Source organism: Mus caroli, unplaced genomic scaffold (assembly GCF_978045245.1).
Source record: "Mus caroli unplaced genomic scaffold, Mus_caroli_1 scaffold_5, whole genome shotgun sequence".
Classification (NCBI taxonomy): Eukaryota; Metazoa; Chordata; class Mammalia; order Rodentia; family Muridae; genus Mus; species Mus caroli.
In genome coordinates, this window is record NW_028227260.1 from 16,718,033 (window position 1) to 16,790,121 (window position 72,089).

At 38.6% G+C, this 72,089-nt stretch overlaps 1 pseudogene; it reads left to right on the forward strand.

The window, feature by feature from the left end:
• Positions 1-11,184: 11,184 nt before the first annotated feature.
• Positions 11,185-48,736, forward strand: LOC110287357 (heterogeneous nuclear ribonucleoprotein A3 pseudogene; annotated as a pseudogene).
• The last annotated feature ends 23,353 nt before the right edge of the window (positions 48,737-72,089 follow it).

Here is a 72,089-nt window from a genome sequence, read left to right on the forward strand (position 1 = left end):
ATGGTGGGGCTTGACCAATCTCCTTACTCAGGGCTGGAAACATTTAGGGAATGGCTTAGAAGTCTAAAGTGTCAGGACCTGGACATTGGAGCTCCTCAGGCAGGGTCTGGACAACTTGTTTACAAAGGAGGACTATTGCTTTCACTTGAGATAGCATGAAGAACCAACAGGTCTAACTCTAACCTACTTCCTGCTCTCTTAAAAAGTATCAGTTAAAATTCTGGAGCAGCAGGGGTATGGAAAGGGAAGGACTCAGGACTGAGTTCTATTTAATGGGCAGGCCACTGAGAGATTGGCTATGCTCTAGGGAGTATATAGATAACACAAACTGAACTTTTTTTTTTTTTCTGGAAGGTGTGTGTGTCACAGGTGGACAGGGAAGGACCGGGACGCTAATTTGATAGGAGTGTATAATGTGAAATCCTCAAATTAATAAAAGTATTATGTTGGAAAAAAACTGTAGGATCCCATGGTGTGTATAAGGGGAGAGGGCATCTGGAGCAAGTGAATGCCTCCAAAGTAGTAATCAGCTAGCGAAGGATTTAGAAGTTAGATGAAAACCCATGACTTTTTTTTTAACCTTTAGATAGGATATCCTAGTTAGCTTCAGATGTGAATTTGACACAATCTAGAATCATCTGAGAGAATATCAACTGACATATTGTTCAGGTTAAATTGGCCTATTTCATGGTCTCTAAAGAATTTCTTGATTTATGATCAATGTGGAAGGGCCCAGTGTGCTATGGGAAACACCATCCCTAAGTAGTTTGGTCCAGACTGTATAAGAAAGCCTGCGAGTGAATCAGATAGCAAACTAGCAAGAAGCATTCCTCCATGATTTGTGATTTAGGTTCCAAATTGTGTTCCTGCCTTGACCTCCATTAATTATGGACTGTAATCTGAAAGTGTAAACCAAACCAATCTTTTTCTCTACACGTTGCTTTTGGTCACTATAAGAGAAACATAACTAGAACAAGAAGAAAAGAAGAAACTATAACAGGCAGAAGGAATGAAAATGTAGGCACTGACCAGAACCTCAAGTCAAACTTCATCAGAAACATTTGGAGAGATTTGTATTAAAACAGATCATTCCCATTCAAGTGTAAAAAAGGTGACCTTTTGCCATCAAGGTTGAACAATAAAGAAGATGGGGGTGGAGGTAGGAGAGGATGAGACAGATCTGAGTTCCTCTTAATATGAAACTTACATCAAGCCAGCCACACCTCCATAGTAGAGCCAACAGTTAGAAAGGGAATGGCATGTAGTAGTAAAGCTCTTCTCCAAGGTTTTGACTACTCAGCATCTTGAGAATTAGCTCTGCCAGGTGACGACAGATGACTACTCCACCACAGCAATCTAGATGGGGTTGAGGGGGAGCACATGGGTGAGAGAGGGCATATCATATGGAAGTTTCCAAATTCTAAGAGAAGACACTAAATGAAGACGATGTGTAAGCCTCCTTAATTTGCTCCCTGTCCTCCTTACTCCTTGGAACCAGAACCCTGTGTTTGTGGCTACCAGGATTTGTATATTCCAGAGAATAGCTGCTGTATGATTCTATTCTCCCTCTGAAAAACTGCACAAGCATTTCAGGGACTTCTAAAGTTATATGTGTGTCCCCTCCTTGCCTAATTCTCAGTGACACCTGATCATTTTCACTTGAGACATAGTGGAAATAACCCTGGATTTAGCATTATTCTGAGATCAAAGCCTGCCGCAGCTCTGCTTTTCCATCATGTCTGTGCCACTTCACGCAGAGTTAGTTATTTCCCTAACTGATAAAATACAGTCATCACAGAGCTCAGTGATAAACACTAATTTGAACCACCAAATATCAGGCAGAATTTTCTGAATTCACCACAACCCTGCTAGATAGGTAGGTACTAATGCAATTACACTAAAAATTAAAAAAAAAAAAAATAAGTAAGTAAGAAAAAAACCAAAGCACTGAAAGGATACTCTGTACCTCTAGGATCTAGATAATAAGTAGCCAATGTGAAATGTGAACCCACCCAGTCTGGTTGCTCGACCTGACCTATTAACCACCATGCACTGACACCTCTCAGTAGGTAAAAGTAAAGAGCTAATTGAGGTGGGACTTAATGTTCTACTTAGGTTCTTTTAAAGGGTAACTATGGTTAACTGAAGAAAACTTAGTCTCCCATATCAAACGGCATCTAAACCCTTTTAAATGATGTCTGGCTCTGGGAAAACTTCATTATGTTTTTATGCCTCAGTTTCTTAAACCTGAAATGAAAATTGGAACCCTTGTGTCAAAAAGCTACTGGATATGTGAACTTAGCACTTGATGTTTAGTGAGGCATCTATCCATGTAATAACTGACGGTAAATAAGACAAGCTGGGCATCCAGAGCAATAGGCATCATGAAAATGTAATCACTTGGTAATCTGCCAAATTCTCTGGCTAAACCTATAGGAAAGTTTACTTAACCTCTGAGAATTTGGGAAATGCTGCACTATGGTATAGCATTTTAAAATGTTTCATTCAAATCTCAAATGCTTTCAACAAATCCACTTCTTTCTTTTATCTTAGGGTAATATAGTCATTGTTTAAGCCTCAGAAAGGCATGAATTTTATTTCTTCGTCCCCTGTCTCTACAAACACACTTTATTATTAAGGTTTACTGTAAATAGTGGATCTATTGTAGCACTACACATTTTTCAATGGTTTTCTTAAAAGTATAGTATCTTGTCCTAAAGAAAACAAATTTGAATGTATTTTCTTTTTTAAAAACGTAATTAAAATGTGCTGATGAAATACAGGCATAAGGGAACTTTTATGCACTGTTGATTAGAATATAAAAGTTTAGCCACTATGGAAATTAGTGTGGAGACTCTGTAGAAAAGTACCATATGACCCAGCTGTATTACTACTCCTGGAATCCAAAGGACATCAAGTCCAGTAATCACAGAGATGTTTGCAAATATTGCTAAAATTGCAGGGCTAGTCACAATAGCTAAGTTACAGAACTAACCCAGGTGTTTAATAACAGATGAATGAACAAAGAAAACCTTCTATATACAATAAAGAAAATAGATGCTTCCAGCAATAAAAAATGAAATTATATCATTTGCAGAAAAAGGGATATAATTGAAGATAATCATATTGAACAAATTAAGTCATGCTCACAAAGACAAATGTTGTATGTTTTTTCTCATATGAGGTTTCTAGATTTTACATAGATTCATTAAAGTATGTATATATGATAATAAACTGGAAACGAAAATATATAGGGACTCAAAAAGAATTAACATGAGGAGGAAAAAAGGGTGCGTGGTCTGGAGCATATTATTCTCAGTATATAAAAATATCCTCATCATTCGCAATGATTATATACAATAAAACTAAAATAATTTAAAAAATCATATTATCCAGATTATAAATGGTCACAAATTTTTACACTTTTATGATCATGCATTTAGCTTTTTGATACTGCACTTGGATTTTCACACCAAAAAAACCCCTTTATTAAAATGTAAATCACAAGAGCAAATATGTACTGACACAAATATCATGTAGGTTACATGGCTTACTCTAATCTAGGAACTGTCACAAACACTGATCAAATTTGTCATATTTGGCATAGGACTCTAAGATCTAAAATAAACAAATGGGAAAATTTTCAAACTCTCCCTGGAACTTACTAAGCTCTATCTGAATCAACTATAGCAATGTAGTTTATTTCATACCCAAAATCAAAGCACCTGGATAAATAAAAATAAGTAATTTAATAAATTTTAAAGTCATTTCAATTGTGCCTTTGAACAAACACAGAGATTAAACTCAAAAAACAGTTCAAAGAAAACAAAAAAAACAAAACAAAACAAAAAATCCCCCAAAACAAAAAACAAACAAAGAAAAACAAAAACAAAAGCAGTTCAGTTTCCCAACTATGAACTAAACTCTAATGAAAACAGTTGTGTAGCTATTTTCTCCTAAGTAGAATTTTCTTCTCTGAAGGGAGAATGGAGGTGGTTCACAGGGTTCCAGAAGCCACTGAAATGTAGATTTTAGAAACTCATAAATCCACAAGACTCTTGAGATCTAGGGAAGTAGCTTTTGTGAGTCATCACCCATACTGAGGTATGTTTTCCAATGAGGTAAGCTAGACTTGGGCTGCATCACTTTATTTTTTGATATGTTGCCTTTGCTTTATCTAGAATTTATAGGTATTTGATCATGTCTCCCCAAGAAAAGTCGCAAAACAGAGAGTAAAAGTGCTGACCTAAACATGTGGTATATTAACTATCACACACGCAGTCATAAACCTTTCCTTTGCATGTCCTGGATAACATACATTTACTAGACTGTCCTTGAAATGTTTCATCTATTAAAATGTTGAAGTTACTCCAGACATCTTCACTCAGTTACATTTCTAATAAATATTTTCAAGGAAAGAAGCTAGGGTTAAAAGGGCAGTCTGTGGCCAAGCACTGTAACAAAGGTAACTGTTCTATCAAATCAAACCTCTGACTCTCATAAACATCTGGAGCACTTATAGTGAAGCACACAGGAACCAGCCACACAAAACTAGTGCAAGTTAAGCATCTTTAATCTGAAAATACAAAATCTTACATGAGGCCACAGTAGAAAAATTCAACACTTATCTCCATGGTATATGCAACAGTTAAAGTGCTAGTACTTTATATATAATCTACATTATATATAATTACTCTCAGGCTATGTATAATGATGCATATTAAACAAAAATAAGTTTTATTTATATTTTGGCTGTATACCCAAGATACTTCATTCTATCTATCTATCTATCTATCTATCTATCTATCTATCTATCTATCTATGTGTGTGTGTGTGTTTGTGTGCATGTGTAAATATTCCAAAATCTGAAAGAGATAACAGTTTGGATGAAAGATACTAAAGCTAAATAAAGTGAGCTAAATAGAATTAATCCACTATAGATTAAAGGTGCTTTCATTGGGACAATGTACTGAACCATAGGATATTAAAATCAAAGGATAAAAGATGGTCTCTGAATTTACTGGTGGATTTAAATGTATGGATCAATAGAATACAAATAAAATATCTCCCTTAGGAAATAAAGTGCTTGTCTAGCCCAAGAAAGAAAAGGAAATCATATTTTATTCCAATCCAATTAGATCAAACTTCAATATAGCTCAATACAGTGTGTGTGTGTGTGTGTGTGTGTGTGTGTGTGTGTGTGTGCCTTTAGACTGCTGTAACAAATTATCACAATCTCACTACCTTAAATCCACCAAGGTTTACTATCACTATTCAGAGAAACAGAAGCCTTAAAATAAGAGGCTCTACATGAAGCCTGGAAGTCTACTTCCTTGCTTTTTCCTAATTTCTAGAAGCTTCTGATAAGCCTTCCTGGCCTCTTGCTAACTGCCAGATGCTTCAGATAATCCTTAAGAAGTTTAATATCACAGTAGTTGTTTCTCTTCAGTTTTGCTATCCATTGACTTATGCCTTGACCCTGTCTGTGGGTATTTTCACTCTCCTTATAATGAATCTGTCATGGAATGTAACGCGGAACCCACCCTAACTTAACTTAGTATAACTTCATCTTGATTATTTTTGCCAAGATCTTCATTGGTCATATTCTGAGATTTAGGTGTGTATGATTTTATTTTACTTTTTGATGAACACTAATCAACCCACTTTATTGACGATTCCTACTTTACCATTGTGCCTAGTGTCATGGTTTTAGCAGTCTGATACCCTATAAAGGGTTTCTTGGCATCCGAACCCCAGTGTAATTTAACAGTTCAGTTACAAAACAAAAACAAACACAAACAATGCCCAACTGGTGTGTTCTTCCTAGCTTTCCTTGGTTGTCTATAGTTCTTTATGTAGTGTTGAAGCCTGCAATTACAATTATTTTTTTAAAAGAGGCCATATATTTTTTTCAATTTTGTATTTTTTATTGATGATTTTCAAAATGTTTGAAAGTATCATATACACATAACACTTATTTATCTTTCTGAAATTATTATGACAAAACATTAAAATTTTAATTTGTCAATTCTCATAGCATTGTAGTAATTTTTTTACATTTCATTTTTATTAGATATTTTCTTCATTTACATTTCAAATGCTATCCTGAAAGTCCCCTATACCCTCCCTCACCCTGTTCCCCAACCCACCCACTCCTGCTTCCTGTCCCTGGCATTCCCCTGTACTGGGGCATATGATCTTCACAAGACCAAGGAGGCCATAAATTTTAAGGAAAGATGGGAACAGCATTCCAAAGGTTTAGAGGGAGGAAAAGTAGTTAAATTATAATTTCAAAAATGAAAGTAAAAGAAACAACAACAAAATCAATGCCCAGTTCAACAGAAAATTAAACATGCATATAGTCTTTACCATATTTTATATATCAGTGCACCTCCAGACAAAAGTTGAAATTTACATGGAAAAGAGCAAGTTTTTTCCCATGGTCAAATACTAATTCACATGAGCCAAAGAGGATGGTTATTTGAATGTTCAACCAAATTAAAAACTTCAGAGGAGTGGTTTCTGAGAATAATCCTCTAGCCAACAGCATCAGTGTCTGGGAGCTCTCTTGAAATGCTAAATCACATTAAATTGGACTCTTCATTTGCATATTATTCTCCAGGTGATTCATAAGCTCTGTTCTAGAAGTCTGATTCCAAAAGTATGAGAGAAGTCTAACTTTCCCATATAATTCCATACTTTCTGACAGAAATGGATATTTCTTTTGCTAAGTCTTGATGGGGAATATTAAACACATACACATTTGCATGTACTAGTACTCTACCCTTCCAAATGAACAGGCTGTTTCCATAAACCAACCCTTTCATTTGAAGCAGAATGATCAACCTCCTTGGAGAATGATAGCACAGTGCACTATTTGTTTTATTTGGGTTCTTGGTCTCAAATTTATCCTGCTTGAAAATAAAATCCATGTGGGAAAACTAATATATAAAGCAACAGTTTAATTGGTGAATGTGTTTCCCGTTTTCCTCCTATAAGTAGAACACTCTGAATGATTCTGGGTTACATCTTTTGTTGTGGTTAATCAACTGGGATACTAATATGAATGCCTAGTGAATTAATTGGACAACTGTGAATATATGAACTGGCCACCTAACAAATGTCTTTCATTGCTCACCATGGTATGAGGCCATTTTATTCTTAATACATTTTTAAAAAATCAATATATTCTTTGCCATGAGCATGTATTTTTTTCTTCACTGATTTTGTAGCAACCATGCTGAACAATTTATTGACATGAAAAGGACAAACTCATGAATGAGATTGCAGGAAATTTATTTGCTTTTGCAGCAGCCTAGAAAAACTTACTAGAGTCCTAGCTCTCTTCATGAAAGAAAAATATCTTAAAATGTTTACCTCAACTGCTTCTTTAAATCAATTACACAACCAACAGACTGAAAGGGAAACAACTGTGTGTTTAGTGCCAACTAGTTAAAAAATACCCAAATCTAGTCTGTAGGGACCAGAACAATTTCAGAAATTTAAGGAACCAAGTGTAATGAAGGAAATAAATAATCACACACTTAATGCACCAAACATCCTTAAGACTACAGGTTCAGATACAAATCCACTTCACTATGAGCATGTTGCTGGCAATTCTTCATGACATTTTTTAGCCCATGACACCTACCAGACTTTCTCCTACCTTCTCACACACAAAGCAAGATATGAGAAAAACACAGAGCTATATGAATGTATAATTCCCAAATGCTTAAGGCAACTAAAGGTCTGCATTTGAGGGATTCAAGACATTCCTTGTTATGCTCCTTGGTTTCAGCCATTCAATCCCAGGACTGCAGAGTATGAATCACTGCAGTAAATCACATTGGATTTCTAAATATATAAGAAGAATTTACCGGGGAAAAACAAGGTGACATTTTCTCCACAACCTTCAAGAGTTGGCTATATGACAAGAGCCAGCACCAGGGGAACCCAGCCATTAGAATTAAGAAGCAGTCCAGAAAATCCCTTTCAGACAGATGGAGGGAAGATAGGAAAGAAGATAAAGGAATAGAGTGGGAAGCAGGAACTGACCAAATAGGCTTAGAGTTCAATCCCTTGTGTCACTATCAATTAAATTTCTCATAGAGACCCATGGGCTACATTCTAGGAAAGGTGTTGCCACTCCCCTCCACCTCTCCATAAGAATATAGCTCGAGCATACTTGTTGATTGCACATTCACATGTTGTTGAGCACATTGATGGGCATGTTACAAGTATATGCTCAATGTGCCTTTGTTGTTAGACTGAATTTAAAAATCAATTAAGTAATGAATGAATTGAAGAAACAAAAAGCATCCTGGAAGAGTTCAGTGATAATTCTTAAGGAGAATTAGCATCACAGTTGTTGTTATAAAATGATATCTATGTTCCTCCACTGGGAAGTTTTTGTTTCCACAAACACTACAAAGCCACATTTGTAAACTGGAAGAAAAAATTAAATTTCCCTGCAGGAAAAGATTATGTTTTCTAATAAAATACTAAACATAGTATGTGTTGAAGGTATTCATGAAATTAAGTAATGGTCTTTAAATTTGTCTTGAAAATTCACCTTGTATTGATACCCTGGATGATCAGAAGAGATCTTGCCCATTATTCTGCCTCTGTGTTTCACAATAACGTTCAACTTTCTCTGATTCTTCAGACTCAGGCATACTCTGGAAGTTGGTAGGAATAATGATTGAATCTTCCTAGATGGATGAACCACAGAAATTTATGGATAAAAATGCAGCAGCAACTAACACAAGTACAAAACTACCCTGTAGAATATATTCAAGAGGTTGAGAAAGAAGCATGTTTCCAGCATACTGAAACACAGAAGAAATTTAATACATAGTCAATTTTGTCAATGTAAAAGGCTTGATTGTCCTACAGATACTTTACTATGTATAAATTCTTAATAGCTCTTGACTGTCCAAAATCCCAGTGCCAGACTCATTCAACATCTGGTAACAGAATAGATGGATCCAAACAACTCTCAACACACAAAAGATAAAAGCAGCAGGACTCTTGTATTTGTTCTCTTTTTGTTCACACATACACAGACACACACACGAAGCTTAGCAGCTTATACAGGAATTTTATTTACTTTGCTCACCTTAGGCAGCACTTAGAGCACTTTGAAGGGTCCCATTGATTCATCCTGTGGAGAGGGCTGCCCTGCCCACCATATCATGGTAGGAACTCTTGTAAATAGATGAGAATGCATGAGAATACAAGAATCCACAGAGTAATCAGGACTCAGGCTCACTTTTCTCTTAACCACTCTCTTGTGAGAGAACTAAAGAACCAAAGTTGCCTGGAAGCTAAATCAATTATTTCTGAGGTAAAGAATGACCTAATTTTCAAAATGACATAATGTCTTCATTTTTTAAATGGCTAAATTATTTTCCACCAGGCCTCACCTTCTAAAGCCCGACACCCCCACCCCCACCCCCACCCCTGCCTCTTAATATGACCACAATTAGAGGATCAAGTTTGCAACACATGACTCCTTGAGGTACACACTAAAACTACATGCAAACTACAACAAAACAAACAAAGAAAAAAATGAAAAGAAAAATATGTATGGATAGGGTTTATTTCTAATGATCCTTTCAGCCCCAACGTTCTATTAGAATTTTAATGGCCCAGGCTACAACAAATATTGTATAATAAAGTGGACCACATCAATGTGATATAGCTCTCTAATATCTTCCCAAAAGTTCACTTCTTCATGGAGTATTTTACTTTACAATAATCTTCTCTACTGTGATTCCGTAACTCTCTGTGGGTACTCAGTCATGAATGACATTAAAATTGAGGATTTACGTCCTTCTTTTCACTGGAAATCAAACAAAAAAGGACATTGTCCACTCACTAATTGCCCAGTGATAAATGTCATTACTCCTTCTATGCCTTGCTGTCCAGGTCACATCAAGCTTAACAAAGCCAGACCTGTGGCTCTCACAGTTTGTAGACATGCCTAAGTTTCTTACTGTCAACACTAGATTTTTTTTAATACAAAGGATGTCCTTCAGCCAATACAAGGATGAGGTAGGAAATATCAGGGAGTCAGTTACCTCAAGAGCATTTTTTCAGGCAGTAATGATAGACTTAGTAGATTAAAAACAAAATCCAGCTCCCTTGCCTCTTGAGTAAGATAACCTGAAGCATGGTGCATATTATCTCTCAAATTCTTTAACTGAATTAAATTTAGTTACCCACAGCAATCGTCTGCTTAAAAGGTATACTTTTTATGGACACCTGCTTAAAAATACAACTTTCTGCTTTATGACACATGTCTCATTTTCATGCAAGGAAACATCCCATTACTTCTGTGATTTTACAAAGTCTTCTTACAAGGGAAATCTAGCAAATATGTAGTAGAATCTTTCCATCATACATCAGACTAGTATCATGAATACCTAGCCCATTGGCAATAATCTGTAACTCCCCATGTTAAATGCTTTCTCTGGGTATCATAGACAACCTTGCAAAGAGTCACATCAAGAAATAGCTTTCAACAAAGGCTAAATAGCACAGCTTTGAAGCACATTCTGCACTGGAACGTTTTCCAGGTGGTCTCAGTAAAGCTGTGCCCCAGTTAGAAATGGCACTAACTTACTAACACATAAGTTAGGCCCCCAACTCATTTTCCTACTTCTCTTTACCAGTATGTCCTTGGATCTGCCTCATATATCTACCCATCCTTTTGTGTTCAGAGGCACTATTGACCTGTTTTAAGCTGCCACCTCTATCTTTTTTATTGTTTCTGCCCACAACCATACCTGTGCCTTGGAAAGAAATGAAAAATATGATCCATTTTTACTACTAGGTCTGATATATTACACCTATACATGTACTTATCTCAACCCCCCCCTAAACACACATACATGGGGGAGATAGTACACACACATGTACATGTAAACACAGGAAAATTTCACATGACATTTTAAATATAAATGTAATGACAACTCTCCATTTTGCCATGATCATCAGAGTTAACCATGAAAAATATCAAATAAATATATAATATGTATTGGGAAAATATGAGCTTTCTTTCTTGATATCATCTGTCTTTTCCACTTTGATAAAGCCACTTTGCATGAACTGATGTTTTAACCTAAGTAGACTAAATAAATTGTAACAACCTTTTTCTTTTTGCCCTTGTAAAAACTGCTAATGGACAGTGAACTGGTCAATCAGCAGGTGAGAGCAGAGAAAGAGGACAGGGCAAAGTTGATAGAGGTAATAACTAGCTTCAGATAATGAAGACTGATTGTGCATTCACCTTCCTGTGAATGTCTAAAGCTGTGAAGGGCAATTACCAAATGCATTAAGAGAAGAGAGCTCTGTGTTACTCCTTTTTTGTAAGCTCTGATCTGTTAAGCTGTCAAAGAACTCTTTCTGTACATACAAGAAAGAACATTCTCAGGAGATCTGCTCCTGAATTTGGTATAAGGTTGGAATATATGCCCCCTGAAATAACTAGATGGTAAGTAACATATAAATTGTAAGGGTTAGAATATAAAGGGTCCATGTCTTTCCAAAACACAACTCATCTAAAATATAACTTCTAAAGGCACTGGTTACTGACAAGAAAGGGGGTAATGATTCTCTTAATCTAATAAAATAAAATCTAAAGTATAACTACTGGGATGTTAATTACAGTTTTGGAAATTAACTTCTCTGAAAGGAAGAGTAGAGACAAATTAAAATATTGAAAATGAAAGACAGCTGTCATGAAAGCTAAACTAACTGGATACAATGCATGCAATGAAATGAGTGCTTCTAGTAGGAAAAGCTTTTTCTGGAAATACATTTTGCCTTCAAAAATTTAGCTTTTGCTACACTTTACAACCAAGTTAATAATATGTCTTGAGACCACTAAAACAACACACTTAATCTATATCCATATTGCATATTGAGACTGTTTAAGTTTAACTTGTCTTAAAGAAAACAATGTAAACAACATTATGATGCTGTTGATTTCCCATGAAATCAGCTTTTTACCAGGTAAACTAACTGTATAGCTTTAATAATTATGTACTCTTCTATGCTCCTTACCCTGAATAATGTGTGTATGTGTATAAGTATGCATGTGTGTGTGTGCATGAGTATACGAATGCATGTGTGAGTGTGTGTGTGTGTGTGTGTGTGTGTGTGTGTGTGTGTGTGTGCTTGTTGTAGTAATCATTTGCTGAATGTAACCAATAGGTTGAACACAGCCTCAAGGAAACCAAATCTGCTTTATATTTCGGTGGCAAAATACATATATAAGCAACCATAATGTCCCAGATGCCAGGAAAGCAAGAGCCTCCCAGAACCCCAGGGATGACATTAGCTGAAATACCCAACAAAGGGTAGGGAGAACCTGTCGATACCATATCCCAAGGTTAAGCATGGACCCAGGTTAAGCGATGGGGCCATCCACCTATCTCTAAAATTTTAATCCAGAATTGCTCGTGCCTACAGGAAATAAATACAGAGACAAAGAGTGGAACAGAAACTGGAGGAAAGACCATCTAGAGACTGCCCCATCTATGGAACCATCCTACATTCAGATACCAAACCCAGACACTACTGCTGATGCCAAGAAGAGCTTGTTGACAGGAGCCTTATACAGCTGTCTCCTGAGAGGATCTGTCAGATCCTGATCAATACAGATGCTGATGCTTGCAGCCAACCACTGGACTGAGCACAGGGACCCCAATGGAGAAGTTAGAGGAAGAACTGAAGGAACTGAGGGGGCCTATATCTTGCATCAAAGGGCAGGGAGGCCCGTGGTCCTGTGAAGGCTTGATGCTCAGTGTAGATGAATGCTAGGGCGATGAGACAGATCTGGGTGGGTAGGTGGGTGGGGGAGCACCTTCACAGAAGCAGTGTAAGGGGGGATGGGATAGGGTATTAGGAGAGGGGGAATCTGGAAAGGGGATAATACTTGAAAGGTAAACAAATAAAATATCCAATTTAAAGAAAGAAAAAGCTTATGTTTTTCCTTTTTATTTATTTGTTTATAATTTTCCATTTGTTTATTCATTTATTTGCTTTACATCTCAATCGTAGCCACCTTGTCCTGCCAATATCCCTCACTTGGCCTCTCCCCCCATACCTACCTTCTGCCTCTGAGAATGGTAAGGTTCCCCACCCCCTGTTACCAACCTATTCTGGGACCTCAAGTCACTGCAGAACTAGGCGCATCCTCTCCCACTGAAATCAGACAAGGCTGCCCATTTAGGGGTATAGGATCCACAGGCCAGCAACACAGTCAGTCAGGGTAAGCCCCCATTCCAGTTGTTGGTGGACCCAAATGAAAACCAAGCTGCACCTCTGCTACATATGTGCAAGGGGCCTAGTTCCAGCCTTTGTATGCTCTTTGGTTGGTGGTTCAGTCTCTGGGAGCCCCCAAAAGGTCTTAATTGACTCTGTTATTCTTCTTATGGAGTTTCTGTACTCTTAGAGTCCCTCAGTCCTTCATCTAACTCTTCAATAAGTCTTCCCAGCTCCATCTAATGTCTGGCTGTGGGTCTCTGTATCTGTTTTGGTCAGCTGCTGGGTGGAGCCTTTCAGAGAACAGTTATGCTAGGCTCAGGTCTGTGAATCTGGGCTGACAGATATAAACATAGCCTGAAGCTCCAAGGTAGGAGAAGGAGGAAGGCAGGCTAGCAATGAGTACTTATTGATCCTCTGATGACAGCTCAGCACATCCCCCCATCCCCAAAATTGACAGGGGTTGCTACTTCATTCATTTGTGTCCATCTGTGTATCAAGGGCAGCAATAACAAATATAGCTGGCAACAGTGTCTTTATGTGTTGTGCCATTGTGATAAGACTTTGACCAACAAATGAGACAACAAAGTCTCTCAGTGTGTCCCTGTTAATCCACCACCTGTGTAGTTACAGTAGTAGTTGTTTCCTCCATTCATGCATAATCCTCCATGGAGACATGGCTGACTGGCACATTCATCAATGTTGAGTTCACAGTAGTCTTCAAGGAATCCAGGTGTGTAGTCTCAGAGTAAGCCCCAAGAGCATCCTGAAATGTGGCATGATGTAGACTCGGCTGGGTTCTACATTCATCAATTTCCAACTCACAGTTCATAATAGAATACTCTTCAGGACAGACACATGTATATCGTCTTATCTCACTGAGATTTATACACCTTATTCATACAGAGATCAGAAATACATTCATCCATGTTTATGTTTTGATTGCTGTTCTAGGATTCAGTTAATCTTCTGTTGTAAACACTTGGGGAAAAATTGATTAAGACGAGATTCCTCACTCCTTTACCATATCATTTTTCCCCTGTGATGTTCAATAAATATGATTCAAAGTCCTTTGTGAGACTTTGTTTAGTGAAGACATAGGATTAATTACTTAGCCACTATTTGGTCTATGTCTACCCTGATTTTATCCCTTTTAACAAAGCCTATAAAATCCATTTCTATATAGTCATGGATAATGTGTTTTGATTAAGCCCATCTTCTACTATACCCAAACCCTGGTTCATCATCCTGTACTTCCAACTAATTTTCATCTCAACTTTCAGTAGTCTTTTATTTTTTCTTTTATTTTGAGAATTTAAAATATATATGTATATTATATATTAATGAAATATGATTATGTCTATTATATCTGCCATTACTCTTTGGAGATTTCCCTATATTCCTCCCAACCATGCCTTCTTACCAACTTCATGTTCTTGTTCTTGTTTTTTTTTTTTTTTTTTTTTTTTAAGATTTATTTATTTATTATATGTAAGTACGCTGTCCTCAGACACTCCAGAAGAGGGCGCCAGATCTCGTTACGGATGGTTGTGAGCCACCATGTGGTTGCTGGGATTTGAACTCTGGACCTTCGGAAGAGCTGTCGGGTGCTCTTACCCACTGAGCCACCTCACCAGCCCGTTCTTGTTTTTTGATGTTCATTTCTTTTTTAAATTCTTTTCCTTTTATTGAGAATATATTTTTCTTATATAATATATTTTGATTAAAGGTTCCCTCCTTCTACTCTTCTTAGTTCCTCCCCACCTCTCCTCCCCACCCCAGATCTGCTCCCTTTCTGGCTCACAATAGAGAAGAATAGGCTTTGAAAAGAAAACAACAAAATATAACATAATACAATATAATAAAATAAAACAAAAACCATCACGTTGAGGTTGGACAATGCAACTCAACAAAAGGAAAAAAAGGGACAAGAATCAGAGATCCACTCATTCCCACACTCAGTCCAATAAAAATATTAAACTGGAATCCGTAATATAAAAACAGAGACCTTGCTGCAGACCTGTGCAGGCCCTGTGCTCGCTACATCAGTCTCTATGAATTCCTATGAGCTTTGATTAGTTTATTAAGAGGGCCTTATTTTCTTGGTGTTCTCCATACCCTGTCTCTTACCCTCTTTTTGTCTATCTTTTTATGGGGTTTCCTGAGCTCTGAGGGGAGGAATTTGATGTAGATATCTCATTTAGGGCTGGGTGTTCCAAGTTTTCTCACTCTCTACATGCTGGCTGTAGGTCTCTGCATTTGTTCCGATCTGCTGCAGGAGGAAGCTTCTCTGATGATGGCTAAACAAGGCACTGACCTATGAGTATACCAAAATAGCATCAGGAATCAATTTATCACTGTTTTGTTGCTGATTCTGGAACAGTAATATTTGATTTTACCTTAGGTGCCTGGGTTATCTAGTCTCCTGTTCTTGGTCAAGAACCAGAAATATGGGTTCAATCATGAGAAATGGACCTTATGTCAAACCAGACATTGGTTGGTTTCTTCCATTAGCATTGTGCTGCCACCATTGCCCTAGCATAACTTTGTATTTAAGACAAATTGCAGATCAAAGGGTTTATGGCTCTGTTGCTGTTTGTGTTTCTCTGTTGGTAGCTTACAGCATACCTTCCTGTTCCATTCACATTAGAATATAGAGAAGAAGGTCCTATGTATGTACTATGCTGGTTTCTTCAGGTTCAATAAGTTGTACAGGTATTGTATTCAGCAATGGAATTTTGCTGTCAGTTTGTGGAGAGAAGCCTGTTTTTGGCAACTGCATGGGTTATTTGGGGATTTCCATGGGACCCCTTGGCAAATATCTCAATTACATGCAATATAACCCTAGTACTGGGAGCTTCATTTAACTTTGTTTGGTAATAAAATATGATTAGTTGGGACTCTGTCTCACTCATTATTTGGCCATTTCATTTAGACTATATTTTAGGAAGTTTATATTGTTTTAGGATTCCATATCAACCCTCTCTCCCGTCAACTTCCTCACCTGATTCTGTTTCACACTTCCCATCCATCTATAATTATCTACTCTACTTTCATTTTCTACATCTGTACCATCTAGTCTCTTATTTTATACATATCCTCTATGGTACTGCAGATTGTAGTTTTGGTTTTTATTGACTTAACAGCTAAGATCCGCATAAAAGCAAATATATACCGTATTTGTATTTCTGTGCCTATGATACTTTACTCAGTATAATTTTTTCTACTTCCATCCATATACCTACAAATTTCATGATGTCCTTTTTTCTAAATGGCTCCATTGTGTAAAAATACCGCATTTTCTTCATCCATTCTTCTGTTGAGAGACATCTAATGTTACTTCCAATTTCTGGCTATTATGAATAGAGCCACAATAAGCATGGTTGAGTAAGTGTCTCTGTGGTAAGATTGAAGAATTATTTGAGTATATTCCTAAGAGAGTAAAAGCTGAATCTTGAGGTAGATTGATTCTTATCTTCTGGAACAACAGCCACATTGATTTATATAGTGGCTGTACAAGTTCACACTCCTACCAACAGTGGGTGAGTGTTCCCCTTACTAATGACATCTTCACCAGCATGAACTGTCACTTGTTTTATTGATTTTATCCATGCTGACAGGTATAAGATGAAATTTCAAGGAAGTTTTGATGTGCATTCCCCTTATGGCTAAGGATGTTGAACATTTCTTCTAGTATTTCTTAGGAATTTGAGTTTCCTCTATTGAAAATTCTATTTATATAGGTATCCCCATTTTAATTGTGATATTTATGTATCTATTGGATATTAGTTTTTTGGGTATGTGTAGTTGGTAAAATTCTTTTTTCATTCTGTGTAAAGTGTTGTTTCCCTGAATTCTTTCTCAGTAAATTTGTCATTTCTATATGGGAGAGCTACTGACTTTTGTGAGTTAATTTTGTAGTCAGTTACTTTCCTGAAAGTGCTTATCAGTTATTGGTATCTTCTGGTGAAATTTTGGGTCATTTATGTATACTTTCATATTTTCTGCAAATGTACTTTGACTTCTTCCTTTTCAAATTATATCCACTAGATCCCATTCTTATTGCTCTAGCTAAGTCTTCAAGTACTATATTGAATTGGTATGCAAAGCATGGACAACTTTGTCTGGATCCTAATTTTAAAGGAATTGTTTTGATTTTCTCTCTATTTAAGATAATAAATGTTGGAAACTGCCTTTATTATGTTGAAGGATTTCTCTTGCATCCCTATTTTCACCAGGACTTTTAACATGAAGGAGTGCTGCATTTTGTGAAATGTCTTTTCTGCATCTAATGAGATGATGATGTGGTTTTTGTCTTTCAGCTTGCTTACATGGTAGATTACATGTATTGATCTACATACGTTGCACCATCTCTGGGGTGCAACATCTGTTGCATCTTCACTGGGATGAAGCCTAGATGATTGTAGTCAGAGATGTTCTTGAGGTATATATTTTTATTTTGATGTATTTGAAGTATTTTACTAACCTATATCTGTAACAGAAATTGGTCTGTAGTTCTCTTGGTTGGGTCCTTGTGTGGTTTGGGTATCAAGGTTCCTGTGGCCTTATAAAATGAATTTGTTGATGTTCCTTCTATTTCTGTTTTGTGGAATAATTTGAGGAGTATTAGTATTAGCTCTTCTGTGAAAGTCTGGGAGAATCTGGGGGTATAACTATCTGGTCCCAGGCACTTTTGTTTGGGAGAATTTTAAATTGATATTTAAATTGCTTATCTGCTATTGATTTAACCTTGGTAATCGTAGTTATTGAGAAACCTATCTATTTGTTTTAGATTTTCCAATTTGGTGGAGTACAGAATTTTTTAAATTTGTTTCATTCTTTTCTCATACTTTACAGTCCAACTGCAGTTCCCCTCCCCCAGTCTCTCCATACTCCCACCTCACCTAGCCTCTCCTCTAAATCTACTTCACTCCTCTCAGAGAAGAACAGCCTTCCCAGGGACATCAGGACAGGTTGTTTTCTTTTGCTCCTCTGGATTTTCTTAGTGTCTCCCTTTTAGTTAATTTGTATAAGAGTTTTTTAATACTAATGATATTCTCAAAGAACCAATGCTTTCATTCTTTGATTTGGTTTGCTTTTGTTATTTGTATTTTACTGATTTCAACCCTGACTTTATTTGTTGTCATCTACTTCTCTTGGATGTGATGTTTTCTTTTTGCTCTAGAATGTTGAAAGTTTTTTGGTGCTGCTTCTAGGAAATTGCCATTTGTCACTGGGCTCAGACAAAGAAGGAGGCTCAGATAAGAATATTAGAAACAGTAACCATGGGGCTTTGCTTACTACTTTTCTGAATTGCTACCTTATGTGATCTCTTAGCTTACTACTTTGCTTGATTACTATCATGTGTGATCTCTGTGATTACTACTTCACTTGATTACTTTGTCTTTGATCTAAGAATTGGCCATGGTTTTTGTTGTTGTTGTTGTTGTTTGTTTTGGGTTGTTTTTTTTTTGTATATACCTAGAATGATATAAAAGCAGGCTGGAGAGAAATAAAGCTGCTTCAGTCTCAGAATGGACTGGAGTCATGTTATAATTCTGTCTAATTGTTTTTCTTCTTTTTCAATCCTCACTCCCTCCCTTGAGACCCTGTTGACTGACTGAGCTGGCTTGGTTATAGAACTTTCAGGTAAGTACATTGTTAAGTTGCTAATATGTGATCTCTCCATTTTTTTTTTAATGAAATCACTTAGTGCTATGAACTTCCTTCTTAGAACTGATTACATTATATGGCATAATTCACTTTTCATCCGGGGGAGAGTTGTTCAGTTTCCATCAGTTTTTTTTTTAATTTATTTTTTATTAGGTATTTAAGTTCTCTGTTGTTACTGTTTTTTATATTGCTGCAGGGTATTATTTCAGTTTTCTTGTATCTATTGAAAGTTGCTTTGAGTATGTGGCAAATTTTGGAGAAAGTTCAATGAGGTGCAGAGAAGGAGGTATACTCTTTTATGTTTGGGTGAAATTTTCTGTCTATATCTTGTAGGTCTATTTGGTTTTTAATATCACTTTGCCCCAACACCTCTCTGTTTCGATTTTGTCTGGATAATAATTTACCTTCTTAGGTAGATTGTCAACGTGTGTGTGTGTGTGTGTGTGTGTGTGTGTGTGTGTGTGTGTGTGTGTGTGTACATATAGTTTAAATGACATTCTTTCATCTGGGCTGACAATACTTCCTCCATGAGCAAACAATGACTTAAGAAAAACACTAATACTAGTCATGACAACTCGTTTCCTCTTTTGAATTGTTGGACCAAGTTGTTCAAGAGTCTCCCAAAACATAACAGGCTATTACTATTCGCCTTAGTTGGTCTACATATGTAGAAGGTAAGCCTCAATTGCTGAGGATACCATGAACTTCAGACACAAAGCCCAGAGGCTTCTGGAGTGAAACTGACCTGAAAGCCTCTTTTGTTAGAATCAGCTTTCCTAGTAATAAAGGGTTCCATTCAAACTTCCAAAGCAAAGAAGCACCCTAACAAGCTAAAATGCCTACGAACCATAACTTGGACCAGTATGCATGAGAGCTCTAAGGGTGTGGTAGTGGTCAACATGTATAGAAGTAAATTTATTGGTGGCAGGAGTGAAGGTCTGGCACACTCTTTTCTGTTTAGCTCCCAAGTAAACAACACAAAAACATCAGAATTTATTAACAAGCTATAAACCGAAACTGAGCAAGAACGAGAAAATTATAACCTTGTTAGATTATTAATAACCAGATAATGTGTCCATTATTTGCTAACTGAATCTTGTTCTGTTTCATGTGTGTGTCCTTACTGTGAGCTTCTTTTGGCCATGTGCTCATCATGGTCCATCCTGCCTCATGGTAATTGCCTTCTTCTCCTACCTTTTTCCTCCTCCTCCTCCTCCTCCTCCTCCTCTTCTTCTTCCTCCTCTGCCTTCTTCTCCTTCCTTTTCCTCTCCTTCTCTTTCTCCCTACCTGAGATTCTCCTAATCAATCTCAAGTCCCACCTTCCTCTTTATCCTGCCCAGTTATAGGCTCTAGCCTTTTATTAATGAATCAGAGATAAAGTGGAGCATTCAGAGATAAAGTGGAGCATTCTTTACAGCACATTGGTCAGTCCAGACTGCAGCATGATCTTGGGTCACAGAACTTAGCATCTAAATACATAGTGCACAAGACCAAGCCCAATAAACATGCCCTGATGGTAACAAACAACTCTCTAATTGGACTTAAAACCTTGGTAATAAGGGAAAATGTTCCATTTGCTGGAAACCTAACCAGCCACTCAGGTCTAGTGAAGGCATGGATTTTGGAAGAGATCCTATAAATGCCACTTTACCAAGCCAGCATAACCCCTAACCAAATTCTAAATATTTGTCCTTATACCCACAGATAAGTGTAGTCCTCAACTCTCATCAAGGAAACCTTTCTTTGCAACAGAAAGAGACCATTACAGAGAACCACAATCACACAAAAAAATGTGGAGTTGTGGAGCATAGTTCCAATTGATACACCTACAAAACAACTCCTGTACTCAGGGCTAAGGAATCATTGCAAAAGGGAAACTGAAAGGATTGCACGAATAATAAAATCATGGAATTTTCTGTGAGATTGTGGGTCCTATTAATTTCAGAAGCTAAGATTAAAATCTCACCAGTCTGACTGCTTAAACACAAGCTGAACAAGGCAATAGAAATAGACATGCTATTGTGAAGGTGAGAAAGCTCTCACAGTCCTCAACCTTACACAAAAAAATACATATGTGTTTTATATACATATAAATATATACATCTAACACCAATTACCAAAAAAAAAAAAAGAAAAAGAAAAAAGACCTTGAATTTAAAAAAGAATAAGGAGAGGTATATGGGGTTGTTTGGAGGAAAGACAGCGTGAGGGGAAATGATGCAAAAATAATCCTCAAAATTAAAATATAGAATAATTATTTTAAAATAAAAGAAGCTACTATGGCAAAGGATGAGAACAGCCCATGTATGTGACTATAAACTTAAGTATTTGGAAGGTCATTTAATAGCATGGCCATTTACCAAAATAATAATAAATTCTATCTTGATGCCTATAAATTCCTAGCCACAGACTCTTGCTCGAGATTACAGTTTCAGGCACGGAATTCACTTGCCATCATGATGCCAGCCTCATAGCAAATCAGATATGCCTGCATTTCCTTTCCTTTAGACAGGGACAATTCAGGCTTAAATTTTTTTAGATGAGTGGGTCAGATGTGGTAAGTTAGCTTATAATAGTCATGTTATTATTGTACCAATGAGCGTATTTCCCTGACAGGTTGGTATTGTAGGATTCAGGGTCTAGCACTGTGTAAGATGGTTGAAGCAATGAGAATTTCTCCTCCAGCTAGCATGTATAACACCTTCCAACATGATGAAAGCTAGCAAGCAAGGAGGAAGTTTCCCAGTCTGTTTGACATTGATTTTTAAAGGTTTATTTATTTACTATGAGTACAATATTCTATCTGCATGGATTCCTGAAGACCAGAAGATGATACCAGATTGCATTATGGATTGTTATGAGTCATCATGTGTGCTCAGAATTGAACTCAAGACCCCTGGAAAAGCATCTAGTGCTCTTAACCTCTGAGCCATCTCTCCAGTCTACCATGGATTTCTCTATGTCTTATAGCAAAATTATGGTGTCTTCAGCAATACAGACATAACATATAGTTAGAGAAGACAACTAAGTGCACTCTTTTTAATTTGAACCCACTGAATTCAAATAAAAATAATTCCTCTAGACAGGGACCGTTTGGAGATGGACATGTAAGATTGAATAACCAATAAAATGATTTGGGAAATATGCTTTTCTAGCAGCAGTTTATTCATTAAAAAGTACACTGGCCAGGACGTGGTGGCACATGCCTTTAATCCCAGCACTTGGGAGGCAGAGGCAGGCAGATTACTGAGTTCAAGGCCAGCCTGGTCTACAAAGTGAGTTCCAGGACAGCCAGGGCTACACAGAGAAACTCTGTCTCGAAAAAAACAAAACAAAACAAAACAAAAACAAAAACAAAAACAAAAACAAAAACAAAAACAAAAAAAAAGGGAAACCACGGGTATCCTATTTTGGTGGAAAACAAGGCGTTTGAAAGATTGCTAGATTTATCAACAGGACAGAGTAACAATAAGGAATAATCTTCCCCTAACAGAAACTAGGGCAATTTAAGGATCAAAAGAATAAGGAGGGCAGGAAAGTTGGCTTTAGAACTTGGAGGACTAAGTTGAAACCCACATAAAGACAAGTATGATGATACATCTCACTAATCTCAATGTTCCTATTTTGAAATGAAAGGGAGGCAGAAATATAAGACATTGAGCCTGGTATACACAGGAAGTGAACAACAAAATGTCCCCAATCTCAAATGAGATAGAAGACAAGGAGTCCTCCAACCTTCACATGTCGTAAAAGTACCCACATTCGAACTTAGTCTGCACAGGTGAGAGTGTGCACCACAGAGGCAGACAGCTTCTGGGACAGGTGGGAGCCACAGACGGCTGAGACAGCACCCTTTTGGGGCCACAGACGTCCGGCACCCTCCCAGCCGGAGGACAGTGGTCCGCCCTGCACGGGAGCCCTCTGCCTCAGGAGCAGGGAGCGCCATCTTGGTTCCGGGACTCCTCAGAACTTAGGAACTTAGTCTGCACAGGTGAGAGTGTGCACCACAGAAGCTGACAGCTTCTGTGACCTGCCAAAGCAACACAGCATCTGGGAAAGGTCCTGTTTTGGGCATTCTTCTTCAGCCAGGAAGAGGTCCAAACACCAGATATCTGTGCACCTTCCCTGTAAGAGGAGAGCATGCCAGCAGAGAGTGCTCTAACCACTGAGACTCAGAGGACAGAGCCTGTCTCCCAGGTCTGCTGATAGACGTTAATCAGAATCACCAGAGGAACAATCTCTAAACAGAGACAACTATAACAACTGTCTCCAGAGATTACCAGATGGCAAAAGGTAAACATAAGAATCTTACTAACAGAAACCAAGACCACTCACCATCATCAGAACCCAGCACTTCAACTTCACCCAGTCCAGGGCACCCCAACACACCCGAAAAGCTAGACCCGGATTTAAAAGCATATCTCATGATGATGGTAGAGGACATCAAGAAGGACTTAAATAACTCAATTAAAGAAATACAGGAGAACACTGCTAAACAAGTAGAAGACATTAAAGAGGAAACACAAAAATCCCTTAAAGAATTGCAGGAAAACACAACCAAACAGGTGATGGAATTGAATAAAACCATCCAAGATCTAAAAAGGGAAGTAGACACAATAAAGAAAACCCAAAGTGAGGCAACGCTGGAGATAGAAACCCTAGGAAAGAAATCTGGAACCATAGATGTGAGCATCAGCAACAGAATACAAGAGATGGAAGAGAGAATCTCAGGTGCAGAAGATTCCATAGAGAACATCGGCACAACAATCAAAGAAAATAGAAAATGCAAAAAGATCCTAACTCAACATCCAGGAAATCAAGGACACAGTGAGAAGACCAAACCTACAGATAATAGGAGTAGATGAGAATGAAGATTTTCAACTCAAAGGACCAGCAAATATCTTCAACAAAATTATAGAAGAAACCTTCCCAAACCTAAAGAAAGAGATGCCCATGAACATACAAGAAATCTATAGAACTCCAAATAGACTGGACCAGAAAAGAAATTCCTCCTGACACATAATAATCAGAACAACAAATGCACTAAATAAAGAGAGAATATTAAAAGCAGTAAGGGAGAAAGGTCAAGTAACATATATAAAGGCAAGCCTATCAGAATTACACCAGATTTTTCACCAGAGACTATGAAAGCCAGAAGAGCCTGGACAGATGTTATATAGACAAGTTTCTAGACAGATACCAGGTACCAAAGCTAAATCAAGATCAGGTTAATGATCTAAACAGTCCTATATCCCCTAAAGAAATAGAAGCAGTCATTAATAGTCTCCCAAACAAAAAAAGCCCAGGACCAGATGAGTTTAGTGCAGAGTTCTATCAGACCTTCAAAGAAGACCTAATTCCAGTTCTTCACAAACTATTCCACAAAGTAGAAACGGAAGGTACTCTACACAACTCATTCTATGAAGCCACAATTACTCTGATACCTAAACCACAAAAAGACCCAAAAAAGATAGAGAACTTCAGCCCAATTTCCCTTATGAATATCAATGCAAAAATCCTCAATAAAGTTCTTGCTAACCGAATCCAAGAACACATCAAAACAATCATCCATCCGGACCACATAGGTTTCATCCCAGGGATGCAAGGATGGTTCAATATATGGAAATCCATCAACGGAATCCAGTATATAAACAAACTCAAAGACAAAAACCACATGATTATCTCGGTAGATGCTGAGAAAGCATTTGACAAAATCCAACACCCATTCATGATAAAAGTCTTGGAAAGATCAGGAATTCAAGGCCCATACCTAAACATGATAAAAGCAATCTACAGCAAACCAGTAGCCAACATCAAAGTAAATGGTGAGAAGCTTGAAGCAATCCCTCTAAAATCAGTGACTAGACAAGGCTGTCCACTTTCTCCATACCTATTCAACATTGTACTTGAAGTCCTAGCCAGAGCAATTGGACAACAAAAGGAGATCAAAGGGATACAAATTGGAAAAAATGAAGTCAAAATATCACTTTTTGCAGATGATATGATAGTATATATAAGTGACCCTAAAAATTCCACCAGAGAACTCCTAAACCTTATAAACAGCTTCGGTGAAGTAGCTGGATATAAAATTAACTCAAACAAATCAATGGCCTTTCTCTACACAAAGAATAAACAGGCTGAGAAAGAAATTAGGGAAACAACACCCTTCTCAATAGTCACAAATAATATAAAATATCTTGGCGTGACTCTAACTAAGGAAGTGAAAGATCTGTATAATAAAAACTTCAAGTCTCTGAAGAAAGAAATTCTAGAAGATCTCAGAAGATGGAAATGTCTCCCATGCTCATGGATTGGCAAGATCAACATTGTAAAAATGGCTATCTTGCCAAAAGCAATCTACAGATTCAATGCAATCCCCATCAAAATTCCAACTCAATTCTTCAACGAATTAGAGAGTGCAATCTGCAAATTCATCTGGAATAACAAAAAACCTAGGATAGCAAAAACTCTTCTCAAGGATAAAAAAAACCTCTGGTGGAATCACCATGCCGGACCTAAAGCTTTACTACAGAGCAATTGTGATAAAAACTGAGTGGTACTGGTATAGTGACAGACATGTAGAGCAATGGAATAGAATTGAAGACCCAGAAATGAACCCACACACCCATGGTCACTTGATCTTCGACAAGGGAGCTAAAACCATCCAGTGGAAGAAAGACAGCATTTTCAACAAATGGTGCTGGCACAACTGGTTGTTATCATGTAGAAGAATGCGAATGGATCCATTCCTATCTCCTTGTACTAAGGTCAAGTCTAAGTGGATCAAGGAACTTCACATAAAACCAGAGACATTGAAACTTATAGAGGAGAAAGTGGGGAAAAGCCTTGAAGATATGGGCACAGGGGAAAAATTCTTGAATAGAACAGCAATGGCTTGTGCTGTAAGATCGAGAATTGACAAGTGGGACCTCATGAAACTGCAAAGCTTCTGCAAGACAAAAGACACCATCAATAAGACAAAAAAAACCACCAACAGATTGGGAAAGTGTCTTTACCTATCCTAAATCAGATAAGGGACTAATATCCAATATATATAAAGAACTCAAGAAGGTGGACTCCAGAAAATCAAATAACCCCATTAAAAAATGGGGCTCAGAACTGAACAAAGAATTCTCACCTGAGGAATACCGAATGGCAGAGAAGCACCTGAAAAAAATGTTCAACATCCTTAATCATCAGGGAAATGCAAATCAAAACAACCCTGAGATTCCACCTCACACCAGTCAGAATGGCTAAGATCAAAAATTCAGGTGACAGCAGATGCTGGCGAGGATGTGGAGAAAGAGGAACACTCCTCCATTGTTGGTGGGATTGCAAGCTTGTACAACCACTCTGGAAATCAGTCTGGCGGTTCCTCAGAAAATTGGACATAGTACTACCGGAGGATCCAGCAATACCTCTCCTGGGAATATATCCAGAAGATGTCCCAACCGGTAAGAAGGGCACATGCTCCACTATGTTCATAGCAGCCTTATTTATAATAGCCAGAAGCTGGAAAGAACCCAGATGCCCCTCAACAGAGGAATGGATACAGAAATTATGGTACATTTACACAATGGATTACTACTCAGCTATTAAAAAGAATGAATTTATGAAATTCCTAGTCAAATGGATGGACCTGGAGGGCATCATCTTGAGTGAGGTAACACAATCACAAAGGAACTCACACAATATGTATTCACTGATAAGTGGATATTAGCCCAAAACTTAGGATACCCAAGATATAAGATACAATTTGCTAAAAGCATTAAACTCAAGAAGAATGAAGACCAAAGTGTGGACACTATGCCCCTTCTTAGAATTGGGAACAAAACACCCATGGAAGGAGTTACAGAGACAAAGTTTGGAGCTGTGATGAAAGGATGGACCATCTAGAGACTACCATATCCAGGGATCCATCCCATAATCAGCTTCCAAACGCTGACACCATTGCATACACTAGCAAGATTTTGCTGAAAGGACCCAGATATAAAGGTCTCTTGTGAGACTATGCTGGGGCCTAGCAAACACAGAAGTGGATGCTCACAGTCAGCTATTGGATGGATCACAGGGCTCCCAATGGAGAAGCTAGAGAAAGTACCCAAGGAGTTAAAGGGATATGCAACCCTATAGGGGGAACAACATGATGAACTAACCAGCACCCTGGAGCTCTTGTCTCTAGCTGCATATGTATGGAAAGATGGCCTAGTCGGCTATCACTGGAAAGAGAGAGGACCATTGGACTTGCAAACTTTATATGCCCCAATACAGGGGAATGCCAGGGCCAAAAGAATGGGAATGGGTGGGTAGGGAAGTGGGGGGGAGTGTATGGGGGACTTTTGGGATAGCATTGGAAATGTAATTGAGGAAAATATGTAATAAAAATATTAAAAATTTTAAAAAAACACAAAAAAGTACCAACATTCATACACACACAAGAAAAGAATAAGAACCATGTAATATGTTGAACACATAAAACAAAGTGATTTAAAAACAACATATTTTAAAAGAAAGTCTAACAAATTTATCAGTATTACAACAAATACGTGGTCTGAAAATAAATAACTAAATGTAAGAATTATCTAGTATATTATCAATGCTCTAGGTTCCATCCTTATGCATTTCGAGTAGAAATGATACTTCAGAGTTATCTAAAAAGTAGCTCCAGTAGGTTACCCATTTTTTTGTATGAATTTTGTCAAATAAATCACTTGAAAAATGTTAATGAAATAAGTGATTCAAGCAACTCTCTTCAGTACAAGCTAAAGAGATTAGGCCTATTAGTATTCCAACATAAAGGGGGGTAGAAAGTGCCAATAGACATTCACCTGAAATTACAGCCAACAACTCTTCCTGTCTCCTGCTGCACACAAATCTGCCCCACATGCACATAAAGTTCAAAATGTTAGAGTATAAAGAGAATGGGCTAGTGCTGGGACTTACCCCAGTGATGCCTCTTTCATGAGTCTTCCACACTGGGATGCTCTCCACAGTGTGGCTGACCAAGAATTACACATGCTCCTGTTAGAAACCAAAAAGATAAAAAAAAAAGAAAAGAAAGAAAAGAAAAAGAAAAAACCCTGACTGTTTCACCAAGATAGACTTGGACAGAATCATTTCTTTGGTCTGTCAGTGCCCTGTGTGGAGTGAATAGACATTACTTTGTGTCTCCCCAGGAAAAGTCATCCACAGATGCCCTTTACTGAAATTGAAAATACTAAGTGAAGATTGAATTTAGACATATAAATCAAAAGTTCTCTTTTGGACATATTAAGTTACAAAATCCCATTATATGACCAAGAGGCAATACTAATAGGCAGTTGAATATGTGTACCTGGATTTCTGAGGGTAAGCCATATCTATACATATATTTTGAAAACACCAAAGCAAAACTTATGCTTTTGAACTAAGTAGATATTGATAAGTACTTGAATGATTGAATGACTGTCCAAACAAGATTTTTGCATCTATTACCGTACACAGATTCTGGGTGAAGATAATGGTATTCATAGTGTTGATGAATTTATTATTAATTATGTAATTGAGCCTCAAATGAACAGAAACAATTGACCTACCTTCAGTGTACTCATGACACATCTAAGAAAACATGAAAAACACCTGTGCAAACTTTACTAACAAATTTCAAAAAGGCCCACAGGGGAGTGGTAAACTCAGCTATAAACTGAACTGTAATCTGTTTTAAATATTAAATGTCATAATTCCATAACTTCACTATCTTTTTAATGAATAATTTTGGATCACTGTTCAAGATTTGGAAGTCCCCTTAGTTCAATAATTTTACATCTTTGCTGCATATAAGAGAATCCTCTGGGGAACTTTGAAAATGTATTAAGCCAATACCCAGAGATGTTGATTTACTTTATCTTGAATGAGGAAAAGACCCCAGGCAGTCTAGATATGCAGCAAGGTAATAACACTGCTTTACTATAATATAGTACTCTGGCCAAACAATGCTACATATGATAACATGAGGTCAGTGACGTTCAGGTGAGGTAACAACACAAACATGCCTGGTATCCATTAAATACAAAAGAAAAAGATTAAAAAATTAAACTGCAAAGGGTTAAATTGATTAGTTTTACATACAGCAAGGGTTTTCTCCCTGTGTGTCTATAGTGTGTATATGTGTGTCTGTGTGTTTGTGTGTGTATGTGTTTGTGTTTGTGTGTGTAAGTCTCTTGACCCATGGACACAGAATCAACAGGAGTATGCTAGCTCTTTTAAATAAGACAGCTGCATAAGAAGTAAATACCCCAAATGTCCATAAATAACTTTCTTCAAGAAACTGTAAATATTTTGGAAAGAAATTATAATTTTGTTTTTGTTTGTTTGTTTGTTTGTTGAGACAGGGTTTCTCTGTGTAACCCTGGCAGTCCTGAAACTTGCTTCTTATACAAGGATATGCTCAGATTCACAGACTTCTCTGCCTTCCCAGTGCTAGAATTAATGACATGCAACACACCACCTGGCTAGAAACTTAGTGTTCTGTACCTTCAAAGAAATTTGTGGAGAGCAACAAGAGAGTAAGAGTTGTTTTTGCTTGGTTGTTTTTTGTTTGTTTGTTGTTGTTGTTTTTCTGACATTAGGATCAGAGCTGGTAAGTGACCTCAGTGAGGAAAACTGGCAGCTGTGAAAGCTTATGAACCTGAGCATGGTTCTGGGAGAATGTACTCCCAAGGATTGTCCTCTATCTTCACGTGTGTGTTATATGGTACATTCAAGACTCCCTCCCACACACAGGCGGGGGGGGAGAGAGAGAGAGAGAGAGAGAGAGAGAGAGAGAGAGAGAGAGAGAGAGAGAGAGAGAGAGAGAGAGAGAGAGAAGAGTCTACTAACTTTTTTTTAATTAATAAAACCTCTCAGAGGACAGCCTTGCTAGACACCTGTCTGCAAGCATAACAGAATATCATCAATAGTGTCAGGAATTGACACTTGCCCATGGGATGGATCTCATGTTGGACTGGTTTCAAAAGTCTCTGCTCTATCCCCAATCCCTGCATTTCTTGTAGACAGGATAAAATTGGGATCAAAAGTTTTCTGGATGGGTTGGTGTCCCTATCACTCTATTGAGGTTCCTGACTGGCTACAGGAGGTGGCCTCTTAAGGTTTTATAGGCCCAATGCTGTGAGTCACAGCTAAGGTCACCCCCACTGATTCTTTGGAGACTTCCTCATCCAAGATCTTTGCCATGTCCCAGAGATGCCCCCCACCTCCCCACCCCCATGAGTTGCAGATTTCCATTCATTCTCATGGCCATCTTGCCATCTCTCTTGTCCCTTCCCACATATGATTCTAAATCCCTCATCCCTCGCCCCAGCCCCTCTCCCTCCCACTTCAATCTGCCTCTTATAACTATTTTATTTCCCCTTTTGAGATTCAAGCATCCTCACTTGTGCCTTCTTTCTTGTTTACCTTCATTGTATCTGTGGTGTGTAGCATGTGTACCCTGTATTTTATGGCTAATAAAATATAAGTGATTATATGCCATGAGTGTCCTTTTGGGACTGGGTTGTAACCTCCCCCCCTCAGCCTGAAATCTGGCTGATCAGGTTTGACTGTTATCACTAAGAGAACATCGGGGGTGGAGCCTGCCACCCTATCGTTCTGCCACTCCCACTGCTACTACCTGCCACCTAGCTGTTCTGGAACCAACACGTGGCCACCTGAAACTGGACTCCAAGGATGATTTGGCGGGAATGGGCCCCTCCCCCTTCTTCATAACCCCGTGTCTCGGAATAGTATATTTGAACCTTGATCAGACTAATGTCCTGGTTCCATCCTTTCTTGTGACCCCCACCCCAAGTTCCCTCTTTTCTTCCAGATTCCAAGATGCCTCCCATGCTAGAACCCAGACATGTGAGCCGCTGGTTGGACTCAACAGCTTGGTGAACCAACGCGGGACTGGGAAATAGCAGAGGACATTTGGAAGAAGCACTGCTGGTTTGGAGCTCCATGGAAGAAGAAAATAATTAAGGAAAATTCGTTCCGGAGAAGGTTGGTACGCTAGATTCACTTAGGTTCAGCAGTGAAATTCTCAGGATCTAGGAACATAACAGGCAGTTAGCCACAGCTTCCAGAAGCTGCTTTTTTAGGCGTGAGAAAATAAAAGGTTTAATAAAAGGGATTTTAATAATCAGGCAGATGGCCGCAGTCAGAAACTGCATCAGGCGGGAAGAAAATGTCCCAGAAGCAGAGAGAAATTTTAGGGGTGCCCTGCTTTGTTCTCTCTGGGCCTTACAGCAGAAGTTCTCTGCCCTCTTTGTGTTTTTGTTTAATGTCTGGTGCACCAATCTGTTCATGTGTTCAATTCATGTATGTTCATGTCCAGTCTGAATGAATGAATGTTCTATGTTTCATGTTTGAAAATAAAGATGGCTAAAACTTTATCTGGTGGTTCATCAAAGCCAAGAGTGGCCACACGCTTTAACCAGGAAACAGGCACACAGCAGGAGGGCCCCTGCTGGAGAAACTGTTCTTTATAGGAAAAAGGAGAGTCTGCAGCCTCTTAGTTTTGGGATAAAAAAGCTGATAAATATTTTTTCCTGGAGTGTTCTCTGCAATCGTGATTATTGTGTTTAGCTAATGATAAAGTGCTTTTTGTTTTATAATTATAGCTAGAAAAATTAATATTCTCTGATTGGCTTAAGTGTAACTGCTTCATTTGGTTTTTTATTGGTAATGTGCTCTGTGTGTTTTCACAATCAGCTCATAAGTTATTGGTTAAGATTAAATAATTGTTACATTGGTAAGAGAGTTAGCCTTAAAATTGGCAACTCAGGAGTCTTTTCAAGCACGTGGCATAGCAGGCCAAATTTCGCAATGTAGTAGTGAAGTTTTAATGTTGATCCCTAAAGTGATAAATTGTTTTGAAATTGGGTTTTACTTTCCCAAAGTTAATGTTGCAAAAGAAACTTAGTAATTCTAATATCTGTCCTCATGGCAAGAGGAACTAAGCTCAGTGCAGCTTCTGCTTGGTTTGTGTGACTTTCCTTTGTCTTACAAACAGTGCCTAGAAAAGCTCTGGAGATTTGCCTCCAGGAGATATTTCTTTTAGCTAAAAGAGCACCTTTACAGATCTAGCCAGATGCTGTTTTAATAAAGTTCAAATTCATAGTTTATAAAGGGTCAATCAGACTGTAAAATTTATCAAGGCATTACAATCTGGCTTGCCTACCTTTTATATAGTTATTATACATCTGAAAGTTTGTTTCTTTTTTTCTCTCTCCTTTGCATCTTAATGATTGTAAATGTTTTGCTTCTAGTGAGTTTGTAATAACTGGAATATTTTGCCTCTAGTATGGCTAAATATTGATCGACATTACGTGAGAAATTTTTACCATTTCTGCTTCTATACAAGAAGCCAAGAGTTTGAATCTTCCAGTGTATAGTGTTTTCTAAGTAGAAATATTTTATTAACTAATGCCTCTCAAGGGAAGTTTACTTAAAATTCTTGCTCTCACACAAGGAGCTTTTAGTTCAGAGGCAATATCTTTTAAGACTTAGGTTTTTAGTTATACTAGAAAATCATGGTCCAGAAAATCTAAGAAGGAAAAACTGATTTGCTTCAAAATTTTATTTTCAAAAGCTTCCAGGAGATGTCAATTGGCTAAGACCTCACCTTAAACTCACCACAAGAAAACTTAAGCCTTTGTCAGGTGCTTTTAAGTGGGACACAAATTAATTGGCAAAGAACACAAATTAACTTGCAGAAATTAAAGAATGCTTTTATAATTGTTATCAATTATAATCAATGGTAATTAAATCTTAGCTGCCTATTTTAGTTATTGGTTATTAAATGTGCCCACAACAATTCTCTGGCAAGAGAAAATATTATTGTAAAGTCATTTTTCTCATCCTCCCAGCCGATCATTGGCCCATGTAGACCCAGGTAGCTGCTGGCTGCTGTGGGGACAGGGCTTTGGGGCACACAGGACCGCGGGGTTCAGCAGCAGGTTAAAATCCAGAGTCCTTTTCAGAGTGACTCCGCATGCCAGGGTGACAGGCGGCCAGGGCCGAGGAGGACTTAAGACATATGGGCCCCTCCGAAGTACCCTGTGGGTGACAGTCCCAAGACCTCAGAGCCACAACAAGGCTGAGGGTGGGCTAGGCGGAGGTGGTTTTCACCTCAAAACACAGTTTCAACATCCTATTAGAACCACTGTGGTACTAATAAAGAATTGTAAAGTATATTTGTGTATTTTTAGAAAACCTATAACAAAAACTATGTCTTAAAAACCTGATTAAATGTCTGTTCCGTGTTCAAAACAGGATTTAATTTGGCTATTACAGAATATTAATAATTGATCTATTACATACCATCATTTTAAATAGATTGACAATCAATATCCCAAAGATAAGTTAATTTTTTTATGTATGCTTTTGTATCTTCTATAAATTTATGAATGCATACATCCCAATTATTGTGTTTGAAAACAACCCTTCTATGGGAAGTAAGTACATGTGAATTAGATCACATGATTATTCTTTTGAGTTTCCCCCTGTTTCAGCACAGATAATCTAGTTGTGTGCTGTAGATGGTGTTTTAAAATGCTGAACAATCAAACCTTAATTTGTATATTAATAGTCAATGTTATATCTCACAGCTCACAATTGCTTAAGATTGTTCATCCCTCAAATGCTATTAATACTCAAGTTTGCAATTGTTTATGCATATACAACTCATAGAAAAAATGTTGTCCTTTTATGAAGACGGTTTTTAGACATTTAATAAATTGTTCTGGATTGCCTGGACATCTTAAAACAATGCCATGCTAGATTTATATCTCAGGCAGTCTATAGGTCGTACATATAAGATATATTGGATATATAACCTCGTTCTTTGTATATTCAAATCAGTTATGGTTTAAGATAATATTTTAGTATTCTTAAAAATTGTGCATGTATAATTCTTTCCTCTTAGTGTATTCAGTTAATACTTGTTTCCACATAATAGTGTTAATTCTTGAGGACTTTTACTTAATAAATTGCTGCAAATAAATAGTCTTATTGCTAGTTAATAAATAAAGAATGCACATGTGACTATTAATAACTTTTCAAGCTTTCTAGTTACAACTGCTCCTTAAGAGAAACAATTGAAAGTGCAATTAGTCACTGCCCTTAGTACATGAATACAGTAAAGTATTTGAAAAGTTTGTCAACAAGTTGTTAATTCTAAGGACAAGATATTGTAAAACTTTAAAGCTTTAACTTCTTAAAAGACAAAGAAGGGTGAAATTATATCCCTGTGCACATTATTTAGTGCATTCTCGTGCACACTATTTAAATCATACTTTCATTTTAGAATTTTGAAATTTGGATGTCAAAGAATTTAATAAATGCTTTATAGTATCTTAAAAGGATCTACTTATTGGCTTATGATTTGATTCTAAACAGCTACCTTATTAGGGAAGGGAAGAACATAGGTTCTCTCCACAGACCATGGCAGAAGCATGATGGTTAATTCCTGTGACGAGCTGGCAGGTGAGTTGACTCAGTGCCCTGACTGAAGTGACAAGGAAGCTAATTTGGGTACATGTTTTCAACCTATCCTTGCTTGCCATTTTTCCAGTTTGGACTAGTGAAGCTGCCTTGCTTCAAGACTTAATAAGATTAGTCATTTAATAGAGTCATAATGATTTTTCTCTTTTCTTCAATGTGACCAGTTATTCTAACTCAATCTTGGACTGGTCTAATATTTAGTCCAATATTAGAGATTCCTATTGTAGATAGCTAAAATTCTTAATTACCTAGCAAAGTTAATTTAGAGCACAGCCTCCACTTCCAGAGAGCCTCTGGCCTTTTAAAAACAGGGGCAGTTATATCCCCCAAAGTCACCAAAGGCACATCTTGCCTTTGCTTTATTTGTTCTAAATTTTTTGCAAACTGATTTTAAAGGTCAGTCTGCAGCAGATCGCCACTGGCATCCAGTTACTTCTAATTTTTATGCCATGGTATAGTGGAGGGACCCACTAACTAATGATTGGAAGGGTCCAGTTCAGGTTCTAATCTGGGGAAGGGGTTCGGTCTGTGTTTTTTTCACAAAGAAGAAAATGAAGCATGATGGCCCACTAGGAGGCTGCAGACTGAGCTTGAGCCTTGCTAATTTGCAACTGAATAAAGTACCTGAACTTCCTCAAAAGAAGCTTTGTAATGTTACTTTTCACTGTCTAAGATTTTAGTTTCACTGTCTAAGATTTTGTTTTTCAAGCAGGTCAATCAACACCCTTCAGCCTGACTGTGGCTGTGCATCCCTGCCCCCAAGATCGTGTAGATGGCAGCTACTAATTTTCATTCTAAAGGCACTCTAGCACATATTGTGGCTTTTTGGTCTGATTTGGGATTAAGGTTTGCTATTAGGGCTAGAAAGGTGGAAATTTCAGATATTAGAAGAATGTTGTTTTTATTCTGATAAGACTGGCTTAGTCTCATCCAGCCACCTTCCCTGCCAGAGGACAGGTATCCGCCTGGCCCGGCAGGCTTTTACCTCAGGATCCACGGGAGCCGCCTTGGTTCCGGGACTCCACAGAAAGTAGTCTGCACAGATGAGAGTGTTGTCTGCACAGATGAGAAGGGTGTTGATTGACCTGCTTGAAAAACAAAATCTTAGACAGTGAAACTAAAATCTTAGACAGTGAAAAGTAACATTACAAAGCTTCTTTTGAGGAAGTTCAGGTACTTTATTCAGTTGCAAATTAGCAAGGCTCAAGCTCAGTCTCCAGCCTCCTAGTGGGCCTCCTAACAGCTTCTGGGACACACTAGAGCCACAGAGCGTCTGAGGCAGCGCCCTTTTCCGGCTCCAGACATCAGGCCACCTTCCCGGACAGAGGACAGGTGTCCGCCTGGCCCGAGAGCCCTTTGCCTCAGGATCCGAGGTAGCCATCTTGGTTCAGGGACTCCGCAGAAAGTAGTCTGTACAGGTGAGAGTGTAGACTACTGAAGTTAACAGCTTCTGTGACAGGTCAAAGCAACACAGGTTCTGGGGAAGTTCCTGTTTTGGGCCTTCATCTTTGGCCAGGAGGAGGTCCAAATGCCAGGTAACTGTGCACCTTCCCTGTAAGAGGAGAGCTTGCCTGCAGAGACTGCTCTGACCACTGAAACTCAGAAGAGAGAGCTATTCCCCCAGGTCTGCTGATAGAGGCTAACAGAATCACCAGAGGAACAATCTCTAAACAAAGACAACTATAACAACTAACTCCAGAGATTACCAGATGGCAAAAGGTAAACATAAGAATCTTACTAACAGAAACCAAGACCACTCACTATCATCAGAACACAGCACTCCCACTTCGCCAAGTCCAGGTCACCCCAACACACCCGAAAAGCTAGACCCAGATTTAAAAGCATATCTCATGATGATGGTAAAGGACATCAAGAAGGACTTTAGTAATTCACTTAAAGAAATACAGGAGAACAATGCTAAACAGGTAGAAGACATTAAAGAGGAAGCACAAAAATCCCTTAAAGAATTACAGGAAAACACAAACAAACAGGTGATGGAATTGAATAAAACCATCTAAGACCTAAAAAGGGAAGTAGACACAATAAAGAGATGGAAGAGAGAATCTAAGGTGAAGAATATTCCATAGAGAACATCTGCACAACAATCAAAGAAAATGGAAAATGCAAAAAGAACCTAAATCAAAACATCCAGAAAATCCAGGACACAATGAGAAGACCAAACCTACAGATAATAGGAGTAGATGAGAATGAACATTTTCAACTCAAATGACCGGCAAATATCTTCAACAAAATTATAGAAGAAAACTTCCCAAATCTAAAGAAAGAGATGACCATGAACATACAAGAAGCCTACAGAACTCCAAATAGACTGGACCAGAAAAGAAATTCCTCCCGACACATAATAATCAGAACAAAAAATGCACTAAATAAAGACAGAATACTAAAAGCACTAAGGGAAAAGGGTCAAGTAACATATACAGGCAAGCCTATCAGAATTACACCAGATTTTTCACCAGAGACTATGAAAGCCAGAAGGGCCTCGACAGATGGTACACAGACACTAAGAGAACACAAAAACCAGCCCAGGCTACTATACCCAGCCAAACTCTCAATTACCATAGATGCAGAAACCAAAGTATTCCACAACAAAACCAAATTCACACATTATCTTTCTAGGAATCCAGCCCTTCAAAAACTAATAAAAGAAAAAAATACAAGGACAGAAACCATGACCTAGAAAAAGAAAGAAGGTAATCCCTCAATAAAACCTAAAAGAAGACAGCCAAAAGAACAGAATACCAACTATAACAACAAAAATAACAGGAAGCAACAATTACTTTTCCTTAATATCTCTTAATATCAATGGACTCAACTCCCCAATAAAAAGACATAGAATAACAAACTGGATACACAAACAAGACCCAACATTTTGCTGCTTACAGGAAACACATCTCAGAGAAAAAGACAGACACTACTTCAGAATGAAAGGCTGGAAAACAATTTTCCAAGCAAATGGTAGGAAGAAACAAGCTGGAGTAGCCATTTTAATATCTGATAAGATTGACTTCCGACCCAAAGTCATCAAAAAAGACAAGGAGGGGCACTTCATACTCATCAAAGGTAAAATCCTCCAAGAGAAACTATCAATTCTGAATATCTATGCTCCAAATACAAGGGCAGCCACATTCATTAAACAAACTTTAGTAAAGCTCAAAGCACACATTGCACCTCACACAATAATAGTGGGAGACTTCAACACATCACTTTCACAAATGGACAGATCATGGAAACAGAAATTAACCAGGGACAGAGTGAAACTAACAGAAGTTATGAAACAAATGGATCTGACAGATATCTACAGAACATTTTATCCTAAACCAAAAGGATATACCTTCTTCTCAGCACCTCATGGTGCCTTCTCCAAAATTGACCACATAATTGGTCACAAAACAACCCTCAACAGATACAAAAATATTGAAATTGTCCCATGCATCCTGTCAGATCACCATGGACTAAGACTGATCTTCAATGACAAAATAAATAATAGAAAGCCAACATTCACGTGGAAACTGAACAACACTCTTTTCAATGATACCATCGTCAAGGAAGGAATAAAGAAAGAAATTAAGGACTTTTTGGTGTTTAATGAAAATGAAGCCACAACACACCGAAACCTATGGGACACAATGAAAGCATGTCTAAGAGGAAAACTCATAGCTCTGAGTTCCTTCAAAAAGAAACTAGAGAGAGCACACATGAGCAGCAAGACCACACACTTAAAGCTCTAGAACAAAAGGAAGTAAATTCACCCAAGAGAAGTAGATGGCAGGAAATAATCAAACTCAGTGGTGAAATCAACGAAGTGGAAAAAAGAAGAACTATTCAAAGAATCAACCAATCAAGGAGCTGGTTCTTTGAGAAAATCAACAAGATAGATAAACCCTTACCCAAACTCACTAGAGGGCACAGGGGAAGCATCCTAATTAACAAAATCAGAAATGAAAAGAGAGACATAACAACAAATCCTGAAGAATTCCAAAACACCATCAGATTTTTCTACAAAAGACTATACTAAAGAAAACTGGAGAAACTGGATGAAATGGACAAGTTGCTATATAGATACCAGGTACCAAACTTAAATCAAGATCAGGTTAATGATCTAAACAGTCCTATATCCCCTAAAGTAATAGAAGCAATCATTAATAGTCTCCCAATCAAAAAAAGCCCAGGATCAGATGGGTTTATTGCAGAGTTCTATCAGACCTTCAAAGAAGATCTAATACCAGTTCTTCACAAACTATTCCACAAAATAGAAACAGAAGGTACTCTACCCAACTCATTGTATGAAGCCACAAATATTCTGATACCTACACCACAAAAAGACCCAACAAAGATAGAGAATTTCAGACCAATTTTAATTATGAATATCGATGCAAAAATACTCAATAAAGTTCTCGCTAACTGAATCCAAGAACACATCAAAATAATCATCCATCCTGACCAAGTGGGTTTCATCCCAGGGATGCATGGATGGTTCAATATACAGAAATCCATCAACATAACCCGTTATATAAACAAACTCAAAGACAAAAACCACATGATCATCTTGTTAGATGCTGAGAAAGCCTGTGACAAAATCCAACACCCATTCATGATAAAAGTCTTGGAAAGATCAGGAATTCAAGGCCCATACCTAAACATGATAAAAGCAATCTACAGCAAACCAGTAGCCAACATCAAAGTAAATGGTGAGAAGCTGGAAGCAATCCCACTAAAATCAGGGACTAGACAAGGCTACCCACTCTCTCCCTACCTACTTAACATTGTACTTGAAGTCCTAGTCAGAGCAATTAGAGAACAAAAGGAGATCAAGGGGATACAAATTGAAAAGGAAGAAATCAAAATATCACTTTTTGCAGATGATATGATAGTATATATAAGTGACCCTAAAAATTCCACCAAAGAACTCCTAAGCCTGATAAACAGCTTCAATGAAGTAGCTGGATATAAAATTAACTCAAAGAAGTCAATGGCCTTTCTGTACACAAAGGATAAACAGGCTGAGAAAGAAATTATGGAAACAACACCCTTCTCTATAGTCACAAATTATATGAAATGCATTGGTGTGACTCTAACTAAGGAAGTGAAAGATCTGTATGATAAGAACTTCAAGTCTCTGAAGAAAGAAATTAAAGAAGATCTCAGAAGATGGAAAGATCTCCGATGCTCATGGATTGGCAAGGTCAACATTGTAAAAATGGCTATCTTGCCAAAAGCAATCTACAGATTCAATGCAATCCCCATCAAAATTCCAACTCAATTCTTGAACGAATTAGAAAGGGCTATCGGCAGATTCATCTGGAATAACAAAAAACCTAGGATAGCAAAAACTCTTCTCAAGGATAAAAGAAACTCTGGTGGAATCACCATGCCTGACCTAAAGCTGTACTACAGAGTAACTGTGATAAAATCTGCATGGTACTGGTATAGTGACAGACAAGCAGACCAATGGAATAGAATTGAAGACCCAGAGATGAACCCACACACCTATGGTCACTTGATCTTTGACAAGGGAGCTAAAACCATCCAGTGGAAAAAAGACAGTATTTTCAACAAATGGTGCTGCCACAACTGGATGTTATCATGTAGAAGACTGCAAATTAATCCATTCCTATCTCCTTGTACTAAGGTCAAATCTAAGTGGATTAACGAACTCCACATAAAACCAGAGACACTGAAACTTATGGAGGAGAAAGTAGGGAAAACCTAGAAGATATGGCTACAGGGGAAAAATTCCTCAGTAGAACAGCAATGGCTTGTGCTGTAAGATTGAGAATCAACAAATGGGACCTCATAAAATTGCAAAGCTTCTGCAAGGCAAAAAACACCATCAATAAGACAAAAAGACCACCAACAGATTGGTAAAGGATCTTTTACTATCCCAAATCAGATAGGGGATTAATATCCAATATATATAAAGAACTCACGAAGGTGGACTCCAGAAAATCAAATAACCCCATTAAAAAATGGCGCTCAGAGCTGAACAAAGAATTCTCACCTGAGGAATACTGAATGGCAGAGAAGCACCTGAAAAAATGTTCAACACCCTTAATCATCAGGGAAATGCAAATCAAAACAACCCTGAGATTCCACCTCACACCAGTCAGAATGGCTAAGATCAAAAATTCAGGTGACAGCAGATGCTGGCAAGTATGTGGAGAAAGAGGAACACTCCTCCATTGTTGGTGAGATTGCAAGATTGTACAACCACTCTGGAAATCAGTCTGGCAGTTCCTCAGAAAATTGGACAGAGTACTACTGGAGGATCCCGCAATACCTCTCCTGGGAATATATCTAGAAGATGTCCCAACCGGTAAGAAGGATACATGCTCCACTATGTTCATAGCAGCCTTATTTATAATAGCCAGAAGCTGAAAAGGACCCAGATGCCCCTCAACAGAGGAATGGATACAGAAAACTTGGTACATTTACACAAATGGAATACTACTCAGCTATTAAAAAGAATGATTTTATGAAATTCCTAGGCAAATGGATGGACCTGGAGAGTATCATCCTGAGTGAGGTAACCCAATCACAAAGGACCTCACACAGTATGTACTCCCTGATAAGTGGATATTAGCCCAGAAACTTAGGATACCCAAGATGTAAGATATAATTTGCTAAATGCATGAAACTCAAGAAGAATGAAGACCAAAGTGTGGACGCTTTGCCCCTTCTTAGAATTGGGAACAAACACCCACGGAAGGAGTTACAGAGACAAAATTTGGAGCTGTAACGAAATGATGGACCATCTAGTGATTGCCATATCCAGGGATCCATCCCATAATCAGCTTCCAAACGCTGACACCATTGCATACACTAGCAAGATTTTGCTGAAAGGACCCAGATATAGCTGTCTCTTGTGCGACTATGCCGGGGCCTAGCAAACACAGAAGTGGATGCTCACAGTCAGCATTGGATAGATCACAGGGCCCCCAATGGAGGAGCTAGAGAAAGTACCCAAGGAACTAAAGGTAACTGCAACCCTATAGGTGGAACAACAATATGAAATAACCAGTACCCCAGAGCTCTTGTCTCTAGCTGCATATGTATCAAAATATGGCCTAGTTGTTCATCACTGGAAAGAGAGGCCCATTGGACATGCAAACTTTATATGCCCCAGTACAGGGGAATGCCAGGGACAAAAAGGGGGAGTGGGTGGGTAGGAGAGTGGGGGGGGTGGGTATGGGGGACTTTTGGGATTGCATTGGAAATGTAAATGAGGAAAATACCTAATTAAAAAAAAAAGACTGGCTTAGTCTCTTAGCTGGTCTCCAGTTTTCCACCCCTGTTGCTATTGCAAGGTCCCCTTGGTTCCTCAGGCTTTCGAAATATTATGGATGAGGATGGTGACCTCCAGCTTCCAATATAGCCTAAGAGCCACAAATTGTGGTGTTACAAGTGCCATAATTCTTATAGAAGCCTTGCTGAATCTGAGGTTGACAGTTCTCACTTGGTAGCTGCACAGGACTCAGAACTATGCATGCTAGTTCATGATAATGGAATACAGTATGGGCATCAGCGTGACTAGGAGGCTAAGCACTGCAGGGGAAGGTCCAACTTGACCATTTCTGAGTTCCCTGAGAGACACACCCGGTTTGGATGGAGGTTGGTATCTAGTTCCAGTTACAACCAAAAGTATCTTTCTAAGGCTCTGCCTCCCCTCCCCAAAAGATACCAAGAGCCATGATTATCGGTCATGACAGCACCCACGGGAGGAATCGGATCAATTCTCCCCCAGCCACTAATCCAAGGATGAGAAGATCATTTGATCACCTTAGTTAAGTGTGGCCTTATTTAGTTTAATCCAGGGGGGGGGGGTTAGAGACCATACCATGTAAAGGGCAAGCCCTTCACAACCTCCCACCCTAACAAGCCAAATGGCCTTGTGCTAAGGAGCCTGTTGTCACCCACTCCTCTCTGTTCCCTGCCTGTCACCCAAGGCTGTTAAAAAGCCGACAGCTCAGGGCTACTCTGCAAAATGTTTACTAGGACAGAAAGGACAGTCTTAACCAAATAAGAGTTTACCATGAGAAAAGTTAGGAAATCCCACTGAGACAGGTTTCTTCATTAGGCCCTAAGAATTCAGGCAGAACTATAGAGCATAAATAAATGTTATGCCTCAGCCCAGCCTTACTTTTTTATATTAACAACAGGGAGGAGATGTAACCTCCCTCCACCCCTCAATCTGAAATCTGGCTGATCAGGTTTGACTGTTAGCACTAAGAGAACATCTGGGGTGGAGCCTGCCACCCTATCGTCCTGCCACTCCCACTGCTACTACCTGCCACCTAGCTGTTCTGGAGCCAACACGTGGCCACCTGAAACTGGACTCCAAGGACGATTTGGTGGGAATGGGCCCCTCCCCCTTCTTCATAACCCCCTGTCTCAGAATAGTACATTTGAACCTTGATCAGACTAATGTCTTGGTTCCATCCTTTCTTGTGCCCAACTAGGTTCCCTCTTTTCTTCCAGATTCCAAGATACCTCCCATGCTAGAACCCAGACATGTGAGCAGCTGATCAGACTCAACACTGGGTAAACTCATTTAGGGTGATATTCTCAAGATCCATCCATTTGTATGCAAAATTTATGATGTCTTTGGTTTTGAATAGCTGAATAGTATTCCATTGTGTAGATGTACCTCATTTTCTTTACCCATTCTTCAGTTGAGGGATATCTAGATGTTTCCAGTTTCAGACTCTACCCAGCAGCTGACATAGACCAACACAGACTTCGCACTGCCAAATAGTGGATGGAACTTCGGTACTCATATGAAAGAACAGGGAGGATTGTGAGCCCCAAATAGGATAGTAACTCCACAGGACCACTAACAGATTCAACTAACCTGGACCTTTGAGGCTTTCAGAGACTGAACCACCAACCAAATAGCATACATAGGCTTAACCTAGGTCTCCCCAAACATGAAATTGTGTGATGTTCAACTTTTTCACATGTGCAACTTTGTCCTCATGTGGGTCCTCCAACAAGTGGAGTTGGGGCTTACCCAGACTCTGTTGCTAGCCGGTGTATCATGTTATCCTAACTAAGCTTCCTTGTCTGGCTTCAGTGGGAGAGGATGAGCCTAGTCCTGCAGTGCCAGGCTGTGTTAGTCCCAGGTTGGGGGGGGGCACCTTGAAAAATGGGAATGGAGACTATCCCAAAAGCTGTTGCCTGTCCATGGGAAATGTTTTTCTAGCTGGGCTGCCTTGTCTGGCCTCAGTGGGAGAGGATGCACATAGCCCTGAAGATACTTGATCCGCCAGAGGGGAGGGTACCAGGGAGCCCCACCTGCTCAGAGGAGAAAGGGAAAGGGGCATGGGAGAAGGATTATGGGAGGGCTGGAAAAGGGCAGCAAGCCAGATGTTAAGTAAATTAATAATAATAATTAATAATTAAAAATAATAATGATAGTGATAAAAACACTAAATATCAGACTAAATATGACTTGAAGAAAGAAAATAATAGCTTTATGCAAGCCAAATTCAAGCAATATAAGAACTGAATATATAAAGAAGGACAGATAAATAAGACTATGGATGCTTAAATCAGACATAATATTTTACATTCATCTAAAATCACATCATATATATATATATATATATATACACACACACACACATATATATGAAGTTACACAACTTGGGATGACAATGCTTACCCCTAAATGAAGGCAGTCCTAAGAGGAAAACTCAGAGCCCTAACTGCCTCCAAAAACAAACTAGAGAGAGCATACACTAGCAGCCTGACAGCACACCTAGAAGCTCTAGAAGTAAAGGAAGCAAATTCACCCAAGAGGAGTAGACAGCAGGAAATAATCAAACTCGGGGCTAAAATCAACCAAGTGGAAACAAAAAGAATTATTCAAAGAATCAACCAAACCAGGAGCTGGTTCTTTGAGAAAATCAAAAAGATAGATAAACCCTTAGCCAGACTAACTAGAGGGCACAGGGTCAGTATCGTAATTAACAAAATCAAAAATGAAAAAGGAAACATGTCAACAGAACCTGAGGAAATCCAAAACATCATCAGATCCTACTACAAAAGGCTCTACTGAACAAAACTAGAAAACCTGGATGAAATGGACAACTTCCTAGACAGATACCAGGTACCAAAGTTAAATCAGGATCAGATTGAGGATTTTAAAAGTACCATTTCCCCTAAAGAAATAGAAGCTGTCATTAATAGTCTCCCATCCAAAAAATGCCCAGGAACAGATGTGTTTAGTGCAGAGTTCTATCAGACCTTCAAAGACCTAATTCCAACACTTCTCAAACTATTCCACAAAATAGAAGCAGAAGATACTCTATCTACCAAATGCATTCATTCTATGAAGCCACAATTACTCTGATAACTAAACCACACAAAGATCCAACAAAGAAAGAGAACTTCAGACCAATTTCCTTTATGAATATTGGTCCAAAAATACTCAATAAAATCTTGAAAATTGAAAACACATCAAAAGTATCATCCATCCTGACCAAGTAGGCTTCATCCCAGGGATGGAGAGATGGTTTAATATATGAAAATCCATCAATGTAATCCACTATATAAACAGACTCAAAGACACAATCCACATGATCATCTCATTAGATGTTGAGAAAGCATTTGACAAAATCCAACACCCCTTAATGATAAAAGTCTTGGAAAGATCAGGTATTCAAGGCCCATACATAAACATAATAAGAGCAATCTACAGCAAACCAGTAGCCAACATCAAACTAAATGGAGAGAAACTCGAAACAATCCCACTAAAATTAGGGACTAGACAGGCTGCCCACTTTCTCCCTACCTATTTAATACGGTACTTGAAATTTTAGCGAGATCAATTTGACAACACCGGGACATAAAGTGGATACAAATTGGAAAGGAAGAAGTCAAAATATCACCATTTGCAGATGATATGATAGTATATATATGTGACCCCAAAAATTCCACCAGAGAACTCCTAAACCTGATAAACAGCTTCAGTGAAGTAGCTGGATATAAAACCAACTCAAATAAATTAATGGCCTTTCTCTACACAAAGGATATATGGACTGAGAAAGAAATTAGGAAAACAACACCCTTCTAACAATAGTCACAAATAATATATAATACCTTGGTGTGACTCTAACTAAGGAAGTGAAAGATCTGTTTGATAAGAACTTCAAGTCTCTGAAGAAAGAAATTAAAGAAGATCTCAGAAGATGGAAAGATCTCATATGCTCATGTATTGGCAGGATAAATATAGTAAAAATGGCTATCTTGCCAAAAGCAATCTACAGATTCAATGCAATCCCCATCAAATTCCAACTCAATTCTTCACTGAGATAGACAGGACAATTTGCAAATTCATCTGGAAAAAAAAAAAACCTAGGATAGCAAAAACTATTCTCAACAATAAAAGAACCTCTGGTGGAATCATCATGTCTGACATTAAGCTGTACTACAGAGCAATTGTGATAAAAACTGCATGGTACTGGTTCAGTGACAGACAAGTAGATCAATGGAATAGAATTGAAGACCCAGAAATGAACCCACACACCTATGGTCACTTGATCTTTGACAAGGGAGCTAAAAATGTCAGTGAAAAAAAAAGACGTTATTTTCAACAAATGGTGCTGGCACAACTGGAGGTTATCATGTAGAAGAATGTGAATTGTCCATTCTATCTCCTTGTACAAAGCTCCAGTCTAAGTGGATCAAAGACCTCCACATAAGACCAAAGACACTGAAATTAATAAAAGAGAAAGTATGGAAAAGCCTCGAAGATATGAGCACAGGGGAAAAATTCCTAAACAGAACATCAATGGCTTGTGCTGTATGATCAAGAATTGACGAATAGGACCTCATAAGATTGCAAAGCTTCTGTAAGGCAAAAGACACCGTCAATAAGACAAAAAGGCCACCAACAGATTGTGAGAGTATTTTTACTAATACTATATCTGATAGGGGACTAATATCCAATATATAAAAAGAGCTCAAGAAGCTGGACTCCAGAAATTCAAATAACCCCATTAAAAATGGGGTTCAGAGCTAAACAAAGAATTCTCAACTGTGGAATACCGAATGGCTGAGAAGCACCTGAAAAAAAATTTCAACATCCTTAATCATTAGGGAAATGCAAAACAAATAAACTTGAGATTCTACCTCACACCAGTCAAAATGGCTAAGATCAAAAATTCATGTGATAGATGCTGGCGAGGATGTGGAGAAAGAGGAACACTCCTCCACTGCTGGTGGGATTGCAAGCTTGTACAACCACTCTGGATGTCAGTCTAGAGGTTCCTCAGAAAATTGGACATAATACTACCGGAAAATCCAGCAATACTTTTTCCAGAAGCTGGAAAGAACCCAGATATCCCTCAACAGAAGAATGGATACAGAAAATGTGGTATATTTACACAATGGAGTACTACTCAGCTATTAAAAAACAATGGATTTATGAAATTCTTGGACAAATGGATGTATCTGGAGGATATCATCTATAGTGAGGTAACCCAATTACAAAGAAGTCATTAGATATGCACTCACTGATAAGTGGATATTAGCCCAGAAAACATAGAACACCCAAGATACAATTTGCAAAACACAAGAAAATCAAGAAGGGGGAAGACCAATGGGTGGATACTTCATTCCTCCTTAGAATAGGGAACAAAATACCCATGAAAGGAGTTACAGATATAATGTTTGGAGCTAAGACGAAATGATGGACTATACAGAGACTACTCCACCCGGGGATCCATCCCATAATCAGGCACCAAACCCAGACACTATTGCATATGCCAGCAAAATTATGCTGAAGGGACCCTGTTATAGCTGGCTCATATGAGGCTATGCCAGTTCCTGGCAAACACAGAAGTGGATGCTCACAGTCATCTCTAAGATAGAACACAGGGCCCCCATTGGAGAAGCTAGAAAAAGCACCCAAGGTGCTGAAGGTATCTGCAACCCTATAGGTGGAACAACAATATGAACTAATCAGTACCCCCAGAGCTCATATCTCTAGCTGTATATGTAGCAGAAGATGGCCTAGCTGGCCATCACTTGGAAGAGGGGCCCCTTGGATCTGCAAACTTTATATGCCCCAGTACAGGGGAATGCCAAGGCCAAGAAACAGGTGTGTGTGGGTAGGGGAGCAGGGCGGAGGGAGGGTATAGGGAACTTTCGGGATAGCACTTGAAATGTATATAAAGAAAATATCTGATATTGGAAGAGGTGAGTCCGGTCTCAAAATTGAGGGCCATGATCCAAAGTAATCAGAGTAGCTGAGGAAACTGTTTATTGGTGGTCTGAGCTTTGAAACCACAGATGATAGCTTAAGAGAACATTTTGAGAAATGGGCACACTTACGGACTGTGTGGTAATGAGAGATCCCCAAACAAAACATTCCAGAGGCTTTGGTTTTGTGACCTACTCTTGTGTTGAAGAGGTAGATGCTGCAATGTGTACTTGGCCACACAAGGTTGATGGGCATGTGGTGGAACCAAAGAGAGCTGTTTCTGGAGAGGATTCTGTAAAGCCTGGTCCCCCTTTAACGGTAAAGAAAATTTTTGTTGGTGGTATTAAAGAGGATACAGAAGAATATAACCTGAGAAACTACTTTGAAAAATATTACAAGGTTGAAACCATAGAGGTTATGGAAGACAGGCAGAGTGGGAAAAACAGGGGATTTGCTTTTGTAACTTTTGATGATCATGGCACAGTTGATAAAATTGTTGTTCAGAAATACCACACTATTAATGGGCATAACTGTGAAGTGAAAAAGGCCCTTTCTAAACAAGAGATGCAGTCTGCTGGATCACAGAGAGGTCGTGGAGGTGGATCTGGCAATTTTATGGGTCGTGGAGGAAACTTTGGTGGAAGAGGTGGCTATGGTGGTGGAGGTGGTGGCAGCAGAGGTAGTTATGGAGGTGGCGATGGTGGATATAATGGATTTGGAGGTGATGGTGGCAACTATGGTGGTGGTCCTGGTTACAGCAGTAGAGGAGGTTATGGAGGTGGTGGACCAGGATATGGAAACCAGGGTGGTGGATATGGTGGTGGAGGAGGAGGATATGATGGTTACAATGAAGGAGGAAATTTTGTTGGAGATAACTATGGTGGTGGTGGAAACTATAATGACTTTGGAAATTATAGTGGACAGAAACAATCAAATTATGGACCCATGAAGGGGGCCAACTTCGGTGGAAAAAGCTCAAGCAGTCCTTATGGTGGTGGCTATGGATCTGGAGGTGGAAGTGGTGGATATGGTAGCAGACGGTTTTAAAATAAAAAACAGAAGCCGCTACAGTTCTTAGCAGGAGAGAGAGTGAGGAGTTGTCAGGAAAGCTGCAGGTTACGTTGTGACAGTCATCCCAAATGCATTAGAGGAACTGTAAAAATCTGCCACAAAAGGAATGATGATCCATAGTCAGAAAAGTTACTGCAGCTTAAACAGGAAACCCATCTTGCTCAGGACTGTCATAGCCACAGTTTGCAAGAAGTGAAGTGATTAATGCAATGTAGTGTCAATTAGATGTACATTCCTGAGGTCTTTTATCTGTTGTAGCTTTGTCTTTTTCTCTTTCTTTTCATTGCATCAGGTATATTGCCCTGTAAATTGTGGTAGTAGTACCAGGAATAAAAAATTAAGGAATTTTTAACTTTCCAATATTTGTATAGTTTAGTTTTTCTACATTTTAGTACAGAAACTTTTAACAAAATGCAGTTTCAAAGGTGTTTCCTTGTGAGTTAACATGTAAAGAAGGTCATTGTTAATTACTATTTTGTATGAATTTTGCTAAAGTTAACTGTAAAGAAACACCTACTGACTTGCAGTTTAAGGGGAATCTATTCTCCCCATTTCCAAAACAATGATGAATGGGCGCTGACATGTGGAGAGAATAGATATTTGTATGTTTGCAATGTGTGTTTTAGATAATTAGAATTGGGAAATAAAAAATAGCATATTTGTGAATTTAATAGCATTAAGATTACCTTCAAATGAAAAAGATCTCAAAAGTTGCTGTTTGATTTTTGTGCATTTTCTTTCAAAATGTAATCATGATTTTAGTGTATTAGATTTATTGAGTACTAGCCATGTTAAGAACATCTCCATTCCACATTTACCTTGATCCCATTAAAATTGCTGCCAATAGTTTGGGGTACAAAGAGTTTATACTGCTCTTTACTTACCAAGGCTGGTAGATGTATGTCATTTCCCAGTTTAACAGTCTTTACTTTTCATACAGAACCACCAAGTCTGCTGGGTCTGAGCAAACTGGTTTGTTTTTCCTTTTAAAGGTCTCAAGGACCATTGGTCTAGTCATTTTCCTTGGTTAAGTGTCCCACACACCTTTACCTATCCTAAATCAGAAGCACATGAAAAAATGTTCAGCATCCTTAATCATCAGGGTAATGCAAATCAAAACAACTCTGAGATTCCACCTCACACCAGTCAGAATGGCTAAGATCAAAAATTCAGGTGACAGCAGATGCTGGCGAGGATGTGGAGAAAGAGGAACACTCCTCCATTGTTAGTGGGATTGCAAGCTTGTACAACCACTCTGGAAATCAGTCTGGCGGTTCCTCAGAAAATTGGACATAGTAACACCGGAGGATCCTGCAAAACCTCTCCTAGGCATAGATCCGGATGATGTTCCAACTGGTAAGAAGGACACATGCTCCACTATGTTCATAGCAGCCTTATTTATAATAGCCAGAAGCTGGAAAGAACCCAGATGACCCTCAACAGAGGAATGGATACAAAAAATGTGCTACATTTACACAATGGAGTACTACTCAGCTATTACAAAGAATGAATTTATGAAATTCCTAGCCAAATGGTTGGACCTGGAGGGCATCATCCTGAGTGAGGTAACACAATCACAAAAGAACTCAAATGATATGTACTCACTAATAAGTGGATATTAGCCCAGAAACTTAGTATACCTGAGATATAAGAGACAATTTGTAAAACTCATGAAACTGAAGAAGAATGAAGACCAAAGTGTGGACACTTTGCCCCTTCTGAGAATTGGAAACAATCACCCATGGAAGGAGTTACAGAGACAAAGTTTGGAGCTGAGACGAAAGGGTGGACCATTTAGAGACTGCCATATCCAGGGATCCATCCCATAATTAGCCTCTAAACAATGACACCATTGCATACACTAGCAAGCGTTTGCTGAAAGAACTGTCTCTTGTGAGACTAGGCCGGGGCCTAGCAAACACAGAAGTGGATGCTAACAGTCAGCTATTGGATGGATCACAGGGCCCCCAATGGAGGAGTTAGAGAAAGTATACAAGGAGCTAAAGAGATCTGCAACCCTGTAGGTGCAACAACATTATGAACTAACCAGTACCCCGGAGCTCTTGACTCTAGCTGCATATGTATCAAAAGATGGCCTAGTCGGCCATCACTAGAAAAAGAGGCCCATTGGACATGCAAACTTTATATGCCCCAGTACAGGGGAACGCCAGGGCCAAAAAATTGGAATGGGTGGGTAGGGAAGTAGGGGGGAGGGTATGGGGACTTTTGGGATAGCATTGGAAATGTAATTGAGGAAAATACGTAATAAAAAAAAATTTAAAAAAAGAAAAAGAAAAAGAAAGAAAATATCTAATAAAAAAGAAGTTTATATGTATCTCACACATATATGTGTGTGTATAACTATATATATATATATATATATACTATATAAAACTATACATAGTTTGAATGCATATATATATATATATATGCACATGAATACATAATGTAATGCATATGTATATATTTATGCATGCATATATGCAACAAAAATTATTAAAGAACAGAGTATGAATAGGGGAAGGAAAGGGAGAGTTGAACCACCTATTGACACTTACCAGACAAGCATAATTCCTAACTACAATTCTTAAATTTATTCTCCTGTTGTCACTCCTCATCAAAGCAACTTCTCTTTATCAAAGATGGGTACCATTACAGAAAGCCACAACTTACTGAAATGCAGAGAACAACTGACTTTACTCTCGTCAATCCCTATAGATATATCCACAACATAACTTCTTTATAAAAGGCTCAGAAAGACTGAGAGAGGACAGAAAGTCTGTAAGAGCTGAAGCACCAGAATTCTACTGTTAGAGCATGTCTAAAAATATCAGGGAAGCTACACCCATGATAATTCAACAGTATAATAATATTTTCAACTGTGATGTCCTACTCAAGAATGTTCACTCAATGCCCATTATTAAAGGCTTTTCAGTGTCAAAATGTTATTCCTAAATCAGTAGGTACTATAAATTCTGAAGTCTAGCTGGTTTTGGCTTCCTAGTTTTGAGAGTTTTTTTTTCCTTATTAAAAGTTCTAGCAAATGTTCAAATATTCTTAAAGTACTTAGGTGTGAATTCCCAGTATAATATTATCTGTAAAAACTACCTCTCCTTACTCAGGATATTTTCAAAAAGCAGGTGTGTCAATGGCACTTTCACAGTTTGTTCATTCTGTTAACATATTTTGAAGTATAAAACTGGACAAAATGGCAAAATTCCATGTTAATTTTTTCAAAAATATGATAAAGATAATTAATGTCACACTGTATAACGCTTTGAAATACCTCATGCTTATGAAATAAGTAGCAATAATAGAAAACAAAACAGTCTAGTAAAACCAGCTAAAAAAGAGTCTATTGGGTCAGATACTATCCTTAATGCATTTGTACGTATTAAGGATAGCATCAAGTAAAGCTAGATAAGGCTAGTGGATGCTCCCAAAAAAAATTGAAGCTGAGGGAACATTCCCAACATATTGTGTTACCTTCTAAGCCAAAACAGACAAGGCTACTAGAAGGAAAAATTTTCAAAACAAAATATCCCACAAATGTATGTACAAACATGATCATTTGTACATTTTTGTTCAATGTTCATTGTACAAAAATGGCATTCTATACTATATTGAATTGAAGTGGATGAGAGAAGATGCTCCTTCTCATTCCAATCTTGAGGGTAACCTTTCAACTTTTCAGCATCAATATAGTTTTTACTATAATTATATCCAATACTGTTTTTACTATGCTAAATATACATTTCTTTTATGCACAAATTATTATGAACTTTTCAATTGAAACTTAATTGAATTCATTGGAACACCAAATTCAATTTATCAGCACATTTAAATACCTATGCACCATTATCAAGCAGGATTAGGACTAGAATGCACAAATAGTTCAGAAAATGCAAAGTAATTGAATACTGCACTACATTGATAGAATACAATGTAAAAATATCTTTGGTAGTTACTTAGGAATTTTAGATTTTTGTATTTTTCTGGGGAAAAGATGCTGGAATTTTTAATTGGTATTGCATTGAATCTGCCAATGCCTTTAAGTACAATAGATACTTCAATGATATAATTCTTCTAATATATAAGCAGAATATTCCATGTATTTGTTTTCCTTCAATTTCTTTCATCAATGCTTAAAGTGTGTACACTGTATATATCTTTTTCATCTCCTTAATTAAATACATTTGTAAATGTTTCACTACATTTGATGACATGTAAATGGGTTTGCTTTATTAATTTCCTGTTTTAGATAGTTCTTTGGTAAATATCTGATTTTTATATTGATTTTATGACTATTGAATTTAATGATAAATAAGTGACAAATTACAATTTATCAAATCTAAAAAATGTTGAGTCATTATGGTTCTCAATATATATGTTAGATCACGTTCTCGGAGAATAGAGCCAGCTTAATTTTTCTGTCCTGATTTAAGATGCTTTTTTATTTCTTTTTCTTGCCTAATTGAACAGGTTATGGCATTCTGTATACTATGTTGAATCAAAGTGCATGAGAGAAGGTGCCCCTTCTCTCCCTGATCTTGCCGGTAACCTTTCTACTTTTCAGCATCAATATGGTATTTACTATAATTATATCCAATATGGTCTTTACTATGCTAAATATACATTTCTTCTATGCACAACTTATTAAGAATTTTAAACATGAAATGTGCTGAATTTTGTGAAACATGTTTTCTGTCTATTATATGATTTTTTACTTTCATGCTGCTAAGAGTATACCACCTTTTTTGATTTGTGAAGATTTAATTATTCTTGATATCCAGGGAGAGGTCCCACCTGATCATGATAAATTATTCTTTCAATGCTGTTGAATTCAATTTCCTACTATTAGTAAGTATTTTAGCATCTTTCTTCAGCTGAGATTGGGGCTGTAATTGGCTTTCATTGTCGTATCCTTGAGGAGACAATCTTTAAATTTGAAAAACAAATTAGTCTAAAAGTAAAAGCATATAAAATTACATGTTGACATTTGAGTGTGAGGTCAGGGTAGATTAGATGTCTCCATGTGCTGTGGTGAACAAATCAGAATAAGAACAGACTCTATTCCAAATGGAGAAGAGAAAGACCATAAGAAATGCATAAATACAGCTGAAAAGTGTGGAGAAACAGAAAGGTAACTCGGTGAAAAGATACATATACATTCAGCCATCTGACTCCACAGCAAGGGTAAAGGAAGCAGAAGCCTCATCCAAAGGGTAATTCAGGTAGCCATGCTGATAAGTGACTAGCAGTCCTGTTCACAGAATAAACCCTTGCAAGCCTCAAATATGGTTGTAAGTGTTCATGAGACAGACACAGCTCTGGCAGGATGGATCGGCTGTCCAAGAATATTCCATTTTGATACTCCACAGGGCTTGGAGGTCTGTGGCCAGGTGTCATCTTCAGAGGAAACCTATGGTTTAAAACTGAGCTACTGTAGAGCCTGAGAATGGAGTGGAGGATGGGGGGAACTCATAAAGAAGTGTATTCAAAACCAGCCTGTCCCATCCATAGGAGGTAGACATGGAGAACAGGAAAGCTGGACTTGAACACAATTGAATGTACAGATGGGAGGTGAAATGTGAAGAAAGAGATAATCTTATCTTTAGTGTCTAAGAGCTGAAGTCATCATCAGAGAATACCTTTTGGTGTCCCTGAATGTGAGGTCATCATGTAGGTAAACCTATATAGTCACCTATTAGTGGGCCATGAGGTTCACTGCTATAGATACTGAGAATTTTAAAGCTCTAACAAATTATTGACAGCCATAGTCATAAACCCTCAGCAGGGTATTCAAGGCTTAGCAGGTGTTAAAAGTACAGGACCAGGTTTATCTGTACAAATCTCAATGTTATTTACTTACTACACTTTCTAACCCACTCACTAGACAACTTCAGGCAAAATGTTAGCCACCCCAGGGTTTATGAACTGGGGAGGGTCTAAGGAGTCGGTAAACCAGTCTGGCACATAAAATGCTTTAATAAAATTAAAAAATCAACAAAAATGTATCCAAACTAATCAACAGAAGAAAGGCCTCAAATTATTAAAATTAGAAATGCAAAGTGAGCTATTAAATACACGCCAATAGAATTCAGAGGATTATTAGAAAAACACTTTAAAACTTAAATTTTAATATAATTTTGCACTGGGGTATAGATAAATGGTACTCTAGCATTCAGGAAGCCCTGATTCCAATCCCCACAACCACAAAAATTTATGTGAAAAATTTGGGCAATCTAGACAAAAACCATAAATTCTTAGATGCATATGACCTATAAAAATTTACACATAGGGATATCCATGGCTCCAGGTGGATATGTAGAAGAGAATTGCCTTATCTGGCATCACTAGAAAGGGAGCCCTTTGGTCCTGTGGATGCTCGATGACCCAGGGTAGTAGAATGCTAGGGTGCTGAGGCAGGAGTGGGTGGTCAGGTGGAGGAGCACCCTCATAGAGGCAGGAAAAGATGGGATAGGGGGACTGTGGATGAGAAATTGGGAAGGGAGATAACATTTGAAATGGAATAAATGAAACAACCAATAAAATAAAAATAATAACTAAGCACAATATTGGCACAAAACCAGACACATACAAAAATGTAATAAAAAAAAAAAACAAACAAAGAGGCAAGGAAAAATGAACAGTTAGAGTACCTAATGTTTTACAAATACAAAGATTCCAAAAACATGTAATAGAAAAAAAAGAGAGGTCTTCAGCAAATGAAGATGGGAAAACTGCATAGACAGGTATAGAAGAAGGAAACTAGATCCTTATCCCTTACACTGGATAAAAAGCAATTCTGAATGAATCAAAACTCTGAAGCTGTTAGAGGAAATCACTGAATAAAATACTCTAAGACATGAACAAAGAAAATACCTTGTGATCTAATTATACATGAAGACTTTCTGAAAAGGATTCTAATTGATCAGAGCATAGTAACAAAAATTGATGAATAAATTGGGTCAAATTAAAAGGCTTCTACAAAGCAAATAAACTAGCTGTCAGAGAGAAGATTCACTGGAGATACGAGAAAATCTTTGCCAATTGTACATCTGACTGAGGATCAATATCCAGAATTTATAAAGAACTCCAAAAATTAAACAACAACAAAACCAAACCACCCAATCAAAAAATGGTCAAATGAATTGAATAGACAGTTCTCAAATGAAGAACTTTTTAAAGTATTCAATATCCTTAGCCATCAGGAAAATGCACATTAAAACTGATTTGAAACTCTATCTTACATCAATAGAATGCTTATTATCAATAAAGCAACAAGTATTGGCAAGGCTTTGGGGAAAGGGAGATCATTATACAGTACTAATTAGAATATATACTCTGTCTCTATGGAAACCAGATCAGTGGTTCCTCAAAAAACTGAAAACAGTATTATATTATGACCTCAGTATATCACTCTTAACTATAGTTGGAAGACTAAATAGAATAACACATAGACACTTGCAGGTCCATGCTTACTACTTCACTATTCACGTTACCCAAGATACAGAATAAGCCTAAGTATCCAATAGTTAAATTGATTTTTATTAGGTATTAATTTCATTTACATTTCCAATGCTATCCCAAAAGTCCCCCATACCCTCCCCAAACAACCCTAAACCACCCACTCCCACTTTTGGGCCCTAGCATTCCCCTGTACTGGGGCATATAAAGTTTGAAAGTCCAATGGGCCTCTCTTTCCAATGATGGCCGACTAGGCCATCTTTTGATACATATGCAGCTAGAGTCAAGAGCTCGGGGGTACTGGTTAGTTCATAATGTTGTTCCACCTATAGGGTTGCAGATCCCTTTAGTACCTTGGGTATTTTCTCTAGCTCCTCCATTGGGGGCCCTGTAATCCATCCAATAGCTGACTGTTAGCATCCACTTCTGTGTTTGCTAGGCCCCAGTGTAGTTTCACTAGACAGATATATGAGCGTCTAATCAGCACAATCTTGCTAGTGTATGCAATGGTGTCAGCATTTGGAGGCTGATTATGGGAAGGATCCCCGGATATGGCAGTCTCTAGATGGTCCATCCTTTTGTCTCAGCTCCAAACTTTGTCTCTGTAACTCCTTCCATGGGTAATTGTTCCCAATTCTAGGAAGGTGCAAAGTGTCCACACTTTAGTCTTCGTTCTTCTTGAGTTTCATGTGTTTTGCAAATTGTAACTTATATCTTGGGTATTCTAAGTTTCTCAGCTAATATACACATATCAGTGAGTACATATCATTTGAGTTCTTTTGTGATTGGTTTACCTCACTCAGGATAATGCCCTCCAGGTCAAACCATTTTCCTAGGAATTTCATAAATTCATTCTTTTTAATAGCTGAGTAGTACTCCATTGTGTAAATGTAGCACATTTTTTGTATCCATTCCTCTGTTGAGGGGCATCTGGGATCTTTTCAGCTTCTGGCTATTATAAATAAAGCTGCTATAAACATAGAGGAGCATCTGTCCTTCCTACCGGTTGGAACATCTTCTGGATATATCCCCAGGAGAGGTATTACAGGATCCTCCGGTAGTACCATGTCCAATTTTCTGAAAAACCGCCAGACTGATTTCCAGAGCGGTTGTACAAGCTTGCAATCCCACCAACAATGGAGGACTGTTCCTCTTTCTCCACATCCTCGCCAGCATCTGCTGTCACCTGAATTTTTTTTTAATTTTTAATATTTTTATTACGTATTTTCCTCAATTACATTTCCAATGCTATCCCAAAAGTCCCCCATACGCCCCCCACTTCCGTACCCACCCATTCCCAATCTTTTGGCCCTTGATTCCCCTGTATTGGGGCATATAAAGTTTGCAAGTCCAATGGGCCTCTCTTTCCAGTGATGGCCAACTAGGCCATCTTTCGATACATATGCAGCTAGAGACAAGGGCTCCAGGGTACTGGTTAGTTCATCATGTTGTTCCCCTATAGGGTTTCAGATCCCTTTAACTACTTGGGTACTTTCTCTAGCTTCTCCATTGGGAGCCCTGTGATCCATCCAATAGCTGACTGTGAGCATCCACTTCTGTGTTTGCTAGGCCCCAGCATAGTCTCACAAGAGACAGCTATATCTGGGTCCTTTCAGCAAAATCTTGCTAGTGTATGCAATAGCGTCAGCGTTTGGAAGCTGATTATGGGATGGATCCCTGGATATGGCAGTCTCTAGATGGTCCATCCTTTCATCACAGCTCCAAACTTTGTCAATGTAACTCTTTCCATGGGTGTTTTGTTCCCAATTCTAAGAAGGGGCATAGTGTCCACACTTTGGTCTTCATTCTTCTTGAGTTTCATGCGTTTAGCAAATTGTATCTTACATCTTGGGTATCCTAAGTTTGGGGCTAATATCCACTTATCAATGAATACATATTCTGAGAGTTCCTTTGTGATTGTGTTACCTCACTCAAGATGATGCCCTCCAGGTCCATCCATTTGGCTAGGAATTTCATAAATTCATTCTTTTTAATAGCTGAGTAGTACTCCATTGTGTAAATGTACCATAATTTCTGTATCCATTCCTCTATTGAGGGGCATCTGGGTTCTTTCCAGCTTCTGGCTATTATAAATAAGGCTGCTATAAACATAGTGGAGCATGTGTCCTTCTTACCGGTTGGGACATCTGGATACATGCCCAGGAGAGGTATTGCTGGATCCTCCGGTAGTTCTATATCCAATTTTCTGAGGAAACGCCAGACTGATTTCCAGAGTGGTAGTACCAGCTTGCAATCTCACCAACAATGGAGGAGTGTTCCTCTTTTTCCACATCCTCGCCAGCATCTGCTGTCACCTGAATTTTTGATCTTAGCCATTCTGACTGGTGTGAGATGGAATCGCAGGGTTGTTTTGATTTGCATTTCCCTCATGATTAAGGATGCTGAACATTTTTTCAGGTGTTTCTCAGCCATTCCTTATTCCTTAGGTGAGAATTCTTTGTTTAGCTCTGAGTCCCATTTTTTAATGGGGTTATTTAATTTTCTGATGTCCACCTTCTTGAGTTCTTTATATATATTGGATATTAGTCCCCTATCTGATTTAGGATAGGTAAAGATCCTTTCCCAATCTGTTGGTGGCCTTTATGTCTTATTGACGGAGTCTTTTGCCTTACAGAAGCTTTACAGTTTCATGAGGTCCCATTTGTCAATTCTTGATCTTACAGCACAAGCCATTGCTGTTCTATTCAGGAATTTTTCCCGTGTGCCAATATCTGCGAGGCTTTTCCCCACTTTCTCCTCTATAAGTTTCAGTGTCTCTGGTTTTATGTGGAGCTCCTTGATCCACTTAGATTTGACCTTAGTACAAAGAGATAGAAATGGACCAATTCTCATTCTTCTACATGATAACAGCCAGTTGTGCCAGCACCATTTGTTGAAAATGCTGTCTTTTTTCCATTGGATGGTTTTAGCTCCCTTGTCGAAGATGAAGTGACCATAGGTGTGTGGGTTCACTTCTGGGTCTTCAATTCTATTACATTGGTCTACTTTTCTGTCTTTATACCAGTACCATGCCGTTTTTATCACAATTGCTCTGTAGTACAGCTTTAGGTCAGGCATGGTGATTCCATCAGAGGTTCTTTTATCCTTGAGAAGAGTTTTTGCTATCCTAGGTTTTTTGTTATTCCAGATGAATTTGCAGATTGTTCTTTCTAATTCGTTGAAGAATTGAGTTGGAATTTTCATGGGGGTTGCATTGAATCTGTAGATTGCTTTTGGCAAGGTAGCCATTTTTACAATGTTGATCCTGCCAATCCATGAGCATCTTTCCATCTTCTGAGATCTTCTTTAATTTCTTTCTTCAGAGACTTGAAGTTCTTATCATACAGATCTTTCACTTCCTTAGTTAGAGTCATGCCAAGATATTTTATAATATTTGTAACTATTGAGAAGGGTGTTGTTTCCCTAATTTCTTTCTCAACCTGTTTATTCCTTGTGTACAGAAAGGCTATTGACTTGTTTGAGTTAATTTTATATCCAGCTACTTCAACGAGGCTGTTTATAAGGTTTAGGAATTCTCTGGTGGAATTTTTAGGGTCACTTATATATACTATTATATCATCTGCAAAAAGTGATATTTTGACTTCTTATTTTCCAATTTGTGTACCCTTGATCTCCTTTTGATGTCAAATTGCTCTGGCTAGGACTTCAAGTACAATGTTGAATAGGTAGGGAGAAAGTGGGCAGCCTTGTTTAGTCCCATATTTTAGTGGGATTGCTTCAAGCTTCTCACCATTTACTTTGATGTAGGCTACTGGTTTGCTGTAGATTGCTTTTATCATGGTTAGGTATGGGCCTTGAATTCCTGATCTTTCCAAGACTTTTATCACGAATGGGTGTTGGATTTTGTCAAATGCTTTCTCGGCATCTAACGAGATGGTCATGTGGTTTTTGTCTTTGAGTTTGTTTATATAATGGAATAAGTTGATGGATTTTTGTATATTAAACCATCCCTGCAACCCTGGAATAAAACCTACTTGGTCAGGATGGAGGATTGTTTTGATGTGTTCTTGGATTCGGTTATCAAGAATTTTATTGAGTATTTTTGCATCAATATTCATAAGGGAAATTGGTCTGAAGTCCTCTATCTTTTTGGATCTTTCTGTGGTTTAGGTATCAGAGTAATTGTGGCTTCATAGAATGAGTTGGGTAGAATACCTTCTACTTCTATTTTGTTGAATAGTTTCTGCAGAACTGGAATTAGATCTTCTTTGAAGGTCTGATAGAACTCTGCACTAAACCCATCTGGTCCTGGGGTTTTTTTGGTTGGGAGACTGTTAATGACTGCTTCTATTTCTTTAGGGGATATGGGACTGTTTAGATTGTTAACTTGATCTTGATTTAACTTTGGTACCTGGTATCTGTCTAGAAATTTGTTCATTTCATCCAGGTTTTCCAGTTTTGTTGAGTATAGCCTTTTGTAGAATGATCTGATGGTGTTTGGATTTCTTCAGGATCTGTTGTTATGTCTCCCTTTTCATTTCTGATTTTGTTAATTAGGATGTTGTTCCTGTGCCCTCTAATGAGTCTAGCTAATGGTTTATCTATCTTGTTGATTTTCTCAAAGAACCAACTCCTCGTTTCGTTAATTCTTTGAATAGTTCTTGTATCCACTTGGTTAATTTCGACCCTGATTTTGATTATTTCCTGCTGTCTACTCCTCTTGGGTGAATTTGCTTCCTTTTTTTTATAGAGCTTTTAGGTGGGTTGTCAAGCTGCTAGTGTGTGCTCTCTCCAGTATTTTGTGTTTTTTTTTTTTTTTTTTTGAGGCGCTCAGAGCTATGAGTTTCCCTCTTAGAAATACTTTCATAGGGTCCCATATGTTTGGGTATGTTGTGGCTTCATTTTCATTAAACTCTTAAAAGTCTTTAATTTCTTTTTGTATTCCTTCCTTGACCAAGGTATCATTGAGAAGAGTGTTGTTTAGTTTCCACGTGTGTGTTGGCTTTCTATTATTTATTTTGTTATTGAAGATTAGCCTTAGTCCATGTTGATCTGATAGGATGCATGGGACAATTTAAATATTTTTGTATCTGTTGAGGGTTGTTTTGTGACCAATTATGTGGTCAATTTTGGAGAAGGTACCATGAGGTGCTGAGAAGAAGGTATATCCTTTTGTTTTAGGATAAAATGTTCTGTAGATATCTGTTAAGTCCATTTGTTTCATCACTTCTGTTAGTTTCACTGTGTCCCTGTTTAGTTTCTGTTTCCACGATCTGTACATTTATGAAAGTGGTGTGTTGAAGTCTCCCACTATTATTGTGTGAGGTTCAATATGTGCTTTGAGCTTTACTAAAGTTTCTTTAGTGAATGTGGCTGCCCTTGCATTTGGAGCATAGATATTCAGAATTGAGAGTTCCTCTTGGAGGATTTCACATTGATGAGTATAAAGTGTCCCTTCTTGTCTTTTTTGATAACTATTGGTTGAAAGTCGATTTTTTTCTATATTAGAATGGCTACTCCAGCTTGTTTCTTCAGACCATTTGCTTGGAAAATTATTTTCCTGCCTTTCATTCTGAGGTAGTGTCTGTCTTTTTCCCTGAGATGGGTTTCCTGTAAGCAGCAGAATGTTGAGTCCTGTTTATGTAGCCAGTCTGTTAGTCTATGTCTTTTTATTGGGGAATTGAGTCAATTGATATTAAGAGATATTAAAGAAAAGTAATTGTTGATTCCTATTATTTTTGTTGTTAGAGTTGGCATTCTGTTTTTGTAGCTCTCTTCTTTTTGGTTTGTTGAGGGATTACTTTGTTGCTTTTTCTAGGGTGTGGTTTCCATCCTTGTATTGGTTTTTTTCTGTTATTATCCTTTGAAGGGCTGGATTCGTGGAAAGATTATGTGTGAATTTGGTTTTGTCGTGGAAAACTTTGGTTTCTCCTTCTATGGTAATTGAGAGTTTGGCTGGGTATAGTAGCCTGGGCTGGCATTTGTGTTCTCTTAGTGTCTGTATAACATCTTTCCTGGATCTTCTGGCTTTCATAGTCTCTGGTTAAAAGTCTGGTGTAATTCTGATAGGCCTGCCTTTATATGTTTCTTGACCTTTCTCCCTTACTGCTTTTAATATTCTCTCTTTATTTAGTGTATTTGTTGTTCTGATTATTATGTGTCTGGAGGAATTTCTTTTCTGGTCCAATCTATTTGGAGTTCTGTAGGCTTCTTGTATGTTCATGGGCATGTCTTTCTTTAGGTTTGGGAAGTTTTCTTCTAAAATTTTGTTGAAGATATTTGCTGGCCCTTTAAGTTGAAAATCTTCATTCTAATCTACTCCTATTATCTTTAGGTTTGGTCTTCTCATTGTGTCCTGGATTTCCTGGATGTTTTGAGTTAGGATCTTTTTGCATTTTCCATTTTCTTTGATTGCTGTGCCCATGTTCTCTATGGAATCTTCTGCACCTGAATTTCTCTCTTCCATCTCTTTTATTCTGTTGCTGATGCTTGCATCTATAGTTCCAGATTTCTTTCCTAGGTTTTCTATCTCCAGTGTTGCCTCACTTTGCTTTTCTTTATAGTGTCTACTTCCCTTTAGTTCTTGGATGGTTTTATTCAATTCCATCACCTGTTTGGTTGTGTTTTCTTGCAATACTTTAAGGGATTTTTGTGCTTCCTCTTTAAGGTCTTCTACCTGGTTAGCGGTGTTCTCCTCTATTTCTTTAAGTGAGTTATGAAAGTCCCTCTTGATGTCCTCTACCATCATCATGAGATATGCTTTTAAATCCGGGTCTAGTTTTTCAGGTGTGTTGGGGTTCCCAGGACTGGGTGGGGTGGGAGTGCTGCGTTCTGATGATGGTGAGTGGTCTTGGTTTCTGTTAGTAAGATTCTTACGTTTGCCTTTCACCATCTGGTAATCTCTGGAGTTAGTTGTTGTAGTTGTCTCTGGTTAGATCTTGTTCCTCAGGTGTTTATGTTAGCCTCTATCAGCAGACCTGTGAGACTAGCTCTCTCCTGAGTTTCAGTGTTCAGAGTACTCTCTGCAGGTAGACTCTCCTCTTGCAGGGAAGGTGCCCAGATATCTGGTGTTAGAGCCTGCCTCCTGGTAGAAGTTGTGATCCACTCACAGAGGTCTTAAGGTCCCTTGGAAGGTCCTGTGTATAGCTTACGGGAGTTGGCAGACTCCACGCCCAAGGTACCCCTGTGCTGGTGTGAACAGGAAGGGACTTGTGCCCTGATCAGGCCGGGTTTTCTGCTTCCCTAATTAATGCAGTCGCAGGTCCTGTGCGATTGGATTGGAGCAGATGCTGTGTTCCACTCACCAGAGGTCTTAAGATCCCGTGGCTGGTCTTGTGGGTAGCTTGTTGGTGTCAGCCGACTCCACGCCCTAGCTACCCCAGTGCTGGCCAGACCAGAAGGCTATGTCACGTTTTTCATTTCTGATTTTGTTAATTACGATGCTTCCCCTGTGCCCTCTATTGAGTCTGGCTAGGGGTTTAATCTATCTTGTTGATTTTCTCAAAGAACCAGCTCCTCATTTGGTTGATTCTTTGAATAATTCTTTTTGTTTCCACTTGGTTGATTTCACGCCTGAGTTTGATTATTTCCTGCCTTCTACTCCTATTGGGTGAATTTGCTTTCTTTTGTTCTAGAGCTTTTATGTGTGTTGACAAGCTGCTAGTGTGTGCTCTCTCTAGCTTAGTTTTGGAGCCATTCAGAGCTATGAGTTTTCCTCTTAGAAATGATTTCATTGTGTCTCATAATTTTGGGTATGTTGTGGCTTCATATTTATTAAACTCTAAAAAGTCTTTAATTTCTTTCTTTATTCCTTCCTTGACCAAGGTATCATTGAGTAGGGTGTTGTTCAGTTTCCATGTGAATGTTGGCTTTCTATTATTTATGTTGCTATTGAAGATCAGCCTTAGTCCATGGTGATCTAATAAGATGCATGGGACAATTTCAATATTTTTGTATCTGTTGAGGCCTGTTTTGTGACCAATTATATGGTCAATTTTGGAGGATGTACCATGAGGTGCTGAGAAGAAGGTATATCCTTTTGTTTTAGGATAAAATGTTCTATAGATATCTGTTAAATCTATTTGTTTCTTAACTTCTGTTAGTTTCACTGTGTCCCTCTTTAGTTTCTCTTTCCATGATCTGTCCATTGATGAAAGTGGTGTGTTGAAGTCTCCCACTATTATTGTGTGAGGTGCAATGTGTGCTTTGAGCTTTACTAAAGTTTCTTTAATGAATGTGGCTGCCCTTGCATGTGAAGCATAGATATTCAGAATTGAGAGTTCCTCTTGGAGGATTTTATCTTTGATGTGTATGAAGTTCCCCTCCTTGTCTTTTTTGATGACTTTGGGTTGGAAGTCGATTTTATTCTATATTAGAATGGCTACTCCAGCTTGTTTCTTCAGACCATATGCTTGGAAAATTGTTTTCCAGCCTTTCATCCTGAGGTAGTGTCTGTCTTCTTCCCTGAGATGGGTTTCCTGTAAGCAGCAGAATTATGGCTCCTGTTTGTGTAGCCAGTGTGTTAGTCTATGTCTTTTTATTGGGGAATTGAGTTCATTGATATTAAGAGATATTAAGGAAAAGTAATTGCTGCTTCCTATTATTTTTGTTGTTAGAGTTGGCATTCTGTTCTTGTGGCTGTCTTCTTTTAGTTTTGTTGAAGGATTACTTTCTTGCTTTTTCTAGCATGTAGTTTGTCCTTGTATTTTTTTTCTGTTATTATTCTTTGAAGGGCTGGATTCATGGAAATGTATTGTGTGAATTTGGTTTTGTCATGTAATACTTTGGTTTCTCCATCTATGGTAATTGAAATTTGACTGGGTATAGTAGCCTGGGCTGGCATTTGTGTTCTCTTAGTGTCTGTAGAACATCTGTCCAGGCTCTTCTGGCTTTCATAGTCTCTGGTAAAAAGTCTGGTGTAATTCTGATAGGACTGCCTTTATATGTTACTTGACCTTTTTATCCTTTCTGCTTTTAATATTCTATCTTTATTTAGTCCATTTGTTGTTCTGATTATTATGTGTGGGGAAGAATTTCTTTTCTGGTCCTTTCTATTAGGAGTTCTGTAGGCTTCTTGTATGTTCATGGGCATCTCTTTCTTTAGGTTTGGGAAGTTTTCTTCTATAATTTTGTTGAAGATATTTGCTGGCCCTTTAAGTTGAACATCTTCATTCTCATCAACTCCTATTATCTGTAGGTTTGGTCTTCTCATTGTGTCCTGGATTTCCTGGATGTTTTGAGTTAGAATCTTTTTGCATTTTGCATTTTCTTTGATTGCTGTGCCCATGTTCTCTATGGAATCTTCTGCATCTGAGATTCTCTCTTCCATCTCTTGTATTCTGTTGCTGATGCTCGCATCTATGGTTCTTGATTTCTTTCCTAAGGTTTCTATCTTCAGAGTTGTCTCATTTTGGGTTTTCTTTATTGTTTCTACTTCCCTCTTAACGTCTTGTATGGTTTTGATCAATTCCATCACCTGTTTGTTCTTTTTTTTTTTCTGTTTTTCTTTAAGTACTTCTACCTGTTTGGTTGTGTTTTCCTGTTTTTCTTTAAGGACTTGTACCTATTTAGCAGTGTTCTCCTGTATTTCTTTAAGTGAATTATTAAAGTCCTTCTTGATGTCCTCTACCATCATTATGAGATATGCTTTTAAATCTGGGTCTAGCTTTTTGGGAGTGTGGGAGTATCCAGGACTGGCCGAGGTCAGAGTGCTGGGTTCTGGTGATGGTGAGTGGTTTTGGTTTCTGTTAGTATGATTCTTATGTTTGTAGTAGGCACTCTCACCTACAGAGTCTAGTCTCTTGAGAGATCCTGTACCAGAGATGGCTCCCACAGGTGCTCCGGCAAAGCCCTCCCAGGTGGGGCGGACACCTCTCCTGTGCCAGGGAAGGTGCCCAGATGTCTGGAGCCCGATATGGGGTCTGCCCCAGAAGCTGTGTGGCCTCCCCACCTGTCCTAGAAGCTGTCAGCTTCTGCAGTCCACACTCTCACCTGAGCAGACTAGTCTCTGAGGGATCCAGGAACCAAGATGGCTCCCCCAGGTGCTCTGGCAAAGCCCTCCCAGGCAGGGAAGACACCTCTCCTCTGCCAGGGAAGGTGCCCAGATGTCTGGAGCCTGAAATGGGCTCTGCGCCAGAAGCTGTGTGGCCTCTGCCTGTCCCAGAAGCTGTTAGTTTCTGTAGTCCACACTCCCACCTGCGGAGACCAGTCTCTGAGGCATCCAGGCTAATGTTTATGTTTTAATGTAGAATTAAAAGCTAAAGTGGAAGATGGTGATCAAAAAATGAAAATGAGAGGAATACAATATAATAAAAAAGAAAATAATAAATGTCAAGAGGCTAAGAGATGGATCACTTGTTAGGAACAGTTGCTGCCTTTTCAGAGGACCCAGGGTTCAGTTCCCAAAACCCACTTGGAGGCTTAGTAACCCTCTGTAACTCCAGTTTCAAAGGGCTCAACTCCATTTTCTGCCTTTCCTGGACATTGCATGTTAATACACTCTCTCTCTCTCTCTCTCTCTCTCTATATATATATATATATATATATATATATATATATATATATATATATTACAAATAAAAGTGATACCACTGGATGGAACACAGGGCCCCCAGTGGAGGACATAGAGAAAGTACCCAAGGAGCTAAAGGGGTCTGCAACCCTATTGGTGGAACAGCAATATGAACTAACCAGTACCCCCTGGAGCTCGTGTCTCTAGCTGCATTTGTAGCAGAAGTTGGCCTAGTTGGCCATCATTGGGAAGAGAGGTTCCTTGGTCTTGCAAACTTTATTTGCTTCAGTACAGGGGGAAACCAGGGCCAAGAAGTGGGAGTGAGTGGGTAGGGGAGTGGGGGTAGGGAAGGTATGGGGAACTATTGGCATAGCATTTGAAATGTAAAATAAGAAAATACCTAATTAAAAATAAGTGATACCATGACTATAGATGTTAAAGAAATAATGTAATATTTTAATAACTGTGATAATACATTACATGTATGTTGGCAAAATGAACTATTTGAAAATACACTTTACAATTTATGAAACCTAACAGATATTCAAAATGTCTATAGTATTCACCATGGAGAAAAGCTGTGCACTGACTCATTCAGCTTGCTTTCTTATATAACCCAGGACAACCTGCCTATAAGTAGCACCACCTACTGTGAACTCAGCCCTCCCCTATCAATTATTAATAAAGAATATGCTCCTCACACATTCCCACAGTCGAATCTGATGGAGACAATTTTTCAGCTAAGGTTCCCTCTTCTTTGGTAATTGAAGTTTGCTTTGTTAATACCAGCACAAAGAGATTTATATCTTTTAAAGTAAATTCTAAACTTTACTACAAAGAGAACTGAAGGGTAAGGGTGTGACTCAATGGTAGAGTGCTAGCCTAGCATACACAAAGCTCTGGGTTCCATTCCCAGTATCAGACAAGGCAGAGAACTGAAGGAAAGCTTTTCTTTGATATGAATCATATCAAAGACTACAGAAGGAATCAGAAAAAAAATTATATAAAATCTTTCAGAAAAATATGAAGACAGGTACTTCCTAATTCAGTATATAGGCCAAATTTCCTTGATGCTAAAACTAGTACATTTGCTTCAGGCCACTGCTTTGTCTGAAATTTCAAATTAATTTGGTTAAACTCTATGAAATCAATGTAATTTGGCTTTACCAGAAAACTACCCAAGGAAACAGTAGTACTAGCACTTCAGGACATACCCATAATTTAGGCATTTAATTTCAAAAAAATATCTTCACCAGACAGATGTTTGGAGTGACTATTGAAGACTCAGACCAAAAAACACTTAAAATGTAATGATTTGGGTCCAGAAGAATGGAAAATGGAAGGATAGGAGTGCAAAAGAATAGAATTCTGAGTCACAGTAAGGAAAGATAGCTTCAAGTTCACACACACACACACACACCTATCTATGGAAGTTTCTATTGGTTGTCTTGGCTAGAAAAGTATATATATAGTCCATCAGATGGATCTGAGTTCTTTATTACAACACTCTACAGAAAAAAAGAAAGCAATATAATAGCTATGTAGCAAGTCTGGTTTGGAGAAGGCAATGATTCCCTGTGAAACATGCCAGATAAAATTTTAGTGGTTAGTTATAAATTTGGCCTGCTGAATTGTATAGGTTTTTCCAACCGAAAGCAAAAAAGAAAATTATATTGTGTGAAGAATCCCAATAAATCTATAAATAATTTTTGAGCCTAAAAGTGATGCTAAAAAGGTTGTAGCACACAAAGTCAAGATTTAAAAATTAATTGCATTTCTATATTCTGTCAATATATAACTGGAAACTACAATTTTAAATACCATATACAGGAAGAGTAGAAACAACTAGCCTTCATAGATACCAGACCAAGCAGATATTCACTATTGAGTCATTAAAGAATCTACAGCACTTAGTAAAGCAAAAAGAAGTTTATTATCCACATAAAAATGAACACTGGTACTATTGAGCATAGTGGCACACCTCTGTAATCCTGGAACTCAAGATCATAAGTTCAAGGTCTGTCTGAACTATACAATTGGACCCTATCCAAAATACATTTTTTTAAAACCTGGCACAGCGATGCATGCCTGAAGCCCAGTACTTACGAGATAGAAGCAAGAGAATTAGGAGTACAATATTATCTTCAACTGCAAGGTGAGTTTGTGGCCAGCCTGGGCTACATGAAACTTTGTCTCAAAAAATGGAGAGGTAGGGACAGAGGTAGGAAAATGCATGCCCATATGAACACACACACAAACAGGAAGGGGTTGGTAAGATTGGCATACATGAGATAACAGGAGTCTGTTAGGAGCAAAGAAGAAATAGGAAAATAATTCATACCAACCACATGTTGACTCAATGACCCCCACCTTTCTCCTTCTTGAGGACCTCATGTAGCTTCTTGACTAAATTACAGGTTTAAGTACCTGGAATCCCTCTTCATGCAAATAAAGCATTCCCAGCAGCTTGGCCCATGCCAATAATGTAGACTCTCTTTAAAAACCCCTACCTACTCCCCAGGGTTTTATTACCCTGTTTTATAACCCTGGTTACCCCTAAATAAATAGGACTGCTGTTTCACTGAGCTATTATAAAGAACACACATAACACTGGAACTTGTCCAGCCTTCTTTCCTTTCATTCGGGCCCTGCTCAAAACACTGCCTGAATACCCCAAGGACAGAAGCAGAGTTGGGCACACAAGTTGTGTCAAACCCAGGGCCCAAAGCAAATTCTTTATGTACAGTGTCTCTTCTCCAGGCACTTAGATGTCCTGAAGAATTTGGCCCAATTCCAACACTGGAACTACTCTTAAATCTTCACATGCCTTAGGTCTATCTTTATTTCCTAGCCACTTTGCAAGTATCTATTTCTTTTTTCCTTTTTCTTTTATTTATTAATCATTTTATTTGTGTATGTTTCAAATATTATTCCCCCTTCCTCGTCTCTCCTCCATGAACCCCACCCACCCTATCCCCCTATTTCTTGTCAACTGTTGCAAACACTGGAGTGGGAGTTGCTGGACCCTAGGTAATAAGTCTCATAGCCATGCTTGCATGTTTCCGGCCTCCTCATTTCTACTGCACAAGAGACACTTATCAGACACAGGTGCAGTCATGATCACACAGAGATCCAGAATCCATACCTACTGCCAAGAGGTATCCCTCAATCCTAGCTTCTTTAGGGAGCAATTGTTCAGATTTAATCACCTATTGCCATTATATATACCAATAACCTTCAGCACTGCTGTTACAGTAACTTTTATTCTCCTGTAGTAATTGTCATCTTCTAGGTTTACTCAGTCTGCTAGCCTAGACTTAGTCAAGGAAGCTTCTAGCCTCTGTATAATCTAATCTAGGCCTAGAATATTTTCAGCCTCTGAGACATACTGCTGAATAAGCTCACCTTTTCTAGTTCTTTCTGAGCTCTGGATGGTTGATTCAACTTAGCTGTTCTGGCTCCAATTCCTCTCCAATCTGACTGATTCAATCTGGCTTCCTCTCTTGGCCTCTGCTTAAATTGCTCTTCCTGGACTCATACTAACTTTTGCAATGTGTTCTAGTTTTCTGGTCCTTCTCATTCTCTGGCTCATTCTGTCTTCACCTGTGTCTGTAAAACTCTTTATCCTGTCTCTGTAAAAATCTCCTGGTAAAACTGCCACCTCCCTGCCTCTTTCTGAGCTCTTCCCTCTTATATTGACTCTCTTTCCTCTCTCTCCAGGTGAAAGTTGAGAATATCCTGTTCTGTCAAATGTTTCTCTGAGTCATCCATTTGTCTGCCATTCAAAAAGACATTATAGTAACTTTCAAACATAGGTGCTCCCTTCTACAAACTAACTTTACCTTCATTGCTTGGTGTGCAGTAAGGGCACATCTGTATTCCAGTCAAAGGGATTAAAGGTATGTGCTAAGGGCTGAGTCACACCACAACTAAAACCAGTTTTTTCAGTATCACAATCTCGGGGACCCCAGTGTTATAAAGTATCCTGTAACACTGCTACAGATATCCAAAGTATTAACCAAAGAGAACTGTCACCAACTACCTTAGCTGACAAAGACACTTATGGCTACACAATCATTAATACCATCTATAATAGTATCAAACCATAAGATACTTCATTACAGTATAACAGAATAAGCAAATATGTATAATAAATTATGCACAATGCTAATAAAATAACCTATTGATGGAAGCTTCCAGAGACTGCCTTGGTTAGAAAAGTAAGTAGGTATAATTGCATGGCCCATCAGAAGGATCTGAATTCTTAACTACAACTTCCTCTAGGAAAAAGGTAATGCATTGGCTGTTTATAAATGGAGAAATAGAGTTCTAGAGAATTATAAAATTCAATATTACTAAATTGAAAATTACCCCAAAATTCATCCATTAATTCACTAAAAGCTCCCATAAAAATACCAGCAAGGATCCGGCACCCTCCCAGCCGGAGGACAGTGATCTGCCCTGCAGGGAGCGCCATCTTGGCTCCGGGACTCCGCTGAACTTAGTCTGCAGAGGTGAGAGTGAGGACCACAGAGGCAGACAGCTTCTGGGACAGGCGGGAGCCACAGAGTCGCTGAGGCAGCACCCTTTTGGGGCTGCAGACATCCAGCACCCTCCCAGCCGGAGGACAGTGATCCACCCTGCAGGGAGCGCCATCTTGGCTCCGGGGCTCCGCCGAACTTAGTCTGCAGAGGTGAGAGTGAGGACCACAGAGGCAGACAGCTTCTGGGACAGGCGGGAGCCACAGAGTCGCTGAGGCAGCACCCTTTTGGGGCTGCAGACATCCCGCACCCTCCCAGCAAGAGGACAGTGATCCGCCCTGCAGGGAACGCCATCTTGGCTCCGGGGCTCCGCCGAACTTAGTCTGCAGAGGTGAGAGTGAGGACCACAGAGGCAGACAGCTTCTGGGACAGGCGGGAGCCACAGAGCCGCTGAGGCAGCACCCTTTTGGGGCCGCAGACATCCGGCACCCTCCCAGCCGGAGGACAGTGATCTGCCCTGCAGGGAATGCCATCTTGGCTCCGGGACTCCGCCGAACTTAGTCTGCAGAGGTGAGAGTGAGGGCCACAGAGGCAGACAGCTTCTGGGACAGGCAGGAGCCACAGAGCCGCTGAGGCAGCACCCTTTTGGGGCTGCAGACATCCGGCACCCTCCCAGCTGGAAGACTGTATTCTGCCCTGCACAGGAGCCCTCTGCCTCAGGAGCAGGGAGCACATCTTGGATCCAGGACTCCTCTGAACTTAGGAACGTAGTCTGCAGAGCTGAGAGTGTGCACCACAGAAGCTGACAGCTTCTGTGACCTGCCAAAGCAACACAGCATCTGGGAAAGGTCCTGTTTTTGGCCTTCTTCTTCGACCAGGAGAACGTCCAAACGCCAGATATCTGTAC